The sequence below is a fragment of the Tamandua tetradactyla genome, chromosome 8 (genome assembly GCF_023851605.1).
Source record: "Tamandua tetradactyla isolate mTamTet1 chromosome 8, mTamTet1.pri, whole genome shotgun sequence".
NCBI classification, from domain to species: Eukaryota; Metazoa; Chordata; class Mammalia; order Pilosa; family Myrmecophagidae; genus Tamandua; species Tamandua tetradactyla.
The window spans coordinates 5,735,920-5,808,008 of NC_135334.1; the positions used below are offsets into that span (position 1 = coordinate 5,735,920).

At 44.8% G+C, this 72,089-nt stretch overlaps 1 protein-coding gene and 1 long non-coding RNA gene across 2 annotated transcripts; one reads left to right on the plus strand and one right to left on the minus strand.

Moving 5' to 3' along the window:
- Window positions 1–4,324: 4,324 nt before the first annotated feature.
- Window positions 4,325–23,689, plus strand: ADAMTS8 (ADAM metallopeptidase with thrombospondin type 1 motif 8). Its single transcript, XM_077112418.1, has 9 exons — window positions 4,325–5,017; window positions 12,609–12,848; window positions 14,463–14,598; window positions 15,125–15,292; window positions 16,442–16,743; window positions 18,562–18,745; window positions 19,516–19,688; window positions 19,840–20,015; window positions 21,923–23,689. Exons 1-9 carry the CDS (start codon window positions 4,325–4,327, stop codon window positions 22,491–22,493), a joined length of 2,643 nt encoding a protein of 880 aa, XP_076968533.1. The 3' UTR covers window positions 22,494–23,689.
- On the minus strand, window positions 8,236–10,092 carry LOC143643155 (uncharacterized). The gene is made up of 3 exons (XR_013156159.1): window positions 9,861–10,092; window positions 9,178–9,329; window positions 8,236–8,669 (listed from the first exon to the last, which is right to left on the minus strand). It is a non-coding gene; the product is annotated as an uncharacterized LOC143643155 (long non-coding RNA).
- Window positions 23,690–72,089: the final 48,400 nt, after the last annotated feature.

A 72,089-nucleotide genomic window follows, 5' to 3' on the forward strand; every position in this document is an offset into this window, starting at 1 on the left:
TGGGCTCAAGAATATGAATTGATGTTTTTACAAATACTGGGTAAAGCGCCAAAGTGTCCAAAAGGAAGGATTTGTGGCTATGAGAGAATTAAGCAGATGAAAATAGAGAGAATTCCCACCTACATACACATATCTGTCATAAAGACCTGCATGTGCATGTCAGCACAAATATGACATCCAAACTGCAGCACGGTCTGCCTGAGATGTGTTCTCAGTAGGCAGTCGGGGAGTCACAGTAGCCAAAGTTTCAGAAAATAGACAGGAATCGTGCTCAAAAGGGTTTGGTTTTGTTTAGAAAGAAACAACTATGTTTATATCTAAGCACAGTGCCAGGCTTTGGAGAAAAGCTGTCCATTCCCTCCTGTAATCCAATGATTTTGTCTGGTTCTACTCAAAGGGAAACTAATTCTGTGTAGGACAATCTTACCAGAAAAATTAAAATATTCTATTGGCATTTTTATGAATCTGACCTGGGCTGAGAATCCTATCTCCACCACTTACTACCTGGTCAACCTGCAAGTTATCCAACTACTCTGAACTTCATTTCCTCATCGGTATGATATGTTTTTCAGTGGGTGCTGCGAAGATTGTGTGAGATGATGGGTGTGAGCGGCTCAGGGTGATACCTGGGCCTCCGCAAGGACTTGAAAGACGGAAGCTATTATTACTGAGGATTAAATGAAAATGAGCGCTCAGAGCAATGCCTGGCCCGTAGAAAGCACTCAATGTCAATGAGAAGATATGGATCGCAAATAAAATTTTGAAGCAACACACTGTATCTTCATGCAGGAGGTCCCTAATATTTTAGGGGAGAACCCACCACTAATTATGAGACTTTGGGCAAGACACCGAAACTTCTGAATCTGTCCCTTCTCTGCAAATTATGGGTGGGAAGAGATCAGATTAGACACCTCTTCCAATTTTAAAGAACCTCAAATTCTACAGAATACCAGAGTCGAGTATCTACTCTAAATGTATAATATACATCACAATTAACTCTAGTAATAAATTAAGAAATAGTTTCTTTCTTTTTCTTAAACTAAGAAATAGTTTAAGTTCATTAAAAGCTTAAGCTTCACAACAGACACCAGAAACATAAATGCCCTTTCATTTATTTAAGGACTAATTAAATAAATGAGGCTTAATTGTCAGATACAAAATTAAAGATAAAGATATTCTTATTTTAATTTTTAATATAATTTCTCCTTCTTATTCAGAGCAGGAAATTGCTTTGAAGCTTCTTATTCCATAAAAATCTTATATGCTGGGTTTAAATAACCCCACATTCCAAATTTGAGGAGTCCAAATTAATGGCTTCTTTACTGTAATTGAGGAGTCAGCAAACATTTGCTCTAAAAGGCCAGACAGTAAATATTTCAGGCTTACTCATCCCTCCCCTAGTAGCACGAAAGCACCAGGACATAAACAAATGGTGTGGCCGCATTCCAGTAAGATAGTATTTATGGACCCAGAAATTTGGATTCCATAAAATCTTCAAGTGCCATGAAATATTATTATTCTTTTACGTTTTTTTCAACCATTAAAAAAAAAAAAACCAAAACATTCTTAGCTAGCAGACAGACAACTGGCAGAATTTAGCTTTCAAGCCATAGTTTGACAACCTCTGCTGTTAAGTATATATTCGGGGATGAAAAGCATTAATGTGGGAAACTCTGAATTGGCAGCATATGCCTATGGGCTTCTCACTGGCTGCTTTGTTGGGGTTTGTTTTGTTGTACTGTTTTCAAATGCCGTCTCTCTAAGAGCTTTCCCTACAAACCACAGACCGTTTCTTTAGGCCCGGCAGCAGCAGTTTAAACATCGCTAAGGCAAGCCTGACACCTTGTGGTTACCTTGAAAGAGGCAGCTGCCCTGGAAGCTACCCATAGGGCACACTTCCCCCTGATGGTGAACCCTGGGGGGCAGCCGCGCAGGAAGCCAGCCAACAAGTGCTGTTATTGTTGTTGAAATGGGACAGGATAAAGTCCGGGGTTCACCAACAGACTTCTCTCTCCAAAGAGAACTTCCAAAGAACTGTCCTTGGGAGCATTTCATTCTATTAAAAAAAGAAATTTCCAGACACCAGTGCCCTCCCAGTGGAGGTCAGAGAGCTCCCTGTTCACTCAAGACTCACTAGTCTGTTTAAGTCTCCCACTTCCCCCCAACACTACCCATTCAGGAGAGGGAGCAAGGGGAACTGGATATGCCGCCTCGATCCCACTTCTCTCTGATGCTTACAAAGGAGAAAGTAGGAAAATCTATAGGATCTCATGGCGATTGAAAAATCAGTTTTACTCTGTGAAGTGGTGACTAAGGGGCTGCAAGACTCAAAGACTGATGATTGAAATGTTGTAAGTGGCAAAATGGAATTACTCATTACCCGCCTAGGTCAGACTGTCCCAGGACTGGTACACTGTTGTGCTGAGATAAAGTGCTTTGCTCATCTATGGGAAAAGGTTGACGAGGTCATTTTCCACTCCCCTTCCTCCAGAAGTGCTTCCCCAAAACATTCTAAACTTGATTTATTCCTATCCTGTAATTTGTCCAGGAAAGGAGATTCTGCAGCATTTCTTCACATTAAGACTTCCTGCCTGCCATGTTTCTGAAAAAGCAGAGAGAAGGGACACTAGGAGGAGTTGCTTCGCCTCCTGAAACCCAAGGCAGGGCTTCCCCCTGGAGCCTGTATTAGCAAAAGTGCTTTTGGGGCTGTGCTAGCTTTCTCTTTGGAGGTAACAAGCCCTGAATCTTGTAGGAATTCTGAATCTTATAGCTACTCAGAGGAGTCAGATGGGCTAAAAAGAAGCAGAGATGACCTCGACTGCCCAAGAGTGGACAAACAACTGGGAGTGGGTGAGGTGGCAAAGGATTTCAAGAAATCCTGGATTTCTTAAGTAATGACCCCCAGTGAGTTTCCCATACTGACATCCCAGAGAAAGGGCAAAGGAGGGTGACTCTAGCACCTGTATCTGGGGAACCAGAATCCAGTGCAAAGCTGTGTCATTAAGACCAGCTCTGGGGACGGTGTTCTCTTGAAAGAGAAGACTAGAGATCATGCCATCCCTCTGTTACCAGGTTGCAGGACCATCTCGTCCACTCCCGAGGGGGAGTTGGCGAGGTGATACCAGAATGAATAAACCCTCACACATATTTGTACCTGGAACTCTGGGCTATGCAGGGAAATGAAGCTTGCAAACACCCCCAGAAAGACTGAAGTCTTTCAAAAGAGAAAACAGGTTTGGGGGTTCCATATGCACAGTTCCTTCCTTGGAAAATACCCTGCGGTAACTCCACATGGCTGCCAACACCTCTGTGTGTAGCCCCGGTTTACCCCCTGTGTGGGTCTCTGCCCCTCCAGCCTCGAGTCCTGGCAGTAACAGAGTTCTTGATAGTCTTAACCCAGGTGGTATTTTTTCCCCCAGATCTCCGGCTTGGGGAGAGAATTAGGAAAGCTGTGCCGCGGTTTGTATTGGAGAGCATGATTCTAGGATGACCCTTCCCACCTCCCTCTTCTGCTTTCAGTTAAAAGCTCTGGATCTTTTTCCTGAACCCCCTTCTGATACAGTCGGGTCTCGGGAGGGACTGCAGGGATCCGAGCACTATCGCTGAGGCCAGTGCAGGAGCCTCTCGGCTGGATGTGTCCTCGGGCCCTGGCCCAGAAGAGGGAGTCCAGCACTGGAGGAGTTAACGTGGGATGGCGCGCGGAAAGGGAAGGGGAAAAAAGTTGAAGTTGACACTTCGGGGGAGGGGGGCGGGGGAGGACGGGTCCCGCTGGCTCCTGATTGGTTTTACATTTCGTCCAAATTTTTTTCTCCTCTCTCGCTCCCTCTTTTCTGTTTCTCTCTCTGATCCCAGGGGAGGGGAAACGGGAATAGTGAGAGATCAAAAATAAACCTCTTATGTCAAAGCCGGGAAGGAAGTATAAATACGGAGGTCGGCAGCCCACTCGGGACTGGCGGGGTGGGGAGGAGCAGGAGGGGCTGGCGGGGAAGGGGCCGGCGCGCAGTGCAGGAAAGGGGCGGAGGACGCGCGGTTCCAGCTGCTCGCTCGGCGCGCGGCGCTCGGGCCGGAGGAGGCCCCGCGCTGCCCCTAGAGTCCCGCGCTGCTCCGGCTGCCCCGCGCTGCTCCCGGCGCGCCCCGCTGCTCCCGGTGTCCGGGGCTGCTCAGGCGCCCGGCGCAGCTCCCTGCGCCCTGCGCCGCCGCGCGCACGGTGACCGCACCGATCATTGACTCGCTCTGCCCTGGGCAACTGTCGGGCACCCGGGCCCGCACCTGCTCGCCGCCCACTGCCCTCCCAGTACCCCGCGCCCCGCAGCCCGCAGCCCCCATGCCCCGCGGCCCCGCCGGCCCCAGCTGGCCGCTCCTGCTGCTGCTATTACTGCCGCCGCTGGCCAGCGGCGCCCCGGCCGGGCCCGGCGCTCAGAGCCCGGCCTGGGAGCTGGTGGTGCCGTCGCCGCGAGCGGGCAGCGCGGGCCGGCTCCACGTCCACCTGTCGGCCTTCGGCCGGGCCTTCGAACTGCGCCTGGCCCCCGACGCGCGCTTCCTGGCGCCCGCCTTCAGCGTGCAGCACCTGGGGGCGCCCCGCGGGTCGGTCGGCGCCGAGCGCGGGCTGCGCAGCTGCTTCTTCTCCGGCACAGTGAACGGCGAGCCCGGCTCCCTGGCGGCTGTGAGCCTGTGCGACGGGCTGCGCGGCGCCTTCTTGCTGGAGGGCGAGGAGTTCACCGTGCAGCCGCAAAGCGCCGGGGGCCCCCTCGCGCGGCCGCACCGCCTGCAGCGTTGGGGCGCCGGCTCCGCGCCCGGAGCGCGCAACAGACCCGGGCGGACCTCCCAGGACCGCGAGCTGGAGGACGAGGACGCGGGGGATGAGGAGGAAGGAGAGGAGGCGGAAGGCATCAGTCAGCTCCCACCGTCCCTGGGCACCACGAGTCGGACCAAGCGCTTTGTGTCCGAGGCTCGCTTCGTGGAAACGCTGCTAGTGGCAGACGCGTCCATGGCTGCCTTCTATGGGGCCGACCTGCAGGTAGGACTTCCCCGGCGTCGTAAATCCTTCTCTTCCCTGTCCCACCTTCACAGTCCTCGCCCTCCTGACCCTGAATAAGGCAGTTCCTTCCCGAGAAAGCCCTTCCGCCATCCGGGCTACCTCCCGCTTCTCCCGTGTCCCTTCCGATTTAGAGTGAGGGAGTACCAGGACCCTCTCTTCTGCTCCCCCGCGTCTCCTGCAGCACGTGGCAAAGCGAGCTGAAAATGAGTTTGAAAGCACCCCCCCCCCCCCCCGCCAGGCACCTGCCTCTCCGCGAAGATTTAAATGGCACCTCTTAGAAGCAGCCCACAATCCCTACCCTATTTCCTCAGCGCTCTACCATCCCCAGGTCTGGAAAGATGTGGCTGCTTCCTTCCTTTTAGGGACAGGACTGAGGTGGCCATAAGTAAAGGACATGGTTTGGAGAGAATTGAACCTGGAAAGGGGCTGCCAGCCCTCTCTGTACCCAGCTGGTTCTGATCAAGGGGCTTGGACTACCTCGCCAGCCTGGAGCTCAGCCCTGGCAGAACTTGGCTGTGCCAGCATCCAGCACAGGAAGGGAGGGGTCTAGGACTTCTGCCTGGGGGCTCAACCCTGGAAACCCAAGCCTCAATGGAAAGGGGAGGGGAGAAGGAATAGTGGTTAACTCTTTCAGTGAATGTTTCTGGTGAAGCCAGCAGGCAACTTGGTCCAGCCCAGCTGCTCTCTGCTGAGACACAGCTCTCTTACTAAGCTGGCGCAGGAAACCTGCATCCAGGAAAACAGTCCTGGAGCTTGACCATCTGTAACAAGACTCAAAGATGCTGCAGGCTAAGTAGGAGGTCACCCTGAGCCTCCCCCTTTCCCCCAAGGACGTGGTGAAGTGTCAGGGCTCCAGGAGAGGGCTGCCAGGTGGAGAAGTGACACCCCCCACCCCATACGGCAGGGAACTGGCAGCCACTGCAGCACAGTTAGCACGTGTTCAGTGATAGCATCCTTGGCTGGAAACCCTATTCCAGGCTCAGCCTCTGCCCGCCTTGTAGACACCGAAGGCCTGGGCACCACCTAGGCAGAAAAATCAGACAAGAAGCCGTGTACCCTTTGCCCCTTGCTCGATCTTCCCCACCCAGCAACTACTGGGAAATGCGTTTTGGATAGAGCAGCACGGCCAACGCTGGGTAAGATGTGCATCTGACTACTTGGTTTGGCTGCTGCAGTGTACACCCAGAGCTGACCCACCTGTACTCTCTCACTCGCTTGCTCTCTCTTTTGCTCTCGTGGTCTTCATTTCTCCAGGGTACTGCAAGGCAGTTCTGAGGTGTCGGGCAATCAGGCCCACAGGCTTTAGTCTACGTTGATTTAACATTTTCCCTGCCACCCACTTTCTCTGCTGCAAGGGAGTGGCAGGAGAGGGGTGAGAAGAGGACTCTTCCCAGCCACCAGGCCCTGTGGTGCACTCATTGCAAACCCTTTTCTGACATATGCCTGAGAACCAAGAGGTAGGAAAGCCAACAAGAAAAAAGGGGGAAGCAGCGGATAAAGTCATTGCCTTTTAGTCTTCCCTAGAGCCTTCCCATCATCTCACTCTCTCAGCTCAGCACCTAGGAACTCATGGACAAGCCTGGCCTCTGCAAACATTACAGCTATCTCCAGGCAGGCATGCTTCCATGCTGGGTTCCATGGAAGCCGCTCACAGGGCTGCTGCCCTGGGCCTCATGTGGTTCAACTTCAGATGCAGGTGTGGCCCCCGAGCGGCTGGCTTTCTCCGGGCAGAGCCACCCAGAAACATCACCATCCTCTGTGACTCACGGCTAGCGCTGATTGCCCATCCCCCCACCCCCACGTACACTCCTTCTCAGATATTCACAACCACACATGGAGGCACCTCTGCGCCCTGCCCATCACTGTGCTGATCAGGCTAGGTTCCTCTCCTTAGGGGTCTGTTTCTAGGGCTTCCACCTGAAAGAAAAGTCCCTTCCCTCCCCCACCTTGATGTCATTAGGTCCTGGCCCACCTCTCCCACTGCTGTCCCTAGGTTGAGGAGGAGGAAGGACTGAGGCAGTGCAGCTACTGGGACTGCCCACTGTCAACTCTGCTCTGACATCTTCACCCTCTCTGAAGATACTTCAGTGTAGTCTTGAGTGCCTCAGCTCAGTCCCCTGAGCTTCCTAAAACTGGTGCCTGAGCACAGCTGAAAGCAGTGGGAATATCAAGTCCTGGGGTCTCAAGAAGCCACTGGGCAGGGGATCTTGCCTGCCCAGACCATTTCTCCCTGTAGAAACTAACTCCTTGTGTGTAGCGCTCCAGACATCTCCTGGAGACTTTGCTTATACAAATGGAAAGTACTTGATGATGGATTAAACAATGAGGGGCTAGGTGATAGTGAGGAGAGACTCTGGGACTTGGGTTCCTCCTCTGTAAAGCAAGACAACTGAACTAGATAATCGATTCATCAATTCTATCCTCAGTCTCTATCAATGAATAGATGCATCAGTTCTATCAAGCTTCTTGATGCGTCCATGATGGTTCATGATGAACCCTCTGGAAGGCGCAGCGCTATGTAAGAGGCATAATTCAGAGTGGCTTCACACATTGCATCTTAATGGAAATGCCTCTGAGGGAGGCAGAGGGCTCAGAGGAAGAAAACGAAGTTCATGGAGGACATGGGACTTACCCAAGGTCACACAGCTAGCAACTGGCAAACCCTCCCCAACCTGGGATCCAGCACTCGTTTTATTGCCCCGTGCCATAGGTACAGCATGATGAGGGGCTGGGATCCTGTGACTTTGTTTACCCTCTGGAACATATGCCTTTGTTTTGGGAATGAATCATTAAATCCAGCAGTTCAAAGATATGCAGCCAAGAGGCAAGGCCCTATCCTGAGAAGAAACCTCCTCCTAGGAAGAGAGAAAGGAGGATTAGCCACGCTGGTGGTTGTTCCCACTGCTAAGCCACAATGACATTTTCCAGAACCGGGTCCAACTGAGTTCAGTTAATCCCTTGACAAAAGGGGCTCCTGGTTCCCATCTTCTTATCTGGTTTTCAGAGTTAAGGAGTTCAGAGTAAAGGGGCTTTTGGAAAGGAGGGGACCACGGCATAAGGGTCCATCAACTCTCTACAACCGATCACCGCTCCTTGGAAGCCTGGATGAAACAGGAACAGGAAAGCCGTGAGTGGTGGGCTGGCCAGTGCCCCCTGCTGAGCCTGGGAAGTCTGTCCTGCCTGTTATACAGGCACTGAGCTGAGCTTTGGAATTCTCTTCTTTGCACTGAGGATCTAGTGCACGGCACTCATCTTTCCCAAAGCAGAGCAGAAGATTCCCAAGATGTTGGGTTACTAAGAATGATTCCAGAGAAAGGCTAAGTCACAGCCTTTTATTCTCCGACTCACCCACATCCTTTGGGGGAAAGTGTTTCCCAAAAGTTCTAATATGAAAGTGACCATATATCCCAGTTTGTCCCGCACGTTGGATATTAGTCCTGTTATGGCATAATTATTAATAGCGCCCTGTTTTGCCCTCAGAAGTGTCCTGGCTTGGATGATAAGCCATAGAGTCAGTCTTCTTCAGCCTTTAGCTCTGAAGCTGCCCAAGCCTTCATGGGTGGAAAGACAAGTGCTTTATTTATGTTTTGTCCGCTGGCAAAACTGCAAGGGTCTTTTCCATCCCTTTTGTCTGCCACAATAAGAAAGATCAAAGAGGTGGGGTACTTCCCCAGGGAGATGTCTTAATATCCAACATCTTGAATACTAAATTCCACCCCACCCCACCCCACCCCACCACCACCCACCCCGCAAGAGAGCACAATCAAGGCTAAAGTGAGTTGGCTCACTTGCACGCTTTGGGTTTGTGTTGGCTATGCTACAGTTTTCCTTAACAGCAGAGATGAGTAGCAGCTAGTGTGGCAAGTAGCAGCATAGTTTGGGGGAGGGATGGGGGGAATAGAAAAATGCCCTTGAGCAAGTTGTCCATTTCTCTGGACTTCAATTTTTTCATCAACAAAATGCAACCAAGTAAACCGATATCATAGCGTCATCTTAAGGATGCCATAAAATATAGAAAGCATCACCCTGGTTGCCTAGCCCATAGCACATACTCAACAACGCACAGCTGTTCTTTGAATGGCAGTAGCCTTCAGTGATAGGAAGCATTTGTCCGTGTGAAAGGCAGAGTGGTTACGCACCTTTCGGAGGACCAACCACTGCTGTTTTGGCTCTGCTATCCTGCCTGGAAGAGATGCATCTTTTCCAGCCTGCTCCAGCTCAGAGTGTTTAAGGCTGATGGCTCCTTGTACATCTGCATAAGTCTGCATTGGAGAGGGGACGTTTCCCTCTGCTGGGGGGAGAAGGGGCAGAGACACAGGACATCCCTGCCTGTCCCTATCCTTCCTCCATCACTCCTTTTCTCCTCCTCTGCTTCTCCCCTACCTCCTCCCCAGCAGTCTCAGCCTGAGAGACACCCCAGGAAGGCAAAGCAACAGCACCAACCGCTGGGGTCAGAGCATCCCCAGTGGGCCACTCTTCCCATCCCAGCTGCTCCAGAAGGGCTGCAGGAAAAAGCAGTAAGAACTTTGGTGGGAACAGAAAAGAAGTAAAACAAAATGGGTGGGCATCATGAGCAGAAGTTGCTGCTGGAAGACATTTGGCCTCGGCCTGCTGTTCCCCTGACTCCCACCAGAGCTGGCTTGGATGGCCCGAGGGCTCCCATGAGAGGAATCTCCCATTTTGTATCTGAGAGAATCAAAGAGGTCTGTGTCCCAACAAAGCCCTCCCCTAAAGAGACTTAAAGGAGTGAGGCCCCTAAGCCCTGCAGGAGCAGGGTGGTTTGACCATCTCCAGGCAGGGCTGATAGTGGGCTCTGGCTCACCTGCTGTGAGTTTTGGAGGTTGTGCCCTGAGCTGGGACCCCACTCCACCGGGGGGGCAGGGGGGGTCTGGACGGTCTTGTTCACATGCTTCAGCCAGCAGCCAGCACTTGTGTACTGAACAGGGAGGGTATAAATAGGCACCAGATGGAGTGAGGGATCTGACCTTTTCCTTGACCGCCTTCTGAGCCTGCTCCCCAGGGGCCCTACATCAGGCCTGCCCTCTTGGCCCAGGGGCTTGGCCAAGAGTCAGAGCTTCAGAGAACTGCGCCACCCCACCCCACCCTGGGCTGGGAGCTTCGCCCGCGCTCGGGAGCCGTGAGCTGCCAACGTAAGGCCTTCCTGCCTCCGCCTCTCGAAAGAGCTAATGGGGGGACAACGGTTTACAACCGTGCATCCAGCCTCTGAAAGCTCAGAGAGAAAAGAGCTACATGGAGGTCAACAGGTGCAGGACATGCGATGTTAAATGAAACATGGACCCCATGGTCTCTGCAGACCTCTTGTAATGAAAATTGTCTTCTGAGACAGTGGGCAGCCAGGAAAGACCTGAAAGTGTTCTCAAGTCCAAGTCACTGCCTAATGGCTCTCAAGTCTGACAGCCTGGGACAGGCGATGGAGGAGAAGATGCCCTAAAAAAGTTAGTGTCCATAAAATTTTTAGTGTGGGGAGGCTGCCGACACCCTCCCCTGACGCTCGTGCAGCAGTTAGCGCCCATTTCCCTTTGGTCCTTGCTGAGAATGCACCATGGTCTTTTCTGGAGCATGGACACTTCTTCAGCCTCAAGTCTTCAGTGCTGGCCCTTCTCAGACTGACGCTTTGGCAGCTGGCATCTCTTTCCTCACAGCTTCTTTGTACGACATCGTCCTCCCCAATTTTCAGATTGTGAAACTGAGATGCACAGAAAAGGTCCCCCGTGCCTACAGCTGCAGGTGGCCTCAGAAGAAATTCCAAGGGTTGGTCCTGGTCCATCAGACCCTTTCACTTCCCAAGATGAGAGACCAGGAGCCTTTCTGCCCTTTGGAAACAGGGAGGACCCAGCCAGGAATTGACCTCAGCAAGATGCCATTCCTAAGCCCTTACCCCCCACCCTCCATCCCCAGTCCCCTAGTTGCATAATGATTTGATTGCTTATTTTCCTCAGGAATCTGACTCCAGGAGCAAATGCCAAGTTTCAGCTTTGCTGATAAGATGTTTACATCAGCCTAAACATAGTTGGAGTGCTTGACAGGCTAAGTAACCAGCCAACCCCTATTTGTAAGGCTCACAAAATACCTGGCTGGCTGCCTGCAGGGCAAACAGACAGATCCCATTCACAAATAATGGGATTCGTCTGGAACGTCAACACGTGGTCTCACCCCATGGCATGGCCCTCTCTAGCCTTTCCCCACCTCCCCCCTTCTTTCCCTCCCACCTTCCAGACTCCAAGAGAGAGGACAGGGAAGACTGCAGGAGCTAGTGCTCAAGGGCTCAGTCCAGTCCAGAGTGGCGCATACTCAGCGGGAGGCACTGCCTGGCTCTTCTCCTTTGTCTCCCCTTCTGCAAAATAATCCAAGAGGGCCCACTTCAAGAGTCCCTGAGATGGGAGAGCAAGCTCTCATCTGGCATCCTCTCCAAACCTTGGAATCCAGCATGGAAGCAGTTGGCAGCCCAAGGAGAGGCGGGAAGCCAAGCAGTAGTGTAGGCTCCTTCCCCTGGCCCTGGGTGGGACTGGCAGCAGGTGTCTTCCTGGGTGCTGGGTCCCACTTGGCCCACTGGATTCTTTCAACCCTTCAGGGTCACCCAGGCAGAACCAGGAGGCCAAGTTCCAGGAAACTTACTGGAAGGAGTATGGGCTTCACAAGCAGATACAGCTGGGCTGGCATCCTAGCTTTCAGAGCTGTGTGGCCTGAGACCTGGGCAGCCTCCTCATTTGTAATAGAGAGGTCAAAGCACCTGCCTGGGGATGGTCAAACCACCCTGCTCTTAGAGGACTCTCTATAGGGGAAGGTGGGCATTCTTCAGGGAAGTACCATATTAGCACCAAACTGATGGAGCTGCACATCCCAAGTGCCCGTCCCCTGCTTGGTGGAGAGGAGCTATCATGAGTGGTGATTCTTCCAGCAAAGCTTTCAGGGTAACCATCCCTGCTGCTCCCTGTTCTTCGAGAGGAAAGGTTACCCCAAAAGACATCAAGAAAATGCTCAACCAGGTCCTAAGAGGGAAACTCTCCTAACTGGTGCACTCAGATCTTTGCTCCTGGAATGAGACGGGGAGGGGCAGGGGAGTGGTCCCCAAGGGAGACAGGTGGTGTCAAGGTTATGGCCCAATTAGCAGTGCTGAACAATAGAATTTTGGGTGATGATGGTAACATTCCATCTGCGCCAGCTGGCCACTTGAGGCTATTGACACTCTCGGTAGGGGGCCGGAACAACTGAGGAGCTCATTTTAATTTCCATTAATTCAACTAATTCAGACCCCAGCAGCCCTTGGGAGCCAGTGGCTCCCGTGTCAGACGGCTGTGGCCTGGGTGTCAAATGGAGCCAAGCAGTCTGGGAACTAATTCTGGCCCTTGCACTTATTTGCTTTGTGATCTGGGCCCGTTACTAAGCCTGTGTGTGTGTCCACGTGAACTGGAGGAGAATACGGTCCAGGTCTCGAGGTTTGGGTGGGTCTTAAGGAAGCGACATATGCCTAACGCTCGGCACTGAGCCTGGCAGCCGCAGGGGCAGCAGAGGTAATCTTTCCCTCCGCCGGTCCCCTCCTTCCCGACAGACCCACGTGCTGACGCTGGCGTCCGTGGCAGCCCAGATCTACAAGCACCCCAGCATCCGGAACTCCATCAGCCTGGTGGTGGTCAAAGTGCTGATTGTGGAAGACGAGACATGGGGCCCGGAGGTGTCCGACAATGGGGGGCTCACGCTGCGCAGCTTCTGCAGCTGGCAGCAGAGGTTCAACCAGCCCAGCGACCGCCACCCCCAGCATTATGACACAGCCATCCTGCTCACCAGACAGGTCTGCGGGCCGGCCCAGAAACCCGGGGGGCAAGGGTGGGTGTGGGTGTGGGGGCGGGGGGAAGAGACCGGGCAGGTCAGAGGAAGGACCAGGCTGCCTACCATATATGGGAAATGGCTCCTGCTGGCCCCAGCTGGACGCCAGAAGCTTCAAGAGCCGAGGGAGGAGGAGGGAGAGGAGGAGAGGGGGGGGGGGGAAGGGGGGAGGAGGAGAGGAGGAGGTCACGAGGACAAGAATCAGAGTGTGAGGTATTTGCGAGGAAGGAGAAGCATCTCAGGAGGGCTCTTTTCCAAAAGCTTGTCACCAGCTGTCTGCTGAGGTCATAGCAAGAGCAAAGGGGCTAAAACTGCCAAGCGGGAGCCCTGGAGTTGGGATTAGGGAAAGTGTGAAACTTTGTGGCTGTTAAACAGAGGGGCAGGTAAACAAGGGGGTCTGCTCAGGGTTTCCCACAGACTCAGAGGGCGGCCCATCCATGGGGTGTGAATGAAACAGACAAGTTTCCAGAAGGCGAGAGAACACAGTCAGACGGGGCAGGCTCCGTTTCCTCCTTCAGCCCTCACGGTCACCCCATAGAGCATTTGTATCATTAGCTGCCTTTTGCAAGAGGCGCTGCGAGACCACCGGGCATGCTTAGCCACCACGTCCCCTGCCCTGGGGTCCTGGCTAGCCCTCAGACAGGGCCACCTTACACACACGGCCTCTGTGGAAAAATAATGGATCTGGCTTAAAAATTCTCCTTCAACTCAAGAAGAGCAGAAAGGAGAGGGCTTTCTGTGCTGTGCTTTTTCGCTTTTAAACAAAAGTGCATTTCATGGGTCACTCTCTCAGTTAGAGAGACAAGGCGGTGGGCAAATTGACTTGTCTCAAGACCAGAAGCAAGGCAGAAAGTCTCATGACATTGGGCCACGGTGTCCAGCACCCAGACCTGTGAAAGCCGACTGAGGCTTCTTCCTCCTTAAAAAGGTTTCCTAAGCACAGGCAAGCATTTTGTAGAATGTTCAACTGTGGGCATCTAGGTTTGGGGGCACAGCAGCACCACTTCCACCCCTGAGAGCCTGTTGCCCACCCCACACACAGACTCATCTCTCCCTCTCTCTGCTCTTATTCCCTGTTACTTGGTGTCACTTGCTCTTGTGCTCTCTCACTCTCGAACTCTCTCCCACACTTTTCTCTCTCTTTCTCTCCGCTCTTACTCTTTCTCTGCTCTTAATCATTCTGGCTTGCTCTTGTACTCTCTCTCTCCTCTTACTCCTGCTTTCTCTGCTCTTGCACATTCTGGGTTGCTCTCTCTCTGGCTCAATCACTCTTTTTCTCTCTCTGCTCTTAATCGTTCTGGCTTGCTCTTGTCCTCTCTCTCTCTCTCTCTTGCCCCCTCCCCCCCTTACTCCTGCTTTCTCTGCTCTTGCTCATTCTGGGTTGCTCTCTCTCTTGCTCAACCACTCTGTCTCTGCTCTCTCTGCTCTTACTCATTCTGGCTTGCTCTCTTTTACTCTTTCTCTCTCTCTCTCATTTGCTGTCACCTAATCTCTCTCTCTCTCTTATTTTCTTGTTCTCTGCTCTTGCTTGTTCTCGCTGGTCTCACCTGCTCCCGCCCGCTTCCCCTCCCCCAAGCAGAACTTCTGTGGGAAGGAGGGCACATGCGACACCCTGGGTGTGGCGGACATTGGCACCATCTGCGACCCCAGCAAGAGCTGCTCGGTGATCGAGGACGAGGGTCTGCAGGCAGCCTACACCCTGGCCCACGAGCTGGGTAAGCCATGCTGGGCGGAGGCACTGCCCCTTCGGCATCTGCCTGGCCCCATGTTCTCAGGACCCCGCCACCCTCCTGCTTAGCCATTCTCCCTTCTGAACTTGACAGAGGGAGTTGGACTAACTCCACCCCCAACCCGAGCTTAAGGCCAAAACACTAAAATTTATTGTCCTGACCCATCATGAAAGGTCACCTGAAAAATGCCCAAACATGAAGCAAATGTTTGAGTAAAGCTAAGCAGTGAGGATTGTGGGGAAGGTTAATTGAAAAGACAGCGCCATGTGGGAAAGCAAATGACTTTTGGAGTTGGATGTGAATTCAGGATGAATAATCCAAGAAGGCTTCCTGGAAGAGGAAAGCCCCAGAGGGAGGAAGGGGAGGCCTCTTGCATATACCGTGAGCAGGGTCTGCATGACTTCGGGGTCTCACCCTCCCAGTGGGGAATGCTGAAGCCAGGGCAGACTGGAAGGGGAGTGGGGTGGCCGGGGGTGTGCAGGTGGGCTGAGAACAGCCTCTCCTTCCCCAGGGCATGTCCTCAGCATGCCCCACGACGACTCCAAACCCTGCGAGCGGCTCTTTGGACCCATGGACAAGCACCACATGATGGCGCCCCTCTTTGTCCACCTGAACAAGACGCTCCCCTGGTCACCCTGCAGCGCCATGTACATCACGGAGTTCCTCGACGGCGGGCACGGTAGGCCCCTGGGGTGACACCCTCTCCCCGCTGCTGGCTGAGCTCTGCCTGGGGGGCCTCCTAGGACTGCTGTTGGCCTCTTGTGCACTCCTGGTGGCACTGCTGGGCTGCACCCTAAGATCTGGGTGACACTGCTGGGCTGCACCCTAAGATCTGGGTGACACTGCTGGGCTGCACCCTAAGGCATCTTAGACGTTTAGGGTTAGGGGAAACATCAGAGAAGCGTGCGCCTCCCAGCACCCCTGCGGTGACCTTCTAACCCGATGGACACTCGGCCTTGCCCCATTCACAGCAGCCTGATCTGGGCCGATTGAGATTATTAGTCGTGAAGCGGGTGGACTTGGTCTGGGAAACTTGTCTGGAGGAGGTGGTCAAAACAGAGTGCAAAGGGGTGGGAGGATGTTTGCAGTACAGCAGAGAGAGGAGAATGTTCCCGGCTGGAGCGGCAGGTAGCTTAGAAACGGCAAAGTGGCAGCAAACGAGTCACAAGAGAGAAGGGAATGGGAGTGGGGGCTGCTGATTACAGCGGTTGTTGATTAAAAAGCAGTGAAAAGGCAACTGATTCTTGATTCTTCCCCTTGAAGGAGACAGGGACATGCATGAAGCAAAAATAAGAGACTATCCAAACTGCAGCCCTGTGGCTTTGTTTTGCATACTGTGTTTTTTGTTTGGTGTTGCTTTTTTCCTTAATTGCAGTAACATACATAAAGCATAGAGTTTGCCATTTTAATTGTTTTTTTTTTTTTAAGTATAGCATGCTTTGCTTTTGAAGAACAGAGTCACATCCTCAATTCCTTGTGACTTAGGGGATGCCTGCTAATCGCAATTTTAACTAGATTCACCCCAGTGCTCAGAGGGAAAGGCACCCTGGGTGTGCTGGATGACGAAAGAAAGTCAGTCCAAATATACATTTCCCATCGATAATGAAAAATTGGATAAGCTCCAATAGATGATGATTGAGTGTTGGCAGGTTTTAAGTTGAGTTCAAGAAGCCGTGCTGTCTAGACCTTCAGTGCCGTTCGTAGGAGTTTCCAGATGCCGGGGGTGGCAGGAGCCGAGGCGGTATGGGCAGTGGACAGCTGCAAGAGGGCCTCCAGAGGGGGCGGGCCTCGTGCCTGAGTCCTGTCCTCCACTCCCTCCGTTGCTCAGGAGACTGCCTCCTGGACGCCCCCACTGCGGCCCTGCCCCTCCCGACAGGCCTCCCAGGCCGCAGGATCCTCTACGAGCTGGACCAACAGTGCAAGCAGATCTTTGGGCCGCACTTCCGCCACTGCCCCAACACGTCTGTGCAGGATATCTGCGCCCAGCTCTGGTGCCACAACAGCAGCGTCCAGCCCCTCTGCCACACCAAGAATGGCAGCTTGCCCTGGGCCGACGGCACACCCTGTGGGCCGGGGCACCTCTGCTGGGACGGCAGCTGTGTGCCCGAGGCGGACGTGGAAAAGCCTAAGGTGAGGGGCACCCCCCACCCCCGGGGCTGCAGAGGGCAGAAGGAAGGGGGACAAAGCCAGAAAGAGAGAGAGAGAGAGAGCCCGGAGCTAAGAGACCTGAGGCCAGGCTGCATGATGTGGCTTCGGTACCCCTTGCAACAAACATGAGTGCATTTAACCCTTCTAGACTGTCCAAATTGAAGGAATGAGGCTAGCATTGCTCAAAGCATTTGGGAAACTCTCCCTCTGGAACTGTTTGTGAGGATGGGGAGAAGGTGTGAACAACTCCAACCCAAGCCATTGGGCTTGGACAGAAGCCATTGTAAATTCTATTTAAACATAGTGATGGCAGAATAGGAACTTGAAGAATTGAGTGAAAAGCATCCAGATCTGCCCCTGTTTCAGTTGAGTTCACAGCAAGAGGCCAGGGAATGAGAGTATTGCAGGAAATTCGTGCTCAGAGTGGGAGGAGGCAGAACCCAGAACTGCTTCTGTCCAGGCAGAGCAAACTTGCAAGAGAAACAAAGCAATGCCATGAGGGTTTAAAAGCCATTCGCTCCTTTGCCCTGCTCTGAATACTTCACCATTGCCAGGCTGATCGCATTTCCCAAGCCATCCCCAGGAAACAGCATCCCCTGGCTTCCTCGGCCTGGTCCCCACCCAGCCCCTCTTAAGAGGGCTGGCCCTGGGAGGGCAGCTCTGCACAAAGCCGGAGTGGGCTGGGAGACCCTCACGCTGGGTTTCCAAGCCTGTTCAGGGGCTGGATGCATCCTCGGCCACCTCCCGACCTCCCCATTCCCCAAGCCCTGCTTTGAGGAACCCACCCACCCCTGTTTCCCACACCATCGATGGGAAAGGACAGGGTCTATCCAACAGTCCCTGGCAGCAGAGCTAAATACAGCAAGAGGTGACGGGGGATGATTCCTCAGGGCAAAGTTAGCTCATAAAGTTCTACATGCATGATAGGCACGTATCTTTGTTTAAAAAGGGGATCTGTGAGATTCTATATACATCCAAACTATGAAAGCATATTGATGAGAATCATGTCCATGGTTTCACTGAGATGGTGGTCTTTTTTTTTTAATGGGCTATTTTTTATGCTTCTGTTTTTTACTTATTTTTTTTCACATGTGGAAGTATATCTTTCTAGAATGTTGTTAAAAATTAGTTGCATTTTTAAAAAGAAGACAAACCTACCAAGAACAGATCTTTGAACTTTGTCATCCTAGGTCGGTGGTAAAATCGGAAGCAACTTTATTTCCCAAGTATTTTGCTACCACTGGAATGGGGAGCTGGGAAACTAAAGGCAAAATGTTCCAGTGATCATTCCTTTCTAGCAGGGTTTATCAACATGAGCACCCTCGACATTTGAAGCCAGATAATTTGTGGCTGTGGGGTGCCAGTTGTGCCCTGTAGGGTGGTAAAAAGCTCCCCTGGCCTCTACCCACAACACCCAGTAATGACAGACAAAAGGTCTCCAGACATTGCCATGGGCCCCTGGAGGACAAAATCAGTCGCCATGGAAAATCACTGCATTAGACCCAACCTTACTCCCACAAGAGTTATTCATTCATTCATTCATTCATTCACTCCTGCAACAAATATCCCATTGAGCCCCTTAACAAGGGCAAGGCACGGTCTCCAGTGCTAGGGAGTCAGCAGTCAGCAAGTCCACCCAAGCCTGCCACCAAGCAGGCCACATGGTCATTAAACAAATCGTGGCAGCTGGTGAGTGAACACCACGTGCAGGAGTAACCAAGTGAGGGGGTCAGGGCCGTGAGAGCAGAGTCCTTCTCACCTTGCCCCCAGCTGAGTCTTGTGTGTGTGTGTGTGTTTCAGGCCCCCGTGGATGGAGGCTGGGCCCCCTGGGGACCCTGGGGAGAATGTTCCCGGACCTGCGGAGGAGGTGTACAATTCTCCACCAGGGAGTGCAAGGACCCTGAGCCTCAGAACGGAGGGAGCTACTGCCTGGGCCTCAGAGCCAAGTACCAGTCGTGTCACACAGAGGAGTGCCCGCCTGATGGTAACCCAGCCGAAGCCACTGCCACTATAGCTGCAACACTTCCCCACGGGAGGGGGTGCAGCTTTGCCCATGATCCAGACACAGATGGGCGCTGCGAGGCACCAGGTCTCGGGGCAGCCCTCAGGGACCCGGGTCAGCTCTCATCACTCTGGAAGAGCCCGACAAAGTCAAGGGGAGAAAGTGTCCTGGACTTCTAAGGCACGGGGACAGAGAAGGTCACTCCCCCACCCCAGGGGGCCTTTGCAGAGGGGCTTGGATCTCAGATCATAATCCACCCAGAGGCATCTGAGCCATCATCTGTGTGCAGGTTGAAAGCTTTTTCCAGAGCCACCTCCAGGGTCTTTCCAGCCAATAGTTAGCCCAGGATTGTGGGGAGATTTCTGAGTCTCACTCCATGCATGTTCCATCTGCAAAGAACTGCCCATCTACCCTTTCTGTGTTTACTGAATTACTTCCTATTCCCACCTAAGTTTATTCACATGTAAAACGGAGTTGTACAGGTTTTATGCAGGCTTTCTGGGAAAAGCTGTTCATCCCAGAGGGCCTGGCATCGAGGCTCAGAGGCTCCTTTCCTTGCTTCACTCATGGATCAAGGTCCAAGGTGTGACCTTGGACCCGTGTGCTTGGATGGGGTGCAAAGCCAAGGGGAACAAAGGTGCCGTGGACTCAGGACACCCCCACCCCCACCCCAGGACACCTGTGTGCCTCTCTGCACCCAACCCTGTATCCACATGGAGCACCACCTCCAAGCCGCTTCTTCCTCTTCTCAGGGAAGAGCTTCAGGGAGCAGCAGTGTGAGAAGTACAATGCCTACAACTACACCGACATGGACGGGAACCTCCTGCAGTGGGTCCCCAAGTACGCGGGGGTGTCGCCCCGCGACCGCTGCAAGCTGTTCTGCCGCGCCCGGGGAAGGAGCGAGTTCAAAGTGTTTGAGGCCAAGGCAAGAGACCCCACCCCAACCCCCAGCCCGGGAAGCTGGGCCCGGAGATAGGGAGTGGGGGGTGGGCCAGGGTCGGCGGGGTTCCCCGTCCCCACCCCACCTGCTGCCGGGCTCACTGCACGCCCTCCTGCCCTTGCTTTCCCTGCGGCAGGTGATCGACGGCACCCTGTGCGGGCCCGAGACTCTGGCCGTCTGTGTCCGCGGCCAGTGTGTCAAGGCCGGCTGCGACCACGTGGTGGACTCACCCCGGAAGCTGGACAAGTGCGGGGTGTGCGGCGGCAGAGGCACCTCCTGCAGGAAGGTCTCAGGGTCCCTCGCCCCCTCCAGGTGAGCCTCCCCTCAGGGCTCCTGTGGCTGGGCAGCTGGGATTGTGGCTGCCCCTTCCTAGCCGCGGGTATGGGGCAAGTTATTTAAACTCTCTGAGAGGTGGTTTCTTGATAAAATTTTGGTTGTTGTAAGGATTCCATGAGACGGGATGTGCAGGGTACTCGGCCCAGTGTCTCGTCTAGAGAAGGGGCTCCCCATACGGCCCACTGCAGTTTTTGTTAGAACCCGAGGTCCCGGGACAGAGCCGTGGTCTCTGCAAAAATTGGCAGTCGAGCTACACCGGATGACTGCGCTCCCAGACCTGTCTGGGGGAAGGCATCTCCACCTGCACCAGGCAAGGTCTGGCCTCTCTGTAGGTAGAAGGGACAGAGGAGGGGCCTTGGAACCTGGACCAATCTAAACTCCTTCTTAATACCCCTTCTTCCTTCTTAATACCCCATGTTCATAGAACTCCTAGGATTTCCCACGTCCTTTCACTAGCATTTGGTCTCATTTGACTCCAGGAATAATTCAGTGTGTTGGACAAGGCCAATTTTTTTAGTTCCCATTTAACAGATGAGGAAACTGAGGCATGAAAAGATTAAGTGACTCTTCTAAGGTCACACTAAGAATTAATGACAGGGCCAGGAGGAGAACCCAGATCTCCTCACTCCTGGGCCACTTTTCCCTCTCTCCCTTCCTCTCTTCATACTGTACTCCATTTCTCCCTCCTATCTTCTCTTTCTCCTTCCGTCCGTTTTTCTCCCCCCCCCCCGCCCTTTCTCCCTCTGTTCCTCCCTCGTTCTTTCTTCCCTCTCTCCATCTTTCCTTCCATTTCTCTCCCCCCTCTCCTTTCCTTTCTCTTCCTCTCCCCCTCTTTCCCTCTCTTCTTTCCCTGCTCTCTTCCTCTCTCCTTCTCTTTCTCAGCTCTTACTCTCTTTCTCTCCCTCTTTCTGCTCTCTCCTTCTGTCATCCCACCAGGCTCAGGGAATAGAATCTGTCAACGGAAGACAAATTAGGAGTCTTTTCAGATTTAAATGCAAAGGCGCTAGAAAACAACGTGGGCTATCTAGACAGCCACTGGCTGGCTCTCTCAGGCATGAGATGCGGCGCCCAGGCACATTCATAGCAGCCCCAGACCAGGTGGCCAGCCCCAGCTGGACCTACGGCCCAAGCAGCAAAAGGCCAGGCTGACTGTCCTCCTAGGTACCCTTCCCTTTCTCCCCATCCTACATGACCCAGACACCCTCCCCCGAGAAGAAAAGTGCCATGAACTAAGCCTTCTCCACCCCAGCTAAAGCCCTGTTCCCGTAAGAGAGTTGAGACATTTCCCTGCAGTAGGCTTACAGCACCCAGATACCCTCAGGGCCCGGCATGGGGCTGCACCCAGGGGAAGGGCCCCCAGAGACAAGCTTATCTCTCTGGTCCCTGCCCTGGGCCATATGAGCCCATCCAACACGGGGAGGTGATGGGCTCAAAGAGGCCAAATGCTGCTTCTACCCTGGCAGAGCTCCAGGAGGGATCTGTGGAACTGCTTTCTCCGTGTGAGTTTGAGCTCGGCAGGTTTTGTGCCAGTGCAAGGAACTCAATGTACTTGTGACCTCAGTTGAGCCCAGCCCCGAGCTCCGTCGGCAGCTTTGCAGCCTCTCCTGGGCTCCCTTCCTCTCTTTGCCATGGTCAAGATCCAGACAGGCAAATCCCAAACAGTTGGTGCAAGAGCCACCAGGTGACACCAACCCCCTTGAAAAGCCCACCCTACAGAACGTTCCTGTCTGACTGCACAAGTCACTTATGTAGAATGTGGGGCCGATGGCCCCCCTCTCTGCTGGTTGCTCTCATCTGCCCACCCCGAGGTGCCAACTTGCTGAGGGTGACCCCGGCCAGGCAGCTGCTATCACTCAGCATGCCTGTTTCTGTCCTTTCCGTAGTTATGGCTACAATGACATCGTCACCATCCCAGCTGGTGCCACCAACATCGACGTAAAGCAGCGGAGCCACCCCGGTGTCCAGAACGATGGCAACTACCTGGCACTGAAGACGGCCGATGGGCGATACCTGCTGAACGGAAACCTGTCCATCTCAGCCATAGAGCAGGACATCCTGGTCAAGGGGACCGTCCTGAAGTACAGCGGCTCCATGGCCACGCTGGAGCGGCTGCAGAGCTTCCGGCCCCTGCCCGAGCCACTGACCGTCCAGCTCCTCACCGTCCCCGGTGAGCTCTTCACCCCCAAAGTCAAATACACCTTCTTCGTCCCCAACAACGTGGACTTCAGCGTACAGAACAACAGAGAGAGAACAACCACCAATATCATCCAGCCGCTGCTCAGCGCACAGTGGGTGCTGGGGGACTGGTCGGAATGTTCCGGAACCTGCGGCACCGGCTGGCAGCGGCGGACAGTGGAGTGCCGGGACCCCAACGGCCAGGTTTCCGCCACCTGCAATGAGGCTTTGAAACCCGAGGCCAACAAGCCCTGCGAAAGCCAGCCCTGCCCCCTGTGACCCGTGGACCGGGGACCGCTCTGGTGCTCTGGACTCGGGGTCCGGGGGGAAAGGCAGGGGCTACATGCCATGGATGGTGGCATGGCCTGTCGCGCCCCCCCACGGCCATGGCCCTCTAGGCCCTGCATGAATCCATAAGGGAGCAGAAGAGGGGTGCAGCTCCATTTCTTAAAGCCGGCCATCTAGTTGATTGGACCTGGCTTGGGATCAAGTAGATGGCCCGAGTTTGAAAGGTCAAAAGCACATGTATCAATCCCAACAGGTGACTTAGAGTCAGCCTTTTTGCAAAGGACTATTAAATGAAGTTTTTTTCATTTGGTTTCCCCGATAAATAATCTACCTCAAAGGGAGGGGGAAATTGGCGACAGAGGAGCATGATGAGAGAGCATCTCTGGTGCATTCCAAAGCAAGTGCCATCACTGCACCCCCTAAGCTGCTTTTTAGAAAGTGGGGGAGTCTTCAGGATTTCAACCCGGTGCCACCAGGGCCCCAGGGTTGCAGGGTGGTGAAAGCTGGATGTGCTCAGGCTACCCTCCGTCTGCAGGGTCAGATCCATTTCAAGTATTTAAGCAAGCGTGTCTTGGAACTAAAGTCTGGTCTTGTGCTGCTGCAGTGGTCTCAGCTGGGTCGTTATTTCTTTGGAAAGGGGACGCAGAGTCCAGTGAGGGAGACTGGAACTAGGGCTGCTCACCTTGAACACACTTAGGGAAACTGCCTCTTGCCCTAGTCTTCAGAACTTTTCCTGAGGAAATAATGCAGTCGCTTTGGGTTCTAGCATCTCCGCGGCACCCAAGTCATTGGTGCCACTTTTCACTTGACTGGTCAACACCTGTGGTCCTTTCAGGTACAGCTGAACTTCAGTTGAATCACGATCACCTGGAGGGACTGAGCCCCACCCAGGTTTCTGATTCAGTGGGTCTGGGCTGGGGCCCTAGAAATGGCAAGTCTAACAAGCTCCCAGGTGATGCTGAGGTCGCTGGTATAGGGACCCCACTTTGGGAACCACTGTTCTCCCGTGTCAGAGGGTCCCATGGCTACGTGATGCCTCGGGTCAGTGTCCTCAAGCAGGAGTGCACTTACTCCACTCACGGGCTTCACCTTCACCACCCTTCTGTGCTGAGCAGCCTCATTTTTTTTTGTATGCTGTGTTGTAGCAATCACGTTTTTATTCTTTTTCCATGTGACTAGCCTGTCATTGCAACACCGTTTGTTGAATTTTTTTGTTGTTGATTTTTTTGGGGGGGGTAGTGCATGAGTCAGGAAGCCAAGTCTCCCCCATGGCAGGCAAGAAGTCTACCACTGAACTACCGTGCACCCACCAGCCTCATTTTATTTCACCCCGAGGCCCAAGATTCTTTTAGGATCTTAGGAATTCTAAGCCTGTGTCTAAGTAACATCATCCTGATGATCTCAGATCCTTCTCTCCACCTGACCCGCACTGAATCGCATCCCCCTTCCACAACTCTTTCGGCCCAAGTAACCTGCAATCATCCCACTCAGAGCCCATTTACATAGAAGGACCTTCTCTACAGTCACCTGCAATCCACCTGAGGGCCCCATATTCTGCTGCACATCTCTGCATCTTTTCCTTGGCTCAGGAAGTCTATGGCTGACTCTTCCAGAGGGCCTGGTGTGGCAGGTGTGTGGTCCTTGGTCACAAAGAAGAAACAGGTGACATTAAGAAATGACAATTCTAGAGAAAGAGAGAAAGAATCTAAATACATATCTTGCTTTTGATCACACCCCATTGAACCCTCGGTTCTTCCCTTTAAGTTCCTCTCAATATCTCCACCATGTCTGGTGACCTGGGCAGAGAAGTTCCTCTCTGGACCCCTTGTGTGAATTAGGAAAAGGTGCCCCAGATCCTTGGAGCACAGGGGATTTTACCCCTACTTGCCCCTTAGCTGCCCCTCTCTGCACCATGGTAGTTGATGTTGAACTGATGCTGTTCCCTGCCTGCCTACTCTCTTTAGTGAGTGGGAAACTGGGCTTAACTAAACCTAAACCAGCACACACGCGAACATGCTGCTGACTATGCGTAAAACCAGATTTCTCCTCTCCGTACACCAGTTTCTTGGAGGCTCGTGTGTGTTTCTACAATTCTTTATCTCCTCCCGATTCTCATTCTCCCCTAAGTAACCAAGTTCAAGCGCGTTCCCCATAACGACCCCCACCAGGCCAGCTGTGCCACTCCAAATGCCTCCATCCCTCCACACAGACTGTGCCCTGGAGTTCAGCTGGCAGCCGAGCCACTATGTGCAAAGCAGAATGGAATCCAGCTTGGCTCTCCGCGCTGTGTGGGCTCGGCCAGGCTCACAGAATACATACTTGTTTGTGTCTGGAAATGCAACAGCTGCAGCTCAGCGACTCAGAAAACAGATCTGCAGAGAGAGACCACACCATTATTTCTCCCCAGCCAACCAGAGCAGGGCAGGCTGTCTTTCCTCCACGGAAAGTTTGCCTTTTCCAGGTACAGGTGCCTTCTCCTGGGAAGTTCCTAAGGCCCTAACTTTGCGGGTGGCTTGGATGTCAACCTGGATCCTCCTTGCACCTGCTAGGAGTATTTCAAAGGTGATGCATCAGCCAGCATCAAAGTTCATTTCCAACCTTTGATCCTTAAGAAGAGTGAATCTTAGCCTGGGATTCACTCCCTTATAGGTGACCGGAGGGTTTTAGGAATCTACAAAAGTACACCACATCATTTTAGCAAACTACCCCCCTCTTCCAGCAACATTCTACAGAGGTGGGGGACCGTCTTCCCACTGGCTCCACATCTTGTTCTCAGACGATGCTGTATTCTTCACACATTCTGTATCCTTCAGGTTTGGGCTTTGTAACCAACTGAGCCTTCTTCATGAGGACTGGTCCTGGTTCCTGGCATGCAAACAGATGGTCTCCTTGCCCTGGAGCCCTCTTCAGTTTTTCAAGACCCGCTCCCCACCCCCCAATAGAAAACAACAAATGGCAAGAGGAAAAGGAAAGTTCTCAAGAGTGTGTTGGCTGTTGCTTGTTCACCTCCCATGCTTTGTCTTGATGTGTCCAACTTGTGGTCCATTCAGGCTTTTGCACACAGTCCAGGTCTCTCCTGGTCATAGGAGGCAAAGTCCATGGGGCCCGCAAGCATCTCCATTGCATAAGACCTGCTCCATGTCAATGGGTCCCTCCAGGAAGCATCAGTGTCCCCTGTGTTGTTGGGAATTGGAAATGGGTTTTCTATAAGAGTGAGCAGAAATGTGGAAATTACCAAAGAGAATCAGACACAGTGTTGTCCTTGGAGTTCCAGATTTCTGCTGCTATAGCCTCATCTATGGTGAGCTGAAACTAAATTACTGAATGCATCACCCAAAGAATCATGATAAAAGGTGAGCAAGATGAAGACAGTAAGAGCTACATTTTTGGTAAGGTGAACTTACATTTTGGTAAGTTCCTTCTATCCTTCTCCACCCCCACTCTGCTTTACGGAGAATGGGAGGTCATTCCCTAAGTGAAGAAAAGTGCACGCCTGCCCCAGCACTGCCCTCTCCTCTTCCGTCATTGGTTAGATAACCAGCACCCCAAGAGCCCGAACCTTCACCATCGATGGGTGCTAGGACAGAAAACACGAAAGGTGCGGCCCAGCAGCACCCCTGCCATGGAGTATCAAGGTCGTTTGGTTGCTTTGATGGAAGTAGGGGTTTGCTGTCATTTGGTTTAAGGACATTGGAGCACTCTCATCTAGCAGGGAAGGTGGTCCTGTGTCCTCTGGCTCAGCTTGCAGCTTTAGGAAAGAGAAAGAAGTTACCCATCTAAGTGGCCATGTTTGCTAGTGGTCACATTGACCTTGCGTATGAAAAAACTCAAAAACAATGCACAACACACTGCAGGGAGCTGGATATTTGAGCACAGAGTGAGTAGAGTTACTCAAGTGCCTTTTCCCACCACAATCACAGCAGGCTGGCCATGCACAGACTCCTGTCTGCTTTCCAGGTAATGCTTCAGAACGACCGATCAAATTTCTTGAAATTGATGCCTCCCCTTAAAACCTGTGCCAGATTCCCCCGGGGCATTCTTCTTCAGATAGACAGCTTCTCTGATATTTCACTTAGGAAGTAGTTGGCCTTGCTTAAAATTGAATGTCAGCCAACCGACACTCCCAAAAAGATAGATAAAGGGGTTCCTCTCGAGCACAGCTAATGTGTTGAGAAGAGAGAGAAATGCATTCTGGAGAAGATTACAGGAATCTCTAAAGCCACCTGTCTCTTTTAGAACTTACTTTCCCCATGGGCCTTGGAACCAGCCAAAAGAAGCAGGAAAGTTCTGGCTATTCTTCCATTCCCACAAACTGCCCTGGTTGCCCCTGGCAAAAGCACAATTGCCCCAGGAATGGATGGCTCAAAGAAGTCTTCCCCAGACTTCATCATTCCTCATTCCAAAAATCTTGTCAGTCCCAGGGCACTGGAAGAGTTTGTCCTCTGCCAAACACAACTTCCTGTTTCTAAGAAAGGGAAAAAGAAAAAGTTGAGAGGATTTTTGGACACTGGAATTTTGAGTTTCTGTAAACGCAAATGAATCAGACCCATGTGGAATGAATTTCTCCGGAAGTAAGAAAAGATGCTGTTGAGTTCCTCTTGCTGGACCAGAAACTGGGAGAAGGGCAGCAGAGATGGGAGGTGCATGTGAAGCTGAAAGGAGAGAAAAGAGGCTTGTGAAACGTCGTCGTATCTGAGGATCTCAGTTTCGAGGCAAGTTCCCACATAATTCAGAACTTCTCTACCTCTGAAGTCATAAATTTAAACATCTTCCTCTCCAACAACGACCACAATCTCCTGTCTTTTCAGATCTCTCACTAGCTCCTACTAAAAGTCTCTTTCTTGCTCACTGGATCTCCCAGATCCTTGGCCACCCTCATAAACACATTTTGCACCATCTGTCTCTACTCCTGCTTTCCCCCTGCTGCTTGGGACTCCATGCCCTAGTGTTCCCACGTCAATCTTGCCAATATTCTCAACATCCTTTGCCCCCTTGACTGATTCACCAAGCAGAGCTCACTGCTGGGCAATCTGGCTCTCTGCCTTGTGCTCATTATTATTCAGTTCCAAGGATGTTGGAGGAAAATCACACTTAACAAATGAGAAAACAAATAATCAAGTTTTCTTCCAGTTATCTATTTATCTGGAAAAATAGATATTTTTATGCCTCTCCAGCATTCCTCTGTTGCCACCCCTCCATGCCTTCTCACTGTTGCATTTGCTGAAAGAATGACTCCCTTCCTCTCATTCCACTAACATCTGTATCCAACACAAACTGTTTCTCCCCCTACCTGCTGGGACTGTCTTGCCCAGTCTTGAGTGACCTTGTGCTAAATCCAGCAGACATTCCTCAAACCCCATTGCCTGGGTCCTGGGTCTCCTTTAGTCCTTCCCCATGTAGATCTCCCCTAAGGTGTGGAGTTCCTCAGGACTCTGTTCTGGGCAGTCCTGCCTCCTCCCCCTGCTCACTCTTTTTGAGGATCTCATCTGCTCCATGGGTCCCATTTTCTCTACGTGCTGATTTCAATCCTGAGGCTGGTGACAGAGGTCCCCAGGAATACGCCCCATTCAGAGACTCACCGGAAGTTCCACTCGTGGCTTAGATTTATTACAGTGGATAGTAAGGGTACACTGTTGGATGGTGAGGGAAACGACAAGATGTAGACTGGAGAAATCCATGCACAGGCTTCCTTATGCTCTCTCCCTCCCATGAGGGGTCACACAGAGCCCACTCACTCCCCAGCAACGAAATTGCAGCAATACAAGCACTATGTTTCTGCCCGGGAAGTCCATTAGAGACACAGTACCTCAAAGTTTTGATGGGGTTGCTGGTCACATAAACACCCACTGCACAGCAGCTACCAAAACCCCAGGCTCCTAGGAGGAAAGCAGGTATACAGCATAAACCACATTATTCACACAGTCTTGGCTCAGTGAGCCATCTTATCAGTTATGGAAAAGTGAGAACCTTCTTGAAATCCAAGTTTCCAGATGCTAGCACAGGCTGATCTGCTTCCTAAGCCATAGGCTCATACATTTCCAGCTTCCCACTGGATTCCATATGCTCCATGTCAAACTCACCCACTTCCTCCAGTGGACCCCTAGTGTCACCTATTTTCCTTGCTCTCCCTTCTTCCTCACCCATCATATCCAATGGCTCCAATCCCAACCACTTCTCCCCATTCCCACTGGATGGCCCTTCCCTAACAGAGAGGGTGGGGAAGGAATGGCCACCTCCCTTCAGGACCATCTCACCAATCTGATTCTAACATTGTATCCAGAGGCATCTTATAAACAGCAAGATTGCATCATTTCACGTCTCCACTAAACCTTGCAAAGGCTGGCCATTGCCCTAAGGATAAAACGCTGAACTTCTCACCAAGACCTAGAATTTCCTAAGTGACCTCTCCCCTCCCAGCCTCTCAGTCTCAACTTCCATCACTCTCCCCTTGCTAAGCTCTTTCACACCTTTAGCCTCACTTAGGCTGTTTCCAAGCCTGGAAGTTTCCTTCCCTGCTTACTGCCCAACTCACCCTACTTATCCTCACATCTCGGTTTCAAGGTCACATCCTCAGGAAGAGCCCCCCACTCTGGATCCCCCAACCTTGATGAGGCTCCATTACTCTCACTCTCACAGTTTTAATTAAATCTATCTCATGTCATTTGCTCATTTACTTCCATCTCCCCTCACTCCCTTCTAGACTGTAAGCTCCATGAAGGCACGTACTTTCTGCTCACCCCTGTATATTCAGAGCTAAGCTATCACCACCTCCCACAAGGTCTGTATGCTCTAAATATTCAGCCAGCAAATGAGTGAATTGCTGACAGATTTATATATCTACAATGCATATCTAAGTATGTCACTCCTCCCTTCAAAATTCCTTAATAATTCTCCACTGCTTATAGGTTGGTGTTGGTTTGCCAGGCTGCTGTAACAAATACCACACAATGGTTTGGCTTAACAACAAGGACTTATTAGCTCATGATTCAGAAGACTTGAAGTCCAAAGGCAAGGCACTGGCAGGGCTTATTTTGTCCTCAAAGTCTATGGCATTCTGCTGCTGACTGGCTGCAATCCTCAGGGTTCCTTGGCTTGCCTCTCTGCCCCTATCACATGGAGCTATCTCCCTCCCTATGTCTGCTCTTCTGTGTTCTCCTTCCTGTGTGGCCTTCTCTAACTTCAGGCTTCCTATTTCTTCTCTTTATAAATTATGTGGACCCACACTCATTCAGATGGTCCCCAAGCTTAACTAAAAATAGCACCTTCTAGAGCTCACACCCTCAGGAATGCAGATTAAGAGGATGGCCATGTCTTTTGAAGGGATACATCAACCTACCACAGGGATCATTCCTGAAATCCTTAGCCCAGCATCTGAGGTGTGTGATAATCTGCCTCCCCCTTGGCAGTCCCACCTGGATGGCAACCTTTTCCCTCACAGGGGGCACACCTAGTGGCCACGTCTTCTTTCCTACCTCAGTCTCCTTGGGGCTTCTCTCCCTTGTAAGGTGGCACAAGCCTAGCCCGTGTTCCCCTTACAGCACAGATCACCAAGCAAGTCCCATCATCAGAGGATGGCCCATGGACAGTGAGGTAGGATGGCCAGAACCTGTGTTCCTCGAAGCTGGGCAGCTGCTCGAGAAGAGGCTCATCTGCACACGCTGAATCTGACCTTGGGCCGTGGAAGGAGGAAGTTGCCTGAGACCAGTGCAGCATCTTTCTCTCTGCACTGGGGCCATCTCCCCTTAGTGGCTGGGCAGAGCAGAGGTAGCCTCACTTTGAAGTCTTGAGGGACTCAGTAAAGCCTTGTCATTTCTCTGCCCACAGCATTCCCAATTCCAGCCTATGTGGGAGGGACTCCCCGTGAGCATGGCTCCTAGCAGACACCCCCATACCTAGAAATTCCTTTCCTCTCCTTTCCCACATTGCACACCCTTCCCCTGACTTCAAGGTCAAGGCCCCCAGCTTCTCACCAACACGCTCCCTCTTGCCCCCTGGACCACTGGCCTTGCCCTAGTAGTGTTTACAGCTAGAGATGTATGTACATAAACCAATCCATAATTTCTCTTGTCTGAGTAGCAGCACTCCATCTGCAGATAGAAATGAAATGTGGGGGAGGAGTTGCTAGTATGTCAGCCTCTCACCACATTGCAAAGCTGACTTTGATGTCATGTACATAGCAAAAGAGCCACCATGCATGTTAGAAAAGCGATAGACCGAGATTGAGATGATCTGCTTTCAAGTGTTGCTACTGCCACTGATTTACCAAGTAGGTAGCTTGGGTCATGAGCCTCAACTTTTTCATCTATAAAATGAGAAGGATACCACCTACCCTGCCTACTTCATAGAAATGGTGTGAAAATCAAATGAAATATTCTTGCATGAAAGGGTTTACAAATTATAATTATGCTGCACAAGTTAAAAAGCAAGAGATTGGGACAAACTTGCTGGGTTACAACCAAATCCCTGGGTTATAACTAAATCCCTGGGTTGAAGGAGGGTGTAGGCAGAGCAGAAGGAAGAAAAGCATAAAACTCCCTAATTCTGTGAATACCGGAACCAGTAGTATAAGTTGTAGTGCAAGCAACCCCCAATGCACGATGGCAAATTGGAGAGAATCAGGAAGAACAAAAGAGCAAACCTGGAGTGTCTGACCCCATGGAACTTCAGTCCACTTCAGGCTCAGCAGAGATGTGGAGTGTAACCTGCACTCCACCCCCACCCCCACCCCCACCTCTGGGTTCTGAACCTCTTGGAAATAAACATAACTTTGAAGGATTAATATATCAACTATATTTTTTATAAGAATAAAAGATGGAAACAACCTATTGCCCATCGGTGTGGGAGTAGATAAATAAGTTATGCAAATTCATTCAATGAAATTCTATGCAGTCATTTTAAAAAGTGTGAAAAAACAAGATGCTGAACAGTAAGTATATACATTTCATGACCAGTTGTGGAAAAGAATATGTGTGCATATGTATGTGCAGTATTTGTTTATATATGTTTAAAACATCACCAGAAAGAAACACAAGATACTGTAAACGTTGGCTGCCTTTACAGAGGAAAATTAAGAAGCTGGGGGACAATATATTAGTTACAGACCCTTCCAATATCAAAAATTTAGAATTGCCATAGCCCAAACACCCCTAAAGAGAGTTATGGAAAGATCAAAGGTGATGGTGGAGTTATACCTAGAAGAAAGGATTTTAAAAATGAATATGAATGCTGAATCATTAAATTGATACCTTTTTTAGTCACCAGTATTTTAGAGCAGATAGAAGTAAAAACCTAAAACTGTGGAATTGTAACCCATGTCAAAGTCTGAAATATGTTCTACAACTAATTGTAGTGCTGTGCTTTGAAATTCATAGCTTTTTTTGTATATATGTTATTTTTCACAAAAAAAAAGAAGGAAAAAAAGTCAATTGTGATGATTAAAAAAAAAATTTAAGCCCTCTAGCCTCCTATATTCTGGAGCAGCTAGAAGGAAAAATATGAGAGGATCATATGATAGCCCATGACAAACTCTGGGATTGTCCTGCAACCACTTTTTTAAGAGTGCTTTGAAAACTATTGCTTTCTTATTTTTTTGCTTTGTATATGTGTTATACTATACATTAAAAAAAAAGAGTGGGGAAGAAGAATTTTTCCTATCTTCCCCTTTGTATCTTTTGAATTTTGAGCCATGTGGACTATGAGATTGTTCTGTCTGTCTATCTGTCTGTCTATCTATCTATCTATCTACATAATCTGTAAAACAAGCTTTAGTGGATTGGGTAAACATCTTGGACCTGAAGACCATGGGCTTCCTGCTTCCTGACTTAGGTCTCCACCCAAAGTTCAGATCTCATGACTGCATATGGGTAAATTGGGTCCAGATAGAAGAGCACACGCTGCCAGGCCCTGGGAAAGCAAGCTCAGGGCTGTGGACAGCAGCGTGCTTTCCCACCCTTGGCAGTGGGAAAGGAGGAACTGGAAGGCTTCTCCATCCGGAGGTCCTCATGGGTGATGAGTCTCTTCCCAGTAGAAGATTATAAGATGGGCCACGTGTGTGAAACAGTGGAGCTGGGAGGCAGATGCCAAGAAGGAGTTGATGAGACGGCGAGGCTGAGCTGAAGGATTACGAGAAAGCATAAGTGGGGCCAGGGCTTCCTGGGTCACAAACTTTGGTGAGAGTCAGCAAAGTAACGGATGATGCTGGGTGGGACTCAAGCATTTGATGTTGTGTCTGATAGTGAGACCAAAGAGTAGAAGGAATGTAACCTTTTATCTCACGCAATTAGCAAGGATGCTGACAAGATGGACGAGGACAGAGCTTCCCAGGCCATGAGTCAGTCCAGTTCGAAAAGGAAGTCCTTCCCTCTTCTCGTCCTTCTCAGTCTTCTGCTGCATTCCCACCGCCCACAGTTAGAAAAAGTACTTTGTGGGGTGTGTTCCAATGTTCTGGTTTATGTTTGGCTTGGTCAGCAGCAGCCTCAGCTTAGTCAATTTCTGCTTAGGAGCTAAAGTGCCAAGAAACTGCACAGGGTGCAGGCAGGATAAAAAAATGCCAGAGATCTTGCCACCAACCTCCTCCACCAGGACTGCCAGGAGAGTTTTGCAAATGGAATCAATCTGAATATAACTGATGAGAAACATCTGCATGCGAGAAGCCAGTACAAGCAGCAATTGAGTTTCCCACCGCAGCAGGCTGCAGTAACTTCCCCCAACTTTGGGCCCTCTGCCTTTCTGTCCCAAGGAGGACACAAGCTTCTTTCTGTAAACTTCTCCCGATCCTGCAGATCAACCCTCAATACACAAACTCTGCTTACCCTCTCGCTTCCTCTGTGCTTCAGCTATAGTTTGCCTGGTGGTTGTTTATCTTTGTAACTATGCTAAGTTTTTATAGGAAACAGGTGGGAACTAGATTTTGTTCACAATATGGGGCCTCTTTTTCCCTGAAATTTGAAAAGGGCAGAAAACCTCACCCACTGACCTGGTATGTCCTCACCACCCCCAAATAAAAGACCAAGATACCTCCCAAACGTAGCCAAGGAATTTGGGGCCCTCTGTAATTTCCTCAGAGAAGCATACCCAATGTCAAATAAGCCAATGGTATCATTCATTATAGTGCGTCTCAGATGACGTTATAATAATGAGAGTGATTATTTTCCTAGCAAAAGGGGAGTGAGATAGTAAAATTTGGCAAATTCCAAAAGAGAGAGAGTACCCTGATTCTGGCTGATCATTGAATCCCAGGCGGCTATGTCTACAGAGTTGGAAAATCAGCCCACCACCAAGAGATACTAACACAAGATACATACTGTTTGGGCATCGCCCAATTTCCTTTTCCTGATTCCACCTTTACCGAGCAGCCTCCTCAATTTTAATTTAGTATGCAGAGCAGAGCTCCCCCAGCCCCAGCCCCCCAGCCCCTAGAGAGTGCTCTAACCAGCTCCAATCATGCTAACAGATACTAAGCAGGAGATGCTTTATCGGTCAGGCTCTCTAAGCGCAACCAGCATGAATCTGGGCAAATATCTCCAAATTAGAGACTTGACATCTATGAGACCTGGGACCAATGGAGCCACCAGCCCAGAAACAATTAAATTATTGGCTGGGGAGTTGTCCTCCTTCTCCGGTCCACTGAAGGGTAACGTAGCCTTGTACTCCTGGGAGCATAAACATTATGCTGATCCAGGAATTTAAACAGTGTCGTATAATGTAAACTCGTACAAATACCTTCTTGCTGAAGTGGTCTGATTTCAGGGTGGGTTACAAGAGTACTTTGGGGCTTCTGAATTTTAAATCACAGCCAGATCTGCATTTCTTCTCTAGGTGAAGAGCCCCATTTACATTGCCTGGTCTTCCAAACACTAATAGCAGCTTACAGGGTTGAGGGAGCCCTCTGCTGATGGCGTGAGTGTAACTTCAGAGCACGTGGCAGGGAGAGTTGAATGAAGTCTAAAGACCTCCCAAACCTTAGAAGGGTAACCTGTCTCTAGAGCTGCAGCAGGCTTTTGCTGTGAAAAGCCAGGCTCTAGAAATGTCCTTCACTTCTATCAAACTGTCCACCTCGTTTCAGGTTCTATTATTTCAGTGTGTAGAAGAAAAAAGTGTTTGGAATAGGGTTCAATCCAATGCATTGAAAGGGCTTGCCATTTGTGTGTGCACATACACACACATGCTCCTACACACACACACACACACACACATACACACACTCACATACTGCGATTGCAGTCCATGGCCCACTTTCGGAAGCCTCTGCTCTGTGTGCGTATGTCTAAGAGAAGGTGCCAGTGGCAGTGAGTGCAGGAGTGGGAGGTGCCCAAATATAGAGTGCCAGAACCAGGACTGGGTGGAACATTTACCCTTCGTGGTGTGTCCAGATAAAGAACTCTGATGATGCCACAAACTGAAAAAGGAATTCTTCCCAGCAGCTGTTTTCTTGATGCTGGAGGTTAACAACTTCACACCAGGATGTAGTGCCCATTCCTGAACTCTGAAAATTAATGGTGATAAGGATGGGCTGCTGGCCAAAGCTCAAGAGAAGCACCTTCTATTTTGAGACTTCTCACAATCCACGGCTTGCTGATGCATGTCCCACCTCTCAATATCCACCTCTTCATCTCTTTTACCCTTGACCTTCCTTGAGTTTTCGACCCATGGACAGTATGACAACTTACTTCCTGACTCATTTAACTCCCCGGAATGAACAGTCGTTTGGTAATGTGAATTAAGTGCATGTCCCTGATGTCTGCAGGAAGAACCAAAGAAAAGAAAAGGATGAAAGGGAATAAAAAAAAACAATAAGGTCCTTTTCCTTGCAAAGGGGTTCCCCTGAAAAGGAAAAGTAAATGTGTAATCTCACACCACGTAATACAACCAACACTCCTGACAAGTACCTGCATACACAAAAAGAGCCTCTCGGGCAAATCAAAATCAAAAGATGCTACTCCCCTGCTCAAAAATCTTCAGTGGTGTCTCCATTGCTCATATAAAATCTAAAGCCTCTAAGAAGATAGTCAAGGTTCTCTACCTCTCCCGCCATGGTCTCTACCTCCACTCCTACCTGCTCCCACACAGGTACTCAGCCCTCTCTCTACGTTGTCAGCTCATGTCTTTTTTGCTACTCTTCCTCCTCCATTTGTCCAGGGCCTGCCCATCCGTGAAGAGTTAATGCGTATGTCAGATTTATTTGGTTTTGTGCCCTGCCTGGAACTCCCACCTCCACCAGGTCACTCCCCTCCCATCCAACCTGCCACAACGTTTCACACATAATAGGAACGCAATACATTGTTCCATTAAAATAAATTGATAACTACGGAGATAATACAGTTCCCTTTAAAGACAGAATAAAAGCAGTGCCAAGATAAGCAGGCAGGTGAGATATCACTTTCAACTCTCAGTTATAGGAGCTCTGATTTGTCAGTTCCAAAATGGCTCATAAGGAGCTGCTCAGGATTTCTAATTCCTCCAGCATTGAGGGGTGAGACCAGTTTTTCAACAACCGTGAATTAGAGAAAGGCACATTCCCACTTCCTCAAGACACTTCAGAACCATCTGCTAGAAATTTGTCTTTAAAACTATCCTAATATGCTATGAGCAGAAAATGAGTAGCACCCCCTGGAGTGTGCAACTCACACACAGCCCTGCATGAATTTAAACATCCTAAATTGGACGTTTCCAACCAGTGTTTGTCCCTCGAAGTGGTCATCAGGGTGGTTCACAGACTTTGGAATCTGACCAATCCAAGTTCAGTTCTGGCTGTGCCATTACCAGCTATCTAAACTTGAACAAGCAGCTAGCCATTCTAACCTTTAGTTTCCATAATCTAACACCGTGCCAACAAAATCCCTCTCCATAGGATTGCTTTTAGGATTAAATGAGATATCTAATATCCAGTACTCAATGTCTATCCGACTCGCAACAAAAGCTCAGCAAGTGGAAGCTCTTAGCTTCCGTGATTTAATAATTTAATATACTTCTGAAAGTTCTCTTTCAGATTACCTCCAAGGCCCTTTTATAAGCCACATGTGAAAACCAGAAAATTTTTTTCTTTCCGTTTTTTTGTATTCCTTGTTTTGTACTGAAATAACATCACCATATAGGAGTCTCCATATTATTAATCAGATTGAGCTAAAAAGTGGTATTTAGATGTTTACAAAAATTAAATCCATTGCTTAAGAAAAAAGTTTTGCAACCACTGACTATGCTTCCAGCACTTAGAGAGTTCCAAAGGCATTGTTCAAAAACTAATTTTTGTTGAAACATCATTGGTATCTTATACAAAATCCCAAATGTTATCCACAGTATCTAGAAAAAATTAGACATATTGTTCCCTGCTTAATTCAAATCATCAAGTATTTATTGAAGATGAAGGCTATTGAGGGATGACAGTTGGAAAAATCAGGTCTTCTGAGTCCACAGCATAGAATCCCAAGAAATCTAAAACTTTGGAAGCAACCCAACTTGGAAGCTGAGTTAAGCTGACATTCTAGATGGCTCCAGGGAATTTCAATGGAGCAATAGTCTCTGGGCTCCCTTTTGGACCTAAGAATCATGTTAATTATTACCATATATTCTAATTTTCCAGTACTTAGCCAAAGAAGTTCATTGGACTCACTAATAAGTGCTGTCAATTTTCTACTTTTTCAAAAGTGGATTATTATGCCTTCAGTCACCAAGGATTTCCTGGCTCCTCTGATGATTAGAACATGTCAGAATTACAAAAACCCCAGTTTCGTGGGATTTCCAGTCTGGAGGGGGCAGGCATACCCATATGTCAATTCTAACAAGTATTTAAGACTGTAAAGACAATACCAAAAGTCATACTTGATTCACGTGTAAAAAGTAGAGTCAACGCATGCTTTCAGGACTAGAATAACAGAGATACCTGCAGCTAGGTGCAGTCGTGGAGGCAGGAGAATTAAATTTCATCCTGAGGGATAGAAAAGCATATGCTAGGAAGAGAGAAGGAGCCCTCCTTCTAGCGGAGGAGACCACAGCAGTGGGGACACTGGTACCCAAGTGGCCTCAGAGAACAGAAAACAGACCAAACCATTAAAACAGAAGCTAAAAGTCAGGGCCCGGTGGTCGGAACACGGGAAGGAAGGGTAGTTTGGGACTCGATTTTAAAGAGTCCGAATAGCAGAAACAGGAATTCATTCTTCATCCTAGATAGATCCGGAAGCAGCACTTTCCTGTGGCCCATGGTAGGAAGTTGGGTGAGTGATATTAGAAACACTGAATTTCCAATGGGCCCTTCAATATCAACTCTAACAGTCAAAGGGACTTGCAGAAAAGTGCGCTTAAATTTCCTTCCTTAACAAAACGATTTGGAGAATAGCTGTCTGTTTCAGGCTCCCATGTTCACCCTGGCATTGCTGACCACGGGTTGCCAGTAATGAACAGCCAGAGTAGGAAAGGGAGAAGAGATTCTGTGCTGCTGGTGGCCAGAGAGAAATTGTCCCTGGTGGTGAAATCTGCCACCTCTGCGTCTGGGAGAAGGCAGTGAGATTAAGTGGTTTGCTGGGCCTCGTGGCTGGCCTGCAGTGCTGTCAGCAGCCTTTAATCAAAGCCTGACCGTGTAGCCCGAAGAGGTGGCTGGTTTATGTTCTGGATATTAAATGCAGGCTTACGTGTTCCTCTATTTATACATGCACTCAGGCCCGCTGGATGACCGCCATTCCATTCAGGGGAGGCAAAATGAAACCCTCCCGGGTAATGCACTGGGATGCACGTCCCGCATTCCTGGAAGCAGAAGCAAGAAAGGGGTTGACCTCAAACCACAGAAAACAATCCAGTGGAGGAAACCTCACAGCCAGTGGCCCAGCAGACCACAAGAAGAAATCCATTTTCAGGGTGTGGGAAACTGGTCTTATTCATTCCTGCAATTGTGAGGAAACCACAGCAATTCTGCAGAGCGGGAGGGCAACCCGAAGGGGACCCTGGCATGGCCTGAGCCATCAGCTTCATCATTAAGCTCCACTCGCCTCAAAATCCTGCCCTTGGGGAACCGCACAGTTTATACTAATGCTGTTCCCTGCTTCTTCAGACCCATCCTGAAATTCCCACCCCCGGAGAATTTGTTTTTTATGAAGGTAAAATTCACATGACATAAAATCAGCCATTCTAAAGTGTACAATTCAGTGGCACTTAGTACATTCACACGGTTGTGCAAACATCACCTTCTCCATTGAACGTATTGGAGATCAATGAGTTTTCCATGAATATTGCTGTCTCATTCACTAACTCTTGGAGCAAGCTGACACACTTAAGCAAAACACAGCCATGTCCCAAAATGAAGATCCTGATTCCAAATATCATTGCATGAATAGACGGCTGGGGTGTTTGGTTATAAAAAACCATATTTCAATAGGAAAAGTGGAGTGACAGCCAAGTAGAAGGGGGAAGCAACAACTCACCTTAAGGAAAAGAAGCAAATATGCAGCATTCTTACTTCCAGCTTCACTCACCCCCATCCTTTCTTTTTCACCCCCACAGACATACTTTCCCTGGCCCAGCCTATAACCCTCTCTTCTCCCCACCCCTTGAGTTCGGACGTTCACTAACTGTCCCTTGAACTATGCCAGCTGTTTCCTAATTGGTCTCCCACTCAAATATCTTGGACATTCAGTTTCTAATTCTTTTCTAAACAAAACCCAAACAATTTAACCTAGCATTCAAAGCTTGCCCATATCTGGTGCCATCTCACCTCTTCAGCCTCTACTGCTTACAGACGTCAAAGCTTACACCATACTGGATGATTTCCAGCTTCCCAAACATACTCCACACATACCCCACATCTCAGAACCCTCCGGTGCCTTGGAGCACGCTTCCCCCACATCCATCTAGCCCAAGGTTATTTATTCTTCAAAATAAAGTTTAACCACTACATCCTTCATTAAGTCATCCGTGAAATTTTTGGAAGAATTTACTAGAAGTAATTTCTCTTCTTCTGAGTCTTCATAGCGCTTGATGCCTTTCTTACCATATTGAGCACATTCCACATCACAGTTTCCCATGCACACGCTTTCTATCCCCAAGTCGAATGAAAATTCCTGTGGGCAGAAATTTTATCTGAATCTTATCCACACCATCATCATGGATTAATCTCAGACATTGATATGTCCTCACTGACTCATTGTTCGGTGAAGGTATGTGTGAACGAATGAGTTTATAAAGCAATAGAAAATGATTACAGGCATTATCAGTGTGCTGGTTTGAAAAGATTTATGTACCCTAGAAAAACCATGTTTTAATCCTCATCAATCTTGTGGGAGCAATGGTTTCTTCTAATCCCTATTCAGTACTGCAGTTTGGAAACTTGATTAGGTTACCTCCACGTAGATGTGACTCAATCAGTTGTGGGTATTAAACTTGATTAGATGGAGATGTGTCTGCACCCATTCTACATGGAGACTTGATTATTTTACTGGAATCCTATAAAAAAGAATGATGGGAGATTCTGAGAGAGCAGAGAACGCTGCAGAACCATGAAGCAGAGAGTCGACCAGCCAGCAACTTTTGGAGATGAAGAAGGAGAATGCCTCCCAGGCAGCTTCATCAAGCAAGAAGCCTGGAGAGAAAGCCATGTTCTGTGCCATGGCTGCTGTGCTCGCCATGTGCCCTTCCAGCTGAAAAGGAAATACTGAATGTCATTGGCCTTCTTGAACCAAGGTATCTTTCCCTTGATGCCTTAGATTGGACATTTCTATAAACTTCTTTTAATTGGGACATTTTCTTGGCCTTAGAACTGTAAACTAGCAACTTACTAAATTTTCCTTTTTAAAAACCATTCCTTTTTGGTATATTGCATTCCAACAGCTAGCAAACTAGAACACTCAATGTGTCCCAGACTTAAGGAAATGGGAGGTCACTCCAGATATTCATTAGGTGGAGCCTGAGTATGAGTAGCCTTATGGTACAGATGAGGCAACCAAGGCTGAGATAGACTCAATGCCTTGTAACTTCATACTGCCAGTCTGCTAATGTAAAGGTCTTCGTTCTACAACAATATAGCATACTAATCAATAATAGTCTCTTTTTTTCCCAGTGTCTGACACATATATTATGAGATTCCCTTCATGATGACCAGAAAAGATACTCTAGTCCTTTCCATCCTATTATCATTGGCCTCTCCTTAATCTCATGTCTTCATAGATGATACAGATAAACATGCACTTATTATAGGAAACTATCCTATTCATTATCAGCAGAGCAGACATGATCTAAATAAGTTCAAAAAGCAAAAATCTTTCAAGATCAAAACTAATTCCCAGATTAGAGCCCATGCATATGGTGGGGAGGGGACATTTATCAGCCTCATCATGGGGAGTGTTAGAAAATTGCAGACATTTCCACCAGTGGACAGGGTCAGAAAAAATGCCTACAAATGTTTCTATCAACCTGCAATGCTAAGATCTCCTTGTTTCATTGGGAGCTGGTTCCCTGTAATTTGTTCAGTGCCTACAAATGGAAATCTCAGGCCAAGCTAACTCTTCTTCTTGCTGGCAAGCTGTCACAGGAACATTCCAACCATGTGGACTCCTCCAGAGAAGCAGGCATGGGATGGAAAGAGCAGAAACCCAGAGGTTCCAGAGCCCAGAAGATGCAACCACAAGTTAAACATGCAAATTCCAGTAGTTGGGAAGAGTTAAGCTTGCTCTGGCCAAAACTCTGGCAAGTGTTTTCACAGTTTGATTTGTGAGAACAGCAATTCCTGATAATAGCTCAGAAAGAAGATAGTAGCTATTAACACATCTGAGGCCTGCAACTCTTTTGACAGATTACCTGCATGCTAGGCAAAGGTGTTCAGGAAACCAGAAAGAGCAGCTGTTAGAGCCTGGAATCAGGAAAAAAATCAGAAATGGTTTTGTGCTTCCATTTCCTTAACTGTAAAATGGGGGTTCTCCTGGGTTATGGTTGTTGTGCTAATACTAAAATATCAATCACTCAATGAGTCACGTCAGAGAGGAGGGGCATCCGTGACTCCATCATCCTCCCTAGTGGAGGGAAATTTCTGGGCATTCCTCCTTCTTGGTTCAGGGCCCTCCTGGGGGTGTGCTGTGTAAAGACTGCTTCCTTCTAGAATAACTACCCCTCACCAAATGCCCCCCAAGACTCTGTTCTTACCCTCACTGCCCTGACCACATTATAGTCCCTTCTGTTACCACCATCCATTACCAAATTTTGTCATCACCCCACACAGAAGTTCTTTACCCATTAGTAATAACTCCCCATTCCACAAACCCCACCCCCACACCGAACCTCTGGTAACCTCTAACCTACCTTCTGTCCCTATAGATTTGCTTATTCTAGATGTTTAAGTAGAATCATACAATATTTGTCCTTTTTCATTGGCTTGTGTTCTAGTTTGCTAGCTGCCGGAATGCAATATATCAGAAACAGAATGGCTTTTTAAAAAGGGGAATTTAATAAGTTGCTAGTTTACAGTTCTGAGGGTGAGAAAATGTCCCAATTAAAACAAGTCCAAGTCTATAGAAATGTCCAATCTAAGGCATCCAGGGAAAGATACCTTGGTTCAAGAAGGCCAATGAAGTTCAGGGTTTCTCTCTCTAGTGGAAGGGCACAAGGCAAACACAGTCAGAGATTCTCTCTCATCTGAATAGGCACATGGTGAACACAGTCAGGGTGCCTCTTACATCCAGAAGGGCACATGCTGAACATGGTGTCATCTGCTAGCTTCTTCTCTTGGCTTCCTGTTTCATAAAGCTCCCCAGGAGGCATTTTCTTTCTTCATCTCTGGTGGACTCTGCTTCCCATGGCTATGTCATTCTGCTCTGCTCTCTCTGAATCTCTTTCATTCTCCAAAATGTTTTCTCTTTCATAGGACTTCAGAAACTAATCAAAACCCACCCAGATGGGTGGAGCCATGTTGTCACCTAATCCAGCTTAACAACCACTCTTGATTGGGTTACATCTCCAGGGACGTGATCTAATTACAGATTCAAGCATACAGTATTGAATAGGGATTATTCTGCCTTTACAAAATGGGATTTTGATTAAAATATGGCTTTTCTAGGGGACATATATCCTTTCAAACCAGCACAGCTTGTTTCATTCAAGTGTGTAATGTTTTCAAGTTTCATCCATGTTGTAGTACGTTCTCAGGACTTCGTTCCTTTTTACAGCGAATATTCCATTGCAAGTATGTGCCACATTTTGTTTAATTCTTCAGTTGATCGGACACTTTGGGTTGTTTCTACCTCTTGGCAATTGTGAATAAAACTGCTATAAACATTGGTCGCCAAATGTTTTTGTTTCCTAGGCTGCTTAAGCAAATACCGTGAAAAGTGTTGGCTTAAGCAACGGAAATTTATTCGCTCATGGTTTGAGGATGGGAAAAAGAGCCAAATCAAGGCATCATCAAGGCGATGCTTTCTTCCTGAAACTGGCTGCCAGCAATGCTTGGCTCCTCTTGTTACATGGCAAAGCACATGGAAGTTTCTCCTAGTTTCTTCCTTCTCTTCTGAGTTTTATTGATTTTCAGCTCCTTGCTGAAATTTCATTCCACTTGTAAGGACTCCAGTAAGGGATTAAGATCCATTCTGATTGAGGTAGGTCACACCTTAACTGCAGTAGCTTCATCAAAAGGTTCTACTTAATATGGGTTCATGCCCACAAGAATGGATTAAATTTAAGAACATGTTTTTCCGGAATACACACAGTTTCAAACTGCCACAACAAATATCTGTTCAAGTCCCTGTGTTCAATTATTTGGGGTATATCTAAAAATAGAATTGCTGGGTCATATGGTAGTTCCATTTTTTAACTTTTTGAGGAACTGCCAAAGCATCTCCCACAGCAGCTCCACCATTTTACATTCCTCCAACATTATACAAGAATTCCTATTTCTCCCTGTCTTTGCCAATACTTCTTATTTTCCCATCTTTAGAGGATGTGAAGTGGCATCTCATTGTGTTCTGATTTGTATTTCCCTGATACCTAGGATGTTGAACATCTTTTCATGTGTTTTTTTGGTCATTTGTATATCTTCTTCAGAGAACTGTCTAAGTCACTTGTCCATTTTTTAATTGGGTTGCTAATTGGGTATTTTTTTGTTTTGTTATTTGTTTTGTTTATTTCCTTCAAGGCTAACACTTTCATTCAAAAAATTGAGAATACAAATAAACAAATCAATACTCACTATAATATCATAATATGCTAATGGTTTGGAAAAAAAGGTTAATTGTATGAGAAAGGTGCACCTTTTGCCTTTTCACTTTCTTGATAATGACTTTTGATGCACCAAAGGTTTTTATTAGATGAAGTTCATTTTATCTACTTTTTCTTTTGTTGTTTGTACTTTGTGTGTCATATCTATAGTAATAGCTATAGAATTATATAGCAGGATAAATCAAATAATATTATGAAGGCTTTAAAGATGCCATCTTGAGATATAATATCACCATGCACACAGAAACTAAAACTCTTGTAGGACATTAAGATGTAACCTGAGGGTCTTGAATTTGTGCATTCATACTATTTTCTTACTTTTTCACTACAGTTTCTTTTCCTCGTTTACTTTAACAAAAACTTCCTAAACAAGACTAACACTTCAGTGAATTTTCCTAACAGTATTGTAAATAGATTTAATTCAACCTTCTTTTCTGGTATGAGGTTTTGCTATAAAGCTATAGGTTCTACTTGTTAGAATATCCTTGTTCAATCTCTTCTTATTAATTGGCTCTTTCATTGTTGCATTGTATAAGTTTTTAATATGGACTGTATATTAAACCTTTATCAGATACATGTTTGCAACTATTTTCTCCCATTCTGTCAGTTGTCTTTTCACTTTCTTGATAATGACTTTTGATCTGCCAAAGGTTTTTATTAGATGAAGTCCATTTTATCTACTTTTTCTTTTGTTATTTGTACTTTGTGTGTCATATCTAAGAATCTATTACCAAATCTAAGGTCTTGAAAGTTTTCCCCAGTGTTTTCTTCTGTGGGTTTTAGCTTTTACATTTATGTCTTTCAGAGGACATTTTTTAAAAAAAAATCACAATGCTTTCAGCACACTTAAGAAAAATAACAATAATTCTTATAATAATAATTCTATTGTTTCAACCCCAGAAAAGCCATGTTATTTAATCCTGATTCAATATTGTTGGGTGGGATCTTTTGATTAAGTTGTTCCATGGAGATGTGATCCACCCAGTTGTGGGTGGGACCTTTTGATTGGGCGGTTTCCATGGAGATGTGGCTCTGCCCATTTAAGGTGGGGTCTCTTACAGGTTTCCTTTAAGAAGGAACCATTTTGGAAAAAGCTTCAGAGTTGACAGAGACAAAGACCTTTGGAGATGCAGAAAGAAAATGCCCCTGGAGAAGCCATTTCAAACCAGAAGTCAGGAGAGAAAGCTAGCTGACATGGCCATGTGCCTTGCCAGCTAAAGAGAGTAACCCCAAACACTATTGACCTTTTCTCCAGAGTCAAGGTATCTTTCTCTGGATGCCTTAGTTTGGACATTTTTGTGGTCTTAGAACTATAAACTTGTAACTTAATAAGTTTCCTTTATAAAAGCCAACTCATTTCTGGTATATTGCATTTCTGGCAGCATTAACAAACTGAAACACTCCTTTGTGCCATTTAATACCAATCCATATTCATATTTCCTTGCTTTTCTCAAATACATATTTTTATTGTTGACTTGTTCAACTCAGGATCCAAACAAAGGCCTCACATTGCATGTATTGTCATCTCTCCTCACTCTATTTGATCCTATAATAATTCTCCATCCATTTTTCTCTAATACCACCTTTGTTGGAGAATAATACATATTTCTTGGAGAAATTGAATGATTTTTCCTACAGAATGTCCCGTATTTTGAATTTTTCTGATCATATCTTTGCCATTTAACTACAGCTTCTATTCCGCATATTTTGTATAATCTGGTAGTTATTTCTAAAGGCTTGATTAGAATCAGGTTCCTTTTTTTAGACAAGAAAACATCATGAGGCATGTACTGATTGGGCTTTCCCACTTTGAGGTAGGCAAAGATTGATCACGGGTACAGGTGGGCTCAGCCCAACACTTCTGTTATCATGTTCCCCATTGACATTTTAGCCAATAGCTTCACTCTATTAATGAGTGCTGCCAAAATCACTTATTTCATTAGAAGTTTCTGAATTTATGCGTTGGAATTCTTCCATATGTGACTACTTTTATCAATTATTTCCTTACCTTGAAATATAGTTGGCATCAGAAAAATAAAATAAATTCTTTCTCATTATATTTTACTTTTCAGATTAAAAAAAATCTGTACCCTATCAACCTGTAATGGTAAGCAGTTAGATTTTTTTTTAAGGTATCATTATGAACTTATGGTTTTATAAATTTGGCAGGTCTTAATCTATTTATGTTATTATTCCTTTTGATGCACAAATTGACCAATCTTATGGGAGACCCTTCAAAGTGGTTCCTATGTTGTTTTGACATGGCCCTGATAGTCTTGGATAGCATACTTGCTTTCTGGAAAAACAAGCTGTTCAAAAGTTCATATGTACATTCCTTGCTCTAGACCTGGAATCAATCATTTCACCAAAGGAAATGGTATTCAGAGACATGCTTCAATTTTTTTTTTTAATTAAGCATTGCAAACACAATTGAGGCTTCCTCTGTAGTCATGTCCCCAATCTCATTGCTTTTCCTTTCCCTGTTGGCAGTAAACACTGTTATCTATCAGTTTTGCTCAAGTTTTAATTATTTCACTGCATATTTTGTGCACAGTGGTAAATAGCATTGTCTGGCAGATGATAAACGCTATAGAATGGCATTATAGCATATGCCTCTTACTTCCATCAGGGTTTTGTCCCATATGTTTCAGTTTGCTAAAGCTGCTAGAATGCAATATACCAGAAGGGGATTGGCTTTGGCTTTTATAAAGAGATATTAGGTTACAAATTTACAGTTTTAAGGCTGTGAAAATGTCCAAATTAAGGCACCAACAAGAGGATACCTTCTCAGAGGGAAGGCAGCATCCGCATTCCTCTGTCACATGGAAGGGCACATGGTGATGTCTGTCCTCTCCTGGCTTCCGGTTTCAAATGACTCTCCCAGCTCCTCTTTCCAGTGGCTTTCTCTCTAAGTATCTATGGATTGTCACTTAGTTTCTTGGGGAAAACTCTGGATTTCATCTCTTAGCTTAATATCTCCAAATATCTGTGTCCTTGTTTCACCTCTCTGCTCTCTGTGTCAGCTCTCTAAGCACCTCCAAATGTCTGTGTCTGCTCTCAGTGTCGGAGTTCCCCTCTCACTCTGTGAGCTCATTTAAGGACTTTAATAAATTAAATAAGACCCACTTTTAATGGGTGGGGTCACATCTCCATGGAAACAATCTAATCAAAAGGTCTCATCAAAAGTTCTAGCAATAGGTCTGCCACCACAAAATTGGATTAGGATCAAGAGAACATGGCTTTTCTAGCGTACATAACAGGTTTTGTTTTGTTTATCAGTTGTGTTTTTTTTAAAGTATAAGTAAGGAAATTTAATTATTTTTTTTTAGGACAGATAATACTTGAATGATAGAGGAATTTTTTTCCAATCTGCTCAATTTATTTTAACCTTTGTCCCCTTATTATTTGTTTATTCCTTATCCATATTTTTTACTCATCTGTCCATACCATAGATAAAAAGAGCATCAGACACAAAGTTTTCACAATCACACAATCCCATTGCAAAAGCTATATCATTATGCAATCATCTCCAAGAAACATGGCTACATGTAGAGCCGGAACACAGCTCTACAATTTCAGGTACTTCCCTCTAGTCACTCTAATACACCATAAACTAAAAAGGGGATATCAATATAATGTGTAAAACTAAATTCTCCAAGTTCACTCATTAATGTTAGTTCATATCAGTGAGACCATACAGTATTTGTCCTTTTGTTTCTGGCTAATTTCACTCAGCATAATGTCCTCAAGGTCCATCCACGTTGTTACATGCTTCATGACTTTATTCTGTCTTACAGCTGCATAATATTCCATCATATACATACACCACAGCTTGTTTAGCCACTCCTCTGTTGATGGACATTTGGGCTATTTCCATCTCTTGGCAATTGTAAATAATACGCTATAAACATTGGTGTGCAAATGTCCATTTGTGTCCTTGGGCTCATGTCCTCTGAATAGATACCTAACAATTGTATTGCTGGATCATATGGCAATTCTATACTTAGCTTTCTGAGGAACCACCAAACTGCCTTCCACAGCGGTTATGTCATTTTATTCCCATCAACAATGGATAAATGTGCCTCTGTCTTCACATCTTCTCCAGCACTTGTCATTTTCTGCTTTTTAGATAATGGTCATTCTCATGGGTGTGAGATGATATCTCATTGTAGTTTCGATTTTCATTTCCCTAATAGGCAGTGAAGTTGAGCATCTTTTCATATGCCTTTTAGCCATCTGTATTTCCTCTTCTCAGAAGTGTTTGTTTATGTCTTTTGCCCATTTTGTAATTGGGTTGTTTTTCTTTTTGTTGTTGAGTTGAACAATCTATATATTCTGGATACTAGACCCTTATCTGATATGTCATTTCCAAATATCGTCCCCCATTGTCTAAGCCGCCTTTTTACTTTCTTGACAAAGTTCTTTGATGCACACAAGTGTTTACTTTTGGGGAGTTCCCATTTATCTATTTCTTTCTTCAATGCTTGTGCTTTGGGAGTAAGATCTAGGGAACTTGCCTCCTATTACAAGTTTTATGAGATATTTCCCCACATTTTTCTCTAAAAGTTTTATCATCTTCTCTCTAATGTTTAGGTCTTTGATCCATTTTTAGTTAATTTTTGTATAAGTTGTGGGATATGGATCCCCTTTCATCCTTCTGCATATGGATATCAAGTTCTCCAAGCATCATTTATTGAAGAGAGTATTCTGTCCCAGTTGAGTTGGCTTGACTGCCTTATCAGTTGTCTGTAGATGAGAGAGTGTATATCTGAACACTCTATTTGATTCCATTGGTCAGTGTATCTATCTTCATGCCAGTATCATGCTGTTTTGACCATTGTAGCTTCATAATATGACTTAAAGTCAGGTAGGGTGAGACCTCTGACTTCATTTTTCTTTCTCAAGATATTTTTAGCTATTTGGGGCACCCTGCACCTCCAGATAAATTTGGTTATTCGTTTTTCTATTTCTGAAAAGTAAGTTTTGGGGATTTTAATTGATATTGCATTGAATCTGTAAATCAATTTAGGTAGAATTGACATTTTAATTATATTTAGTTTTCTAATCCATGAACACAGTATGCCCTTCCATTTATTTAGGTTTTCTGTGATTTCTTTTAGCAATTTCTTGTAGTTTTCTTTGTATAGGTCTTTTATAACCTCAGCTAAATTTATTCCTAAATATTTTATTCTTTTGGTTGCAACTGTAAATTTTTTTCTTGATTTCCCCCTCAGAGTGCTCATTACTAGTATGTAGAAACACTTCAGATTTTTGAGTGTTGATCTTGTAACCTGCCTCTTTGATGTACTCATTTATTAACTTTAGTAGTTTTGCTGCGGATTTTTCAGTGCACAGCAGTTTTAAACCCACAGACAATACAAGACCATGTTTTGTATTTATCTGTATTGATAGATACAGTGCTGGTCCATTTTGACTGCTGAAAAGTATTCCATTGTCTGAATATATCAGAATTTTTTCCTGTTGATGAATATTTTGGTTTTCAAATTTTACTATTACAAAGAGTACTGCAGTGAATATTCCTGAATACATTTTCCTGTACACCATATGAGAGTTTCCTTAGAATATATACGTAGATGTGGAACTGCTGACTCATAGGGTATGAGATATTATGACTTTCCTAGATATTGCCAAACTGCTGTCTGAAATGCTCACGTAAATTTATATGAAATTGATAGAAATCCATATAATTTTTTCCAGAAGTTCCCATTTTTCTACACCCTAACTCAAATTTGGAATTTTCAGATTTTTTGTCAGATTCATGGGTATAAGTTGATTTCTCCTTGACATTTTAGTTTGTGCTTCCCTGATCGATAATGAGGTTGGGATTCTTGTTTTATGCATTAGATATTTAGGTTGCTTTTTCTGTTAAGGCTTAGAGCAAAAGTAGTTATTAAAACTATAGAAACTGGATCCAGACTCCTAGAATCAAATATAGCTCCATCACTTACTAGCTGTGTGATTTTCAGAGAGCTATATAACCCAATCTGTTCTTGTCTCTTCATCTGTAAAATGGGGATAATAATAGCACCTATCTCATAGGGGCATACAAAGATTAAATGAGTTAATATATGTAAAGTGCTTGAAACTATTCTTAGCTATCATCATTGTCAACATCATCACCATCATCATCATTGGTTTGTAGGTGTTCTTTTTATATTCTAGATACTATTTCTTTGTAAGATTTTTCATTTTAAATATCTTTTTCCAAATATCAATGTTTTCGTTTGCTAAAGCTGTTGGAATGCAGTAAAGCAGAAATGGATTGGCTTTTACAAAGGGGATTTATGAAGTTAAAAGCTACAGTTCTAACGCCATAAAAATGTCCAAACTAAGGCATACAGAAAAAGAAACCTTGACTCTGAGGAAAAGGCCAATGGCATTCAGTGTTTCTCTGTCACATGGGAAGGCACATGACGACATCAGCTGGCTTTCTCTTCCAGTTTCTGGTTTGAAATTACTTCCCCAGGGGCGTTTTCTTTCTGCATCTCCAAACATCTGTTTCTGTCAACTCTGAGCTTTTTCCAAGGTGTTTCCCTCTTAAAGGACTCTAGTAGGCCGATTAGGACTCAACTTGAATGTCACAGAGACACATCTCCATGGAAACCACCTACTAAAAAGTCCCACCCCCAATTGGGTGGGTCATATCACCATGGAAACAACTTAATAAAAAAAATTTCACCCAACAATAGGTCTGCCCTCACAAGATTGGGTTAGGATAAAGAACATAACTTTTCTGGAGTACATAATGGTTTCAGGACAATATAATCAACAATTTGTCTTTTTACTCATCTTCATTAGTAAAGAAAATTTAATGTTAGTATTAAAAAATCCTTATTTTTCCTTTATGGTTTGAGTTTTCAGGGTAAGGTCTAATAAATACTTCCATATCCCAAGGTCATAAAACCATTAACCTATATTTTCTTCTAAAATTTAAAGGTTTGATTTTCACTTGTAGGAAATTAACCTACCTGTGATATAAAATAGAGATCCAATTCAGTAATTTTCCATGTAGATAACTAAGTATGTCTAAGCACCACTTATTGAATAGCTTATTATTTTCCCTTCAATTTGTAACTCTACTTCTATCATATAGCAAGTGTCCCTATATGTATAAATGTGTTTCTGGCTTCTGATCAATTTACCCATTCTCGTACCAGCCACTATATCATACTTTCTATAGCTTTAAAATAAGTCTTAATATCTCATAGAACACCATCTTCCTTTTAAAAATGGAATCTGGTGGACTTCTGGAGAAGATGGCGGCTTAGTAAGATGCGTGGGTCTTAGTTCCTCCTCCAGAACAGCTACTAGGGAAGTAGAAACGGTACAGAACAGCTCCCAGAGCCACGACAGAGACCAAGAAGACAGCGTACCCCATTCTGGAACGGCTGACTGGCTGGGAGAACCCGCTGCGGTGAGATCACCGAGGGGCGCGTGCTTCCCCGGGCCGGGGCGGTAGGCGGCCGGAGTCCCTCCCTCCCTCCTTCCCGGGCTGGCTGGGAGAATTGGACAGGCGATCCCCTCAAGCTGCGGCGGCTGGTGCCCCCCCCACGCATGGCAACCCGGACCAGCTGGGAGAATTGGATCGGAGATCCCACAAGCCGCGGAGACCGGCGACCAGGGTCCTTTCCAAACACGTGGCTTCCCGGTCCGGCTGGGAACGGTGGATAGGCACTCCCCAAAGCCGCGGTGGCTGGCGCCCCTCCACCACGCTTAGCGCCCCGGGCCGGCTGGGAAATTTGGACAGGCGCTCCCCCAAGCCGCGGAGGCCAGCGACCCTCCCCACGCGCGGATTACCGGGCCGGCTGGGAGATTCGGACTGGCACTCCACCAAGCCGCTTCAGCTGGCGATCCTCCCCTACAGCGAGAGTTTTCCAAAGTTAAAGGAGCCACAGTATCTTTTACTGGTGGGACCCGCAGACAGACGAGCACCACAAGCGCCACCTACTGGGCAGGATAAGAAAAACAGAGCCCAGAGATTTCACAGAAAAATCTTTCAACCTGCTGGGTCCCACACCCAAGGAAATCTGATTAAATACCCAGACGCCAGCAGAAGATAACGGATCACACTCAGAAAATTGAAGATATGGCCCAGTCAAAGGAACAAACCAATAGTTCAAATGAGATACAGGAGCTGAGACAACTAATGCTGAATATATGAACAGAAATGGAAAACCTCTTCAAAAACCAAATCAATAAATTGAGGGAGGACATGAAGAAGACATGGGCTGAACAAAAAGAAGAAATAGAAAAACTGAAAAAACAAATCACAGAACTTATGGGAGTGAAGGACAAAGTAGAAAAGATGGAAAAAACAATGGATACCTACAATGGTAGATTTAAAGAGACAGAAGCTAGAATTAGTGAATTGGAGGATGGAACATCTGAATTCCAAAAAGAAATAGAAACTATAGGGAAAAGAATGGAAAAATTTCAACAGGGGATCAGGGAACTGAATGACAATACGAAGCGCACAAATATACGTGTTGTGGGTGTCCCAGAAGGAGAAGAGAAGGGAAAAGGAGGAGAAAAACTAATGAAAGAAATTATCACTGAAAATTTCCCAACTCTTATGAAAGACCTAGAATTACAGATCCAAGAAGTGCAGCGCACCCCAAAGAGACTAGACCCAAATAGGCATTCTCCAAGACACTTACTAGTTAGAATGTCAGAGGTCAAAGAGAAAGAGAGGATCTTGAAAGCAGCAAGAGAAAAACAATCTGTCACATACAAGGGAAACCCAATAAGACTATGTGTAGATTTCTCAGCAGAAATCATGGAAGCTAGAAAACAGTGGGATGATATATTTAAATTACTAAAAGAGAAAAACTGCCAACCAAGACTTCTATATCCAGCAAAATTGTCCTTCAAAAATGAGGGAGAAATTAAAACATTCTCAGACAAAAAGACACTGAGAGAATTTGTAACCAAGAGACCAGCCCTGCAAGAAACACTAAAGGGAGCACTAGAGTCAGATACGAAAAGACAGAAGACAGAGGTATGGAGAAGAGTGTAGAAAGAAGGAAAATCAGATATGATATATATAATACAAAAGGCAAAATGGTAGAGGAAAATATTATCCGAACAGTAATAACACTAAAAGTTAATGGACTGAATTCCTCAATCAAAAGGCATAGACTGGCAGAATGGATTAAAAAAACAGGATCCTTCTATATGCTGTCTACAGGAAACACATCTTAGACCCAAAGATAAACATAGGTTGAAAGTGAAAGGTTTGGAAAAGATATTTCATGCAAATAACAACCAGAAAAGAGCAGGAGTAGCTATACTAATATCCAACAAATTAGACTTCAAATGTAAAACAGTTAAAAGAGACAAAGAAGGACACTATCTACTAATAAAAGGAACAATTAAACAAGAAGACATAACAATCATAAATATTTACGCACCGAACCAGAATGCCCCAAAATATGTGAGGAATACACTGCAATCACTGAAAAGGGAAATAGACACATCTACCATAATAGTTGGAGACTTCAATTCACCACGCTCATCAATGGACAGAACATCTAGACAGAGGATCAATAAAGAAATAGAGAATTTGAATATTACAATAAATGAGCTAGACTTAACAGATGTTTACAGGACATTACATCCCACAACAGCAGAATACACCTTTTTCTCAAGTGCTCATGGATCATTCTCAAAGATAGACCATATGCTGGGTCACAAAGCAATTCTTAACAAATTTAAAAAGATTGAAATCATACACAACACTTTCTAAGATCATAAAGGAATGAAGTTGGAAATCAATAATAGGCGGAGTGCCAGAAAATTCACAAATATGTGGAGGCTCAACAACACACTCTTAAACAACGAGTGGGTCAAGGAAGAAATTGCAAGAGAAATTAGTAAATATCTCGAGGTGAATGAAAATGAAAACACAACATATCAAAACCTATGGGATGCAGCAAAGGCAGTGCTAAGAGGGAAATTGATTGCCCTAAATGCCTATATCAGGAAAGCAGAAAAGGCAAAAATTCAGGAATTAACTGTCCACTTGGAAGAACTGGAGAAAGAACAGCAAACTAACCCCAAAGCAAGCAAAAGGAAAAAAATAACAAAGATTAGAGCAGAAATAAATGAAATTGAAAATATGAAAACAATAGAGAAAATCAATAAGACCAGAAGTTGGTTCTATGAGAAAATCAATAAGATTGATGGGCCCTTAGCAAGATCGACAAAAAGAAGAAGAGAGAGGATGCAAATAAATAAGATCAGAAATGGAAGAGGAGACATAACCACTGACCTCACAGAAATAAAGGAGGTAATAACAGGATACTATGAACAACTTTATGCTAATAAATACAACAATTTAGATGAAATGGACGGGTTCCTGGAAAGACATGAACAACCAACTTTGACTCAAGAAGAAATAGATGACCTCAAAAAACCAATCACAAGTAAAGAAATTGAATCAGTCATTCAAAAGCCCCCTAAAAAGAAAAGCCAGGACCAGACGGCTTCACATGTGAATTCTACCAAACATTCCAGAAATAATTAGTACCAACTCTCCTCAAACTCTTCAAAAAAATTGAAGTGGAGGGAAAGCTACCTAATTCATTCTATGAAGTCAACATCACCCTCATACCAAACCAGGCAAAGATATTACAAAAAAAGAAAACTACCGACCAATCTCTCTAATGAATATAGATGCAAAAATCCTCAACAAAATTCTAGCAAATAAAATCCAACAACACATTAAAAGAATTATACATCATGAACAAGTAGGAATCATCCCAGGTATGCAAGAATGGTTCAACATAAGAAAATCAATTAATGTAATACACCATATCAACAAATCAAAGCAGAAAAATCACATGATCATCTCAATTGATGCAGAGAAGGCATTGACAAGATTCAACATCCTTTCCTGTTGAAAACACTTCAAAAGATAGGAATACAAGGGAACTTCCTTAAAATGATAGAGGGAATGTATGAAAAACCCACAGCTAATATCATCCTCAATGGGGAAAAATTGAAAACTTTCCCTCTAAGATCAGGAACAAGACAAGGATGTCCATTATCACCACTGTTATTCAACATCGTGTTGGAGGTTCTAGCCAGAGCAATTAGACAAGAAAAAGAAATACAAGGCATCAAAATTGGAAAGGAAGAAGTAAAACTATCACTGTTTGCAGACGATATGATATTATATGTCGAAAACCCGGAAAAATGCACAACAAAACAAAACTACTAGAGCTAATAAATGAGTACAGCAAAGTAGCAGGTTACAAGATCAACATTCAAAAATCTGTAGCATTTCTATACACTAGCAATGAACAAGCGGAGGGGGAAATCAAGAAATGAATCCTACTTATAATTGCAACTAAAAGAATAAAATACCTAGGAATAAATTTAACTAAAGAGACTAAAAACCTATACAAAGAAAACTACAAAAAACTGTTAAAAGAAATCACAGAAGACCTAAATAGATGGAAGGGCATACCGTGTTCATGGATTGGAAGACTAAATATAGTTAAGATGTCAATCCTACCTAAATTGATTTACAGATTCAATGCAATACCAATCAAAATCCCAACAACTTATTTTTCAGAAATAGAAAAACCAATAAGCAAATTTATCTGGAAGGGCAGGGTGCCCCGAATTGCTAAAAGTATCTTGAGGAAAAAAAACGAAGCTGGAGGTCTTGTGCAGCCGGACTTTAAGGCATATTATGAAGCCACAGTGGTCAAAACAGCATGGTATTGGCATAAAGATAGATATATTGACCAATGGAATCGAATAGCGTGCTCAGATATAGACCCTCTCATCTATGGACATTTGATCTTTGATGAGGCAGTCAAGCCAACTCACCTGGGACAGAACAGTCTCTTCAATAAATGGTGCCTAGAGAACTGGATATCCATATGCAAAAGAATGAAAGAGGACCCGTATCTCACACCCTATACAAAAGTTAACTCAAAATGGATCAAAGATCTAAACATTAGGTCTAAGACCATAAAACAGTTAGAGGAAAATGTAGGGAGATATCTTATGAAACTTACAATTGGAGGCGGTTTTATGGACCTTAAATCTAAAGCAAGAGCACTGAAGAAATAAATAAATAAATGGGAGCTCCTCAAAATTAAACACTTTTGTGCATCAAAGAACTTCATCAAGAAAGTAGAAGGACAGCCTACACAATGGGAGACAATATTTGGAAACGACATATCAGATAAAGGTCTAGTATCCAGAATTTATAAAGAGGTTGTTCAACTCAACAACAAAAAGACAGCCAACCCAATTACAAAATGGGAAAAAGACTTGAACAGACACCTCTCAGAAGAGGAAATACAAATAGCCAAAAGGCACATGAAGAGATGCTCAATGTCCCTGGCCATTAGAGAAATGCAAATCAAAACCACAATGAGATATCATCTCACACCCACCAGAATGGCCATTATCAACAAAACAGAAAATGACAAGTGCTGGAGAGGATGCGGAGAAAGAGGCACACTTATCCACTGTTGGTGGGAATGTCAAATGGTGCAACCATTGTGGAAGGCAGTTTGGCAGTTCCTCAAAAAGCTGACTATAGAATTGCCATATGACCCAGCAATACCATTGCTAGGTATCTACTCAAAGGACTTAAGGGCAAAGACACAAACGGACATTTGCACACCAATATTTATAGCAGCATTATTTACAATTGCAAAGAGATGGAAACAGCCAAAATGTCCATCAACAGATGAGTGGCTAAACAAACTGTGGTATATACATACGATGGAATATTATGCAGCTTTAGACAGAATAAACTTATGAAGTATGTAATAACATGGATGGACCTAGAGAACATTATGCTGAGTGAGTCTAGCCAAAAACTAAAGGACAAATACTGTATGGTCCCACTGATGTGAACCGACATTCGAGAATAAACTTGGAATATGTCATTGGTAACAGAGACCAGCAGGAGTTAGAAACAGGGTAAGATAATGGGTAATTGGAGCTGAAGGGATACAGACTGTGCAACAGGACTAGATACAAAAACTCAAAAATGGACAGCACAATAATACCTAACTGTAATGTAATTATGTTAAAACACTGAATGAAGCTGCATCTGAGCTATAGTTTTTTTGTTTGTTTGTTTATTTGTTTGATTGTTTGTGTCTTTTGCTTTTTTCTTTTTCCTTTTCTTTTTTTATTATTATTATTATTTTTATTTTTTTCTCTATATTAACATTCTATATCTTTTTCTGTTGTTTTGCTAGTCCTTTTCTTAAATCGATGCAAATGTACTAAGAAATGATGATCATGCATCTGTGTGATGATGTTAAGAATTACTGATTGCATATGTAGAATGGAATGATTTCTAAATGTTGTGTTAATTTGTTTTTTTTCTTTAATTAATAAAAAAAAAATGGAATCTGGTGTTCTTGGCTCCTTGCTCTTCCATTGAGACAAGAGACTGACTTTTAGCTTCTCCAATGGCAGAGAAAAGGGAGGCTTAGGGAGATCCCATAGCCCCAGAACTTATCTCCGCAAGGTATAAAGATATTTCCCAGAGGCCAGTTGTGGGCCATAAGAAAGGCAGTGCTTGCCTGCATAGGCCTGTCTTAGATCCAGCCAAAAGGACCAGTTGTCTAGATAGAAACTCAAGGTATATAGTCAAATACTGAGTTGCTGAGGGAGGGGTCTAAGTAACTGGTAGAAAAGATGCATTCTCTTGCATAAATGAAGTTGCAGGTAAGATTCCTAGAAGTGGGGGCTGGGGCTTGGGTGGGAGGTTTCAAAAAAAGGGCCCACAAAAGGGTTCCATGGTAAAAAAAATCAACTTTAAACTTCTGTTCCTTCCAGGGAGTTCAGAAGGAGCCCATAAGAGTGCTAATCAAGTAGTTTCCCTTCTCCTTTCTCCTTCTTTGACATGCAGGAGTCAGAAGCAGCCTAATAAGGGTATGGGAGAAGTAGAAAATCTAGCCAAGGGAAACTGACAAGACAACAATCATGCCCAGGGAGGTAGGCTGAATCGTATACTCCAGTGAAAGACATGTTCTCAGTCTTAACCCGTGTTCTTACAGGCATGAATTTATGTAAACAGGACCTTTCAAAGATGAAAGGGTATGACCCAACTGAATTAGGGTAGGCTTTAACACATGTTACTGGAGTCTTCTATAAGTAGAAGAAATTCAGACACAGTCAGTCGGAGAAGGCAACACAAGAAGAAGCTGGAAATCAATGAAAACCAGAAGAGCAGATAGAAGGAGAAAGAGATTGGCACGTGATGGGAGGCAATAAATTTCCATGGTAGTCAGCGCAGTGTGTGGTATTTGTTATAGCAACCCAGAAAACTAAGGTGTCTTCCATACCCATTGCAAGCCTCCCACCAACTGCAGGCTCAGGTTAGGAGCCAGGATAAGATTCAACATTTTGAAATTTTCAAATCGTGAAATTTTGATATTACATCGCACTCAACATCTTAATTAATAGACTGGGACAGGTTTTCATGGCCAAAGGACTTTTTTTTCTTGGAGGGCCTTGAAAAGTCAATGACACCTACCAGAGATTTCATCTAGAGGCAAGAAAGAACTTGGACCCCACTTCAAGTATTCACGGGCAATAGCAAAAGAAAAACAATGCCGCTTCATGGTTGTTTCCCGTGAATCCTATTTATTTAAAATCTCAGCTACATATTATATTTAACATACTGCTAAATTAAATTTGCTAATATTTTATTTAGGATTTTTGCACCTATGTTCTTAAATGAGATTGACAGAAAATTTTCTTTTCTTGTTTCATCTTTGTCTCAGTAACAAGATTATACTAACCAACACCTAGGGCAATATATAGATTCTACAAAGTTACTAGGGTGACTTCCCAGAAGTCTACAATCTCCAGATGGGTCCTGCAATGCAGAGGGGCCAGACTTTCCAGAACATCATATTATATATTGCAGCCCCTACCTCATATTATTGTCAGCCCCTCCCAACATGAAAAAAGTTAGAATTGCCATTGCTCAAATACCCCTAAAGAGTGGAAGAAAGATCAAAAGTGATGGTGGAGTTATACAGAGAAGGTAGGGTTTAACAAACAAGTATGATTGCTGCATCATTATATTGAATTTCTTTTAGCCTCCAGTATCTTAGAGCAGTTAAGGTAAATTGTGGAATTATAACCCATACCAATTCTGAAAACTGTTCTACAACTAACTGTTGTGCTGTGTGTTGAAACTTATTGCTGTCTTGTATATCTGTTATTTTGCACAAAAAAAGAAAAAAAAGTCGATCGTGACGATAAAAAAAAATATTTATTCCTTCTAGCCTCCAATGTTCTGGAGCAGCTAGAAGGAAAAATCTGAGATGATGGTATGGCAGCCCATGACAAACTCCGGGATCTGTCCTGTAACTACTTGTTGAAGAGTGCTTTGAAAAAAACATATTGCTTTTTTCTTTCTTTGCTTCATATATATGTTATATTATACAGTAAAAAAAAGTTAAAAAAAATTGTACTAACCTTATTTGAAAAAAAAAGAACTGGGTAGCTTTCTCCCTTTTCTATCATCTGAAGCAGTTTGTAAAAGATAAGGATTCCATGTTTGTTGACAATTTTGTAAAATGTGTCTCCAAAACCCTCTGCTCCTGGTGACTTTGGGGACAGGAGCCTAAATAATATAATCAGTAATTTGATTTAGTTAGGCACCTATAAGGGCAGTGTCTCCTGGAAGCCAGCAGACGAGTGAGGGTATGTTGACCCTCCACACTGTGGGACTGTCACCCCACCATTAGGATGTCTGACACAGGATTACGGTTGAGTGAGCATCAGTGTCAACTTGGATATTAAGTCTTAATAAAGCTTAACATTTACTTTTGGGGGGATATAAATTAAGTAGAAATAGAAGAAAAATTCTCTCCCCGTACACCACTGGATCCCCTTAGCACCCCATTATTGCTATAGAGAAGCTTATCTACCCAGAAGACCGCATTGGAATGGCCAATGGACTGAGCATGATCTGCAGCTAAAACAGTCCACTCAGATCCTCTATGGGAAAAGGAACAGGACAGAAAACAGGGCTAGGATTGGTCAGTGGCCGTTTTTTTAACCTCTGGGAAGCAGCATGGTATAGTGCATTTTCCAACTAGTTTCATCATAGGGATTACTTAGTTCCCCCTATTTGGAAATAAGGCCATTGCAGATGGAATTAGTTAAATTAAGATGGAGACAAACTGGAGTAGGGTAAGTCCCTACTCCAATAGAACTAGCATCCTTATAAAAAGAAAAGACAGAGACAGACACAAAGAGACGACAGCTATGTGAAGTCAGAGCCAGAGATTGCAGTGATGTATCTGCAAGCCAAACAACACCAAGGATTGCCAGCAATCACCAGAAGCTGAAAGAAGCAAGGAAAGTTCATCCCTAACAGCTTTCAGAAAAAGCACAGCCCTCCCGACACCTTGATTTTGGATTTCTAGCCTCCAGAACAATGAGACCATAAATTTCTGTTGTTTTAAGCCTCCCAGTTCCTGGTACTTTATTCTGGCAGCCCTAACAAGCTAAGACACGTGCTATTAAGGGAATAAACATGGGCTTTGGAGTTAGGCCTGGATTGAAAAATGATTCTCACTCTTTAATAGCCCTGTGGCTTTGGGCACGTTATTCAATCTCTCTATGGCTCCCTTACTTAGAAAAAGGGGTTACTCATACCTATTTCATTGGGTAATCATAAGGATTAAATGAGATGTGAGTACAACACTCGGCACAAAGCCTGACACTCAATAAGTGGTCATCTCTATTGGACATCTTTATGGGCAGGGTTCTGGGAAAAGACATGCAAGGCTCAAATTACCAACCTAAAAAGACATTCATCACTGAAGTTGAGATGAAGGGAAGATATCAGTTGCTCTTGTTTATTAAGCATCTGTCCCCCACTTTTCTGGCTAGAAAAGATTTTCTTGGAGAATCAACACTCCAATGCATTCCCAATGCAAGTGATTCCAGTCAGTGGATTTGACCTTGCTTTCCATTTCCAAGGGTGAGCATGTGACCCAGACCTGGCCAATCAGCATACTCCATTCCACTTGGTCATTAAGATTGGTTCAAAATGAGTACCAGGACCCAAGTTGGTTCACTGAGATTCAATCTCAGGACTTTCCCTGGAGCTGTAAACCTGGAGATGAGCTATAGGTCACCATCTTGACACCATCAGGGCCTGGCTGGGAGTCAGCAACACAGAAGAGAGAAGAGCCCAGATGTGGAGAACAGGAGACCAAGTCCTCGCCATAATTTTTGAGTCCTTGAGTCTTGACATACTGAAGTGATTCTATCCATGACTTTTCACTTATGTGAGCCAATGAATTTTTTTGTTTAAGACAGTTTGATTTAGATTTTCTGTTACTTGCAGTTAAAAGAGGTCTAACAACGATTTTTAAGGCATTTCTTCTATTTTTAGTTTGTAGCTTATCGTGTAGTCATGAGAGCTCTTTTTGTCTGATACATTTCCTAACTCTATTAGGAAGAAGAAATTCCATGGCCTACATTTAGACTTGATGGATAATGGAAATTTCTGTAGCATTATCATTCTCTAGGGATTAGAAAACTCAAATCCTTTCAATATAAATGGATTATTTTCTCTTGGGTCAGGAAGGAACTAAATATTTAGTTAGATCTCTTTTCCTGTACTCCAAACTCTGGAGAAAGGTTGCCATTAATGGGCAACACAACAATTAAAAGCTTCTGGATCTGCAAATGACAAGCAGAGATGGTATGTAATAATTGCAGCTGAAAATGATTATTCTTAATTGATGGGCAAATAGTACGTAACTGTTTCTTCCAAATCAGAGTGTTGATACATAATACACAATCAGAGGGTATTGTGCATTGGAATACAACGCATTAGTCATGACAATTTTTTATCCCCTTAGAAATACAAAAGTCCATAATCTGTGAAAGCCGCAAATTGAGAATTTCTCATTTGCAGATATGACCAGTGAGGGAATTCAACTGGAATAGAATCCAAAAGGAATTGGGTTTGTAAATTCCTACTGGAATCCATAATTAAAGCAAAAACAGTGGTTGGTAGAATACGTGGTTGATGGGGGAGTGGAATGTGCCTCCCACTTGGAGTCCCATTCAAAGGCAAATCTGGCTGGGGTAGCAGCTGGCCTTGGTGAGGGGCATCCCAGAATGGACATGTCCCTGTGTGACTGCCCAGTAAATACCAAATGACTTGGGTCATTTTATTCAAACCTGGAATACTTGGCTGCCCAGGCACATGCTCTGTGGATGAACTCACTATTACTTTAGTCCCAGATGGTTGCCAAAGTCTGAACAGCTCAGACAGCAAGGGACAGAAGAGAGGAGAACACAGGCTGGGTGGTCAGAGGAATCCGAGGAAGGGGATTGGATTACCGTCAGATTGGGAGAGCTGGGAAGCTCAGAGACAGATTGATGGTTACATCTAACAGGCTTGGCAGGGAGCTGAGAACTGTCACAGTATAGTGTGGGTAGCCAGCTGCCTTGTGTTTGCATGCAGAGTGCAGGCTAATTGGGCAGGGGAAAATCATAACATTTCCAAAAAACACCCATAACACCTCAGCCCAACCAGTTAGAACACGAGCACCAGTTTTGGACTGAAATTTCCCCAAACCATAGAGATATCTACAAAGTTCTCAAGAGCCTTTCAAATACTGTGCTGGTGGATGGAGATGTGGAAAAATATGAGCTCCTCTAAGGAGCTCACTATCTAGCAAACAATCACCCAGAAGAAAAAATACTGGAGTTGGAATAAAAGCGAATGTAGGTAATGTAGGAGCTTAGAAAATAGGAGCCAGGTAAACCACTAAACCATTCTTTGATTGCCATACCTTCCACTATGCTCACCAAACAGTTTTCTCTGTTTGACAAAGACAGTCTCATATCCATAGTCTTGACATGGCAAAAATATCCCCAAGGCTATTTAGGGCTAGTGAAAAATGTTATGTTTGATTATTCTCTGTGTATGTTCTCTGGATATGTTTTCACAGCTTGGCTGTCTTTCTTTTTTAATGTGTTATTTAATCTGGTTGGTAGAATATGATATTGAGAACTCAGGGCTTTAATTTTATGGGTATTTTAGCTTCATTTGGAATGACAATAAAGCTCCATGACCAGAGGTTTACCCATTGATCAGAGCCAGAGGCTTAGCAAATGTGTACTATGTCCTTGGTCAAGAGGGGTTAGGGCAGGAGATCATAGATGGTTTGACTCAATTCAATCTTATCATCATTACCTGGAATACCATCAATAGGACATAACCTTTGGGTAGTTTGGCAGTGATGTTATATTTGTTAACAAGAGTGTGTGTGTGCATATGTGTGACTTTTTTTTATTAATTAACGGAAAAAAAGAAATTAACCCAACATTTAGAAATCATACCATTCTACATATGCAATCAGTAATTCTTAACATCATCACATGGATGCATGATCATCGTTTCTTAGTACATTTGCATTGGTTTAGAAGAACTAGCAACACAACCGAAAAAGATATAGAATGTTAATATAGAGAAAAAAATAAAATTAATAATAGTAAAAACAAAACAGAACAAAACAAAACAAAACAAAAACCTATAGCTCAGATGCAGCTTCATTCAGTGTTTTAACATGATTACTTTACAATTAGGTATTATTGTGCTGTCCATTTTTCAGTTTTTGTATCTAGTCCTGTTGCACAGTCTGTATCCCATCAGCTCCAATTACCCATTATCTTACCCTGTTTCTAACTCCTGCTGGACTCTGTTACCAATGACATATTCCAAGTTTATTCTCGAATGTCGATTCACATCATTGGGACCATACAGTATTTGTCTTTAGTTTTTGGCTAGACTCACTCAGCATAATGTTCTCTAGGTCCATCCATGTTATTACATGCTTCATAAGTTTATCCTGTCTTAAAGCTGCATAATATTCCATCGTATGTATATACCACAGTTTGTTTAGCCACTCATCTGTTGATGGACATTTTGGCTGTTTCCATCTCTTTGCAATTGTAAATAACGCTGCTATAAACATTGGTGTGCAAATGTCCGTTTGAGTTTTTGCCCTTAATTCCTTTGAGTAGATTCCCAGCAATGGTATTGCTGGGTCGTATGGCAATTCTATATTCAGCTTTTTGAGGAACCGCCAAACTGCCTTCCACAGTGGTTGCACCATTTGACATTCCCACCAACAGTGGATAAGTGTGCCTCTTTCTCCGCATCCTCTCCAGCACTTGTCATTTTCTGTTTTGTTGATAATGGCCATTCTGGTGGGTGTGAGATGGTATCTCATTGTGGTTTTGATTTGCATTTCTCTAATGGCCAGGGACATTGAGCATCTCTTCATGTGCCTTTTGGCCATTTGTATCTCCTCTTCTGAGAGGTGTCTGTTCAAGTCTTTTTCCCATTTTGTAATTGGGTTGGCTGTCTTTTTGTTGTTGAGTTGAACAATCTCTTTATAAATTCTGGATACTAGACCTTTATCTGATATGTCATTACCAAATATTGTCTCCCATTGTGTAGGCTGTCCTTCTACTTTCTTGATGAAGTTCTTTGATGCACAAAAGTGTTTAATTTTGAGGAGTTCCCATTTATTTATTTCCTTCTTCAGTACTCTTGCTTTAGGTTTAAGGTCCATAAAACCACCTCCAATTGTAAGATTCATAAGATATCTCCCAACATTTTCCTCTAACTGTTTTATGGTCTTAGACCTAATGTTTAGATCTTTGATCCATTTTGAGTTAACTTTTGTATAGGGTGTGAGATATGGGTCTTCTTTCATTCTTTTGCATATGGATATCCAGTTCTCTAGGCACCATTTATTGAAGAGACTGTTCTGTCCCAGGTGAGTTGGCTTGACTGCCTTATCAAAGATCAAATGTCCATAGATGAGAGGGTCTATATCTGAGCACTCTATTCGATTCCATTGGTCAATATATCTATCTTTATGCCAATACCATGCTGTTTTGACCACTGTGGCTTCATAATATGCCTTAAAGTCCAGCAGTGCAAGACCTCCAGCTCCATTTTTTTTCCTCAAGATGTTTTTAGCAATTCGGGGCACCCTGCCCTTCCAGATAAATTTGTTTATTGGTTTTTCTATTTCTGAAAAATAAGTTGTTGGGATTTTGATTGGTATTGCATTGAATCTGTAAATCAATTTAGGTAGGATTGACATCTTAACTATATTTAGTCTTCCAATCCATGAACACGGTATGCCCTTCCATCTATTTAGGTCTTCTGTGATTTCTTTTAACAGTTTTTTGTAGTTTTCTTTGTATAGGTTTTTAGTCTCTTTAGTTAAATTTATTCCTAGGTATTTTATTCTTTTAGTTGCAATTGTAAATATGTGTGACATTTTGCAACCTCCTGGGCACAGCAGAGACAGTGACATAGCAGAAACTACTATAAATTGACAGCTACTGATGAGGCACGCCCCCTTACTTCTTTCATGTCAGGTCTCAAATATCATCTCCTGAGACTGATTTTCTCTAACTACCACTAGAACATAAACATACAGGAATTTTGTCAATTTTATTGCCTGCTGTACCCCAGATCCCAAAACAGTGCTTGCCACACTGTAGATTCTCAGTAGCTATTATTGAATGTCTAGTAAATTGAACAATCAGGTGCTCTACAATGAAGTTTTCTTTTTTATTTTCAATTAATTTTAAGCCAATAGTATGTTGACAGAGTTTGACATTTTTTAGAATAAGAAGATAAATAATGCAAAGTCTTGGTCTTTCCCCATCCTTTACCCTTCCAATTCACACATCCTACACAGGAACCCCACCACTACCACTAATAAACCATTTTTATTAGTTTCATAATTATCCTTCCAGAATTCTTTATACAAACCAAACACAAACATACATATTATTTTATTATGCAAAAGATACCATCCTATACATTCTAGTCTTGTCCTTTCGTTTGATGTAACTTGAAAATTCTTCCATATCTGGTTTTGAGAGTGTTCTAGTTTACTAGTTGCCAGAATGCAATATACCAGAAATAGAATAGCTTTTAAAAAGGGGAATATAGTAAGTTGCAAGTTTACAGTTCTAAAGTAGTGAAAATGTCCAAATTAAAGCGAGTCTATAGAAATGTCCAAATTAAGGCACCAAGAAGAGGTTACCTTCACTCAAGAAAGGCCAATGAAGTTCAAGATTTCTCTCTCAACTGGAAAAGCACATGGCGAACATGGTGGCATCTGCTAGCTTTCTCTCCTGGCTTCTTGTTCCATGAAGTTCCTCCAGGGTCATTTTCCTTCCTCATCTCCAAAAGTCTCTGGCTGCATCAAGACATCAGTAAGACTATGTTTTCTCCCAGGGTTGGTAGTTATAGCAGTCCTCTAACACATGGTGATCTCTTTCTCCTCTCTGGCTTCTTCTGACTTCTGACTGTGGTGGAATTTCCTCCCTTTATAAAGCCACCAGTCATGTGGGTTAAGGCCAAGCCTGATTCAGATTGGCCATACATTAAATAATAATAACATCTTCAGAGGCTCTATATTCATGCCCATAAGAATATGGATTAAGACCTCAGCATGACTTTTGCAGGGTACATGATGCAATCCCCAACAGTCCACACTCTGGACCCAAAAAAAGACATGTTCTTCCCACATGCAACACACATTCACTCCATCCCAAAAACCATAAGCAACTTCAGTACAAAACTTTAAGTCCAAACTTTCAACAAAATAGGTTATGGAGTAAGTAGGGTTTAATAAAGGGGTATGAATGCTGAACATCATATTGATGTTTCAAAAAAAACTCAATTGTGATGATAAATGCAAAGCTATATGATGATATTGTGAACTGTTACTTATACACTTTGGATAATTGCATGGTATGTGAATATGTAAATATATCAATAAAATTGCATTAAAATTAAAAAAAAAAACAGGTTATGGGTGGAGTCTACCTGGGGCAAAATTCTTCTCTTTCTATGGCCCTGTGAAACTTAAAAAGCACGTTTCCAAAGTACAATGGTGGGATAGTATTGGAAACACATTCCCATTACAGAATGGAAAAGTTGGAAGGAATACAGGGCCCACAGATCCCAAGCAAGTCAGAAACCCAGCAGAACAAATGCCATTAGATTCCAAGATCTGACAGTCATCTGTGGATCGATGCTTTGTCCTCTGGGCCTGCTGAAGTAGTAGCCCAGGCCCTTTGCACACATGGAACTGAAGCCAGGCTGTCCCTGAACATCAGGGCAGAAGGCCTGCCCCCTCTATGAGCTGGGTGAAAGCCCTTCCCTAGCCAAAGAAAGCCACAAAAGCCCCTTTCTTGGCCTGAGGAGATCTCTTTAATCAAGACTTCTGCTTCCATAGTTCTGATCTCAAAGTCTTTTTTCCTTTATTTCATCCCATCTCTGTCCCTTTTAGTCCCAGCTTCTGCTCAGACAAAATTCTCAAAAACCTTGTTGATTTTGTATGCAGTTCAAGTTGCTCCAAGTCACCAGGCCACAAAATCTTCCACAGATTCTTCCTGGATAAATGTATTTCCAATCCTGATTTCCTCTGAGATGTCTGAGTGATCCATGAGTCACACACCTAATCTGCTTCTCAAAGGGTGACTCACCTACACCCTCACATGGACTCAATTCTCTGAGGACTCAACTCCTGTAAGCTCCAGGAGGGCCCTGTTTAGAGCCACTTCCACCTGTAGTCTCGGAGCACACTATCTAGATAGTCTGAGAATTTTCCAAATCATCCATTTCTGGTTCCTTTGTGTTTAACAGTTCTGTCCTCATTTTATCTCTTTTATCTCTCATTTTACTATAAAAGAGGCAAGGAGAAACCAGACCACACTCTCCACATTTAGCTTGGAAATCTCCTCAGCTGAAAATCCAAGTTCATCCCTTACAAGTTCTGCCTCCAATGAAACATCAGAAAACAATTTTACCAAGTTCTCTGCCTATAACAAGGATCTTGTTTCCTCCAGTTTCCAGTAACGCATTCATAATTTTATTCTAAGGTCACCAGAATCTCCATATTTCTGCTAATATTCTGTGCATGTCAATATATGTATTCTCTAAGATGATTGGAGTTTTCTGTACAGCTCTCACTTATTTCTGAGCCCTCACCAGAATCACCTTTAATATCCATATCTCTATCAACAGACTCTTCAAAGCATTCTAGGCTTTTTCTATAAAGCACTTCAAAATTCTCCCAGCCTCTACGCATTACCCGATTCCAAAGCCAGTTATACATTTCTAGGTATTTGTAGTAGCAACACCCCACTTTCCAGTATGAAAAACTTTCTGAATTTTCCAGGGCTGTTATGACAAATTCCATACAATGCGTTGGTTTAAACAACAAGCATTTATGGTCTCACAGTTTTGAAAGCTAAAAGTCCAAAATCAAGATGTTGGCAAGTGTATTAGTTTGCAAACTGCTGGAATGTGATATACTAGAACTGGAATGGCTTTTAAAAAGGGGAATTTAATAAGTTTGAATTTTACAGTTCTAAGGAAGTGAAAGTGTCCAAATTAAGGCACCAACAAGAGGTTATCTTCACTCAAGAAAGGCCGATGGGTCTGGAACACCTCTGTCTGCTGGGAAGTCACATGGCTGGCATCTGCCGGTCCCTTGCTCCTGGACTCCATTGCCTTCAGCCTCTATTCCTGTCAGGGTTCCTCACTTTGCTTCTCTGGGGCTGGCTTTCATTTCTTGAATTTCCTCAGCTCTCGCCAGTTTGCTTAACATCTCATGGTAATATCTGCTGTACTCCAAACATCTCCAAACACCCATTTCTCTGTTCTCTGAAGCAATTGTTCTCCAAGCATCTACATCTGCGCTCTCTGTTGTCTCTGAAGCTTCTATAGTTACTGTAGGCTCTGTCTGCTCTGAGCCCTCTCCAAAATGCTTCCTTTTTTAAAGGACTTCAGTAAACTAATCAAGACCCATCCAAAATGGGAGGAGTCACATCTCCATCTAATCAAAAGATTACACCCACAATTGGGCATGCCACATTGCTGTGGAGATAATCTAATCAAAAGTTTTTAGCCTATGTATTAAATAAGGATTACAAGAAATGGCTTCTCATTCTAGATTAGATCAAGATTAAAACATGGCTTTTCTGGGGTGCATAATATTTTCAAACTGACACAGCAAGGCAATTCTTTTGACCAAAGTCAGTAGTGTTTGGTCATTGCAGTCCACCACCACATGGCACTCACTCTCTCTCCTCTTTGGCTTTTGCTGACTTGTGACTTCTTCAAAATTTCCTCTCTTTATTAGGCCTCCAGTTAGATCCACTAAGGTCCACCCTAATTCGGTTTGGCCACACCTGAAGTACTCATAGAATCTTCAGAGGTCCTATTTACAAATGGGTTCACATCCACAGTAATGCAGATTAAGACGACCATGTCTTTCTGGGAGTACATGATTCAATTCTTAATAGGTTCCTACTTTTTTTTCAGATGCCTATCTAGTTCTCCCACACAAGTTATTAATAGTCCATCTTTTCCCACTGATTTGTACAGCCATCTTTATATGATGTGGCTTTCTTGATTTTAATGATAATGGTATCAATCATATTTGATAAGTTTGGTTTTGAAGTTTATGAACAGCTTCTTTATGCTTGGTAATTTTCTTCTTTAATCTTCTCTAGTAGGTTTGGTGGACTGTAATAGCTATAATATTTTTATGCAGCATACTTTCCCATCCCTTGTCTCCTGAATCTTTTAGAGAATTTTCCCTCAATGCATGTGAACCTGGTGAGGCAATAAATTTTGTCATAGGAGCCAAATCAGAGGAGTGTACATTTGCCTTAAACTAACCAATCAAAATATCCCATTACAGTGACTGGCTAATAGTTGGGCATCTGACTTGAGCAAGGCAGTATCATTTTACCTGAGATGATATTTCATTGGGAGAGAAAAAAATATTTTCCATTAGAATTGATAAGCTTCTTAGACTTTCTTACCTGACTCATAAATTAAGGCTATCTGAAAATAAAACCAAAGAATAGAGCTGGGAAATGAAGAGCCAGAAAGTCCTGCTAATATCCTTTGGATCTCTACAGCTAGGCTTACCCCAAATCCAATTTATTCTTGCACATCAAGTTAAGAAAGTCTATAAACAACTTTTTTTATTATTTAACCTACCTCAATATGTATTCTTGTAATTTTCCATCAAAAGAGCTCGAATTCTCTTCATTAGATATTATTGTTTCCATCTTGTAGATGAAGAAACAGACTCAGAGACTTTAAATCAAATCACAATGATAATGTGCTTCCCACTCCTAGCTGTTATCTCCTAGTACCCATTTTTTTTAGCACTGGCATCTCATCACTTTGTACATTGTATTCCAAAATAGACTTTCTAATGATGACTAAGAAGAAAGGCCATATAGAGGTATATTGGAGGCTGCTTATTACCCTCTAAAATTGCCAAGATCCTAAATAAGATCTGTTGCATTCCTCTTCATCAGCCTTTTTACTGATGCAAAGTGAAAAAAAAAATCTCCCTGATATTATTTCTGCTATATGCTCAAGGTCTTAGTCTTTCCTCCAGTGTCTTTGGCCAGAAAAGCATAAAAGGTTGTTTTCCAGGGAGGCACAACTCAAATCTTCCCCCAGGGATTTTTTTTGGGGGGCGGGGGAGAAATTTGGTTTTCTAAAACCCTTGTATGATTTGGACAGTAGACTGTACCTTGTAAACAGAAAAATATTCTGAGTTGGGCCCAAGTCTTTAATAATTCTCTTTTTTAAAGTCCAGGACCAGGGTAGTGTGATGGTAGCTCCGTGGCAGAGTTCTCGCCTGCCATGCCAGAGACCCAGGTTCAATTCCTGGTGCCTGCCCATGCAAAAAATAATAAATAAATAGATAGATAGATAGATAGATAGATAGATAGATAGATAGATAGATAGATTTTAAAAGTCCAGGACCAGATGGCTTCATTGGTGAATTCTACTAAAAAGTTAAAGAATAATTAACACTAATCTTTCTCAAACCTTTCCATAGAATTCAGGAGGAGGGAACACTTTCTGAATTATTCTATGAGGTTGCTGTTACCCTGACACCCCATGTTACTCCTGCAATGCACCTGGGAACTAAAGGCAGTGGTCAGACAAGCTGACATGGCAGCTGCCTTTAGGAATGAAGTGAACTGAGTAGTCTGAAGAGGAAATTAAGAAAACAATTTCATTTACAAAAGGATATGAGAATAAGATGTCTAGAAATAAATGTAACCAAGGGTATTAAAGACTTGTCCACTGAAAAGCACAAAGCACTGCTGAAAAACTTGAAGAAGACCTAAATAAATGGCAAGGCATACCATATTCATGGATTGGAAGAGTTAACAATTGTAAAGATACTAATATTACCCAAAGTGATCTACAGATTCATTGTAGTTCCTACCAAAATTTCAACAAACTTTTTGCAGAAATGGAAAAACTGATCCTTAAATTCATATGAAACTGTAAGGGATCAAAAATAGTGATCAATTATGAAAAAGAACAAAGTTGGAGGAGTTGCACTTCCCAATTTCAAACTGTACGCAAAACTTCAGTAATTCAAACAGTGTGAAGTGGCATGAAGATAGAAAAATTGACCAATGGAATGGAATTGCTTGGTTTTGCATGGGCAGACTCCAGGAATCAAACCTGGGTCTTCAGCATGGCAGGCAAGAATTCTGTCACTGAACCACCGTTACACCATCCAACCAATGGAATAGAATTGAAAGTCCAGAAATAGACCCACGCATCTATGGCCAACTGATTTTCAACAAGGATGCTAATACATACTATAGGGAAAGAATGGTCTCTTCAACAAAATGGCACTGAGAAAACTGGTTATTCATAGGCAGAAGAATGACGCTAGACCCCTATGCCATACTATACACAAAAATCAACTCAAAATGTATAAAGGACCTAAATATAAGAGCTAAAACTATAAAACTCTGGGAAGATAACTGCAAGTTTGAAGCTGTTATGTAACCCAGAAAAGCCATGTCCTTTTTTCTGATCAAAGCTTGTGGAGGCAGCCATGTTTCTTTTAATACTGATTCAATATTACGGGGGGGGGGTGGAAACTTTGATTGGATTATTTTATGGAGATGTGACACACCCAGTTGTGGGTGGGACATATTGATTGGCTGGAGATGTTACTCCACCCATTCAAGGTGGATCTTGATTAGTTTACTGGAGTCCTTTAAAAGGGAAGACATTTTGGAGAAAACACTGTTACTTTAGAGCCAACAGGGATGCAGAAATTTGGAGATCCCTGGAGTGTGGACACAGAGAACAGATGCATAGACACAGATGTTTGCAGATGCAGAGCCCAGAAGACATAGTCATCTTCCTTCCCATGAGATACCAAGCAATCCAGAACCCAGAGTTGTGTCCCAGAGGAGCTAAGTGATGGCCCACAGATTCTTAGAAAGGAAATCACTGATATCAGAATC

Coding starts and splice junctions, on each gene's coding strand:
- ADAMTS8 (XM_077112418.1), top strand. CDS start 4,325: ATGCCCCGCGGCCCCGCCGGCCCCAGCTGGCCGCTCCTGCTGCTGCTA. Junction 16,744..18,561: donor CGGACGTGGAAAAGCCTAAG/GTGAGGGGCACC, acceptor TGTGTGTTTCAG/GCCCCCGTGGATGGAGGCTG. Junction 18,746..19,515: donor AGAGGAGTGCCCGCCTGATG/GTAACCCAGCCG, acceptor TCCTCTTCTCAG/GGAAGAGCTTCAGGGAGCAG.